Below are 67,466 nucleotides of genomic sequence, written 5' to 3'. Positions count from 1 at the left end.
TCAGAATTAACTAACAATTGATTATTTTAATTGTAGCCACTATTAGCCATGTAGCAAACAATTTATAGAATTTAACCGCAATTAAACACTTGATTAATTATGATTAATTCTAATAAACTGCACAAATGCACATTGAATATGCCAAATTAAGAATTGAGGGGTTAAATGATTAATTTATTTAAGTAATCAGATTCCTTGAATTAGACAGGGTGAAATGCTTGCTAATTGATTTTTCTGGTAATTTTAACAATTAAATGAATAATTGTTTTCAAATGATCTTCTTGATTGACTTTAGCAAATGTCTCATAATTATTGCAAATTATGTAAGTTAACTTCCAAATGATTTATAGTATTATAGAAATTATTTTGCCAAATGATATGGCAAAATATTATCTCAATAATTTATAAAATCATTTTGATTTGTAGAAAATACATATTTCACTCTGTTTAATATCCAAGGACTCTGGGTAATTAAAATAAATTATGGGAGGTCAAAAATTAGGTGTCAACACAGACAACATATCTATGAATATTTTTCTTACTTCTGCCTTGGAATCTAACATATCCAGTTGTTATATCCCGCCTTTTCGCATAATTGGAAAATTTGAAGTAATTGTGATTTATGAGAAAGGAGGTCATATTTGAACTTTTCTTAGCAAGTGTGTGGCAATTATGGAGACTTGAATGCGAAAACACCGGAGAAGGCCTAAGGGCAAAATTGGAATTTTGGAAATTTGTTTCGGAAATTTTAAGATATGACTTATGAAGAATTGGGCCAAAAAAAAAAAAATAAGAAATGGCCCAAATTGGATAGGCCCAACCGGCCAAATGAAAACAAAACCCAAGTCCATGGAATTAAATTAAATTTTTTTCCATGTGATTAATATAAGAGAGGATAAGCTTCAAGAAACTTCAAGAGAAACAAAGTGAAATCAAGAAAAAAAGAAAGAGGAGCAATTCGGGTTTAGGGAGAAAGAAGAGAAAAAAAAAAAAAAAAAAAATTCTAGCCCTTCAACCTTGATTCAAAAATTGAAATTTTCATATATTCTTAGTGAGCTTGGGATGCTCTACAAGTTGACATAACTTTCAAGACAAGGAAGCATTTCTTTTGGCAAGAGGAATTGAATTGGAAAAGGTAAGAATTCTTTATATTTTGTTGAAGAAATTATGTATGTATTGTAATATATGAAGAGTGCATGAGAATTATGGAAGTTAGATGTGTGTGTGTACGGCCGTGACTATGTGTGGGAGTGTGTGTAGCCGTGAGCATGTTTGGTTGTGTAGGTAAGATATGTTGGATTTTATGTTGTGTTCTAGTTGTGTTTATGGAAGAATTCACATTGGAAATGAAAATAGAATGAACTTGATCGAATTGGAAAATTGGGAAGTTGGCCGTGAGCTATGGTGAAGTGGAAATGGTGGTGAATTATGTTGTTTAATGTGTTAGGTGTGTAGTTATGATCTTTGTATTGTAAGTGTAGGAAAAATGAAGTAAGATTGTATGAAAATGGAATGTGGAAGTTTATGTTGATTTAGTATGAATTTATGTAATAATGGGAATGAAATGTTTAAGGTGTAAAATATGATTAAGGTTGATGAATTTGGATGATGGAAATGAGTTATGAACTTGTATGTTAAAGATTGGAAGAATTGGATAAATTGTGATTTTGGTGGAAAGTTTACATGTTTTGTATACTTTATGTATATCTTGTATATGTGTGGTAGAAATGATTATGATATGTTTCCGAATGGAATTATAATGATTTTGATTAGTATGTTGGGATTGAATTGGAAATATGAGGTTGAAAATGGAGGTTATGACATTGTGTTGGAAAAATGACCAAATAGGTCATATTGCGTTTATTTTGTTTGTTGGTATTGTTGTTGGTTGTTGGTTATTACGAGCCGAGACTAAGTCTCGGGATGTCATAATTATAGGAAGTCTTCAAATTTTGGTAGCCAAGTATGACCCTAAGATTGAAATGTTAGTTTGCATGAATAGTAATTGGTAAGAATGACCATTTTGCTTTTTTGAACGAAACGGAATTGAGATTGGACGCGCGTAAGGCGAAATCGGTACGTAAAGCCTTCCTATCTTTCTTTGGCATGTTCCGAGTCTGACAGGCTTGACAGCGAGCCTCGATGACATTTACGCTTCTCGTAATTCGAGATTGAAATTGGCGCAAAAATCCGTGAAGATTGAACCCTTTTCCTCCAATTTGGCCTATAAGTATATAACTTCCATAAATGGAGTCGAAACATTCTAAAATGATTTTGGACGACTCCCTAAGGTTTATTATCTATAATTTACGCCCTTTATTATGGTTGGGTCCGAGGTGGGCCCACGATACCCCGATACTCCCGGTATGGTTCAAATCGATCTGTTTTTATCTGTTTTTCATAGCTAACTCTTGATTATGTTCCGTCTAGCTAACTAATAGGCATTATGTTCATCTCTCTGAGTCGACTATTATTCCGACCTCGGTTACGATTCCGGATATTCTCGTTCCGATATGATCCGCCTTATCACCGATTTGATTTACCTTCCGAGTATCTCGGATTTATTCCGTCCGTATGTCGGTACGTATGTATATGGTTTCTCATTTGTCCGTTCGTGGATGTCCCAATGCTTCCTTACCGCGCCGGGCAGTGCTCGTGATTCGCGCACCTCAACGCATTGTTCACCGCGTCCTGGATGTGTGCGGCCGGTTACTACATGTATCGATATGGTCCGATACGACCCGATATGATACCGATTATGTGATATTACGGAGATGGCGGCGAGATGGCATTTGATCTCTGAGCCTTCGTCTCCTCGTCCACCGCGTCCCGTACTACGAGGGCGGGGTTGCTACCGCGTCCCTTATGAAAGGGCTTCTGGACTGTTCGTGTGTGATTAAGATCTCGATTTCGATATATACGTACGTATGTATTACGACTACACGTACGTAGTTCCGTACGTTGGCGTTTCGTACGTACGTGATATGGATTATGACTGCTCGTCTCGTCACATTTCGAAAATCCGATTCGACCGGGTGCCCGACACATTTACGTACGTACACGGGTTCGATTCCCGTACGCCGGCCATACGATCGAGGTGCGGTTACGTGGGAGAATCTCGCCCATACGCCGTAAGTCGACCGCTATGACTTTGCGTCCGTACGCTCGCTCGTAAGTCCGACTGCGTACGAACCGATTCCGTCCGTTCTCTTAGATTGTCCGTCCGTTACTTTTTACGTATCCGATTCGGTTATTAGTATTTATGTATATTATGTTTCCGCTTTACATACTCGGCACATCTTCGTGCGACCCCCGCTTTGGGGGGCCGTGTTACATACCCACGTGCGCACGCGCGCGCCCGCACGCGGCCAAGGATATTAGGATATCAAGTCCGTTTGGAGAGCTCCCTTGATCCGTGAGTCGATATTTTTGGTATATATCTTTCCGTTGTACATACGTTCGTATATATGACTATTTGGGTACGGCGGGGCCCGTCCCGTCTTCCGATTCTCGTTCGTATGTTAGAGGTCCGACATATCTCGCGAGGTGTGTGAGTTGTCACCGGTCCGGCACGTATGTGGGAGTTTTGCGATTTTGTCCGTATGATAGCCTCAACGCGCTTCGTACGTACTTAGTATGTATATATGTATATGTATGTTCGTGTGAGGGATGTTATATATTATATGGATTTATGCGTGTTTGAATGGATTGACTATTTAGTATGTCGGATCGATAAGTAGGTACGTATGGGTGTCGGTGTAGGACACCGATCCACGGCCTACGGGGGTTGGGTCGTGACACCGTAGAAGGAAACAAAACAAATAGTAGCAGAATTACACTTCCCTTCTATGACAACTGGGTTAGTCGACTCAATGAGTTTAAGAGGTATAACATTTGTTTCCAGCTTCTCTATTGCAAAGGACTCAATAGGTGAAGCTGTACTTGTACCTTCGTGTGGGACAGGGCCAAATACCAACATCGTGGAGAAACGTTGAACATTGTACTTGCTCATCAAAGACTTCTCTGCATCCCAATCTACATGGCCTTGGTTCACCTTACCGCGAAGGTATTTAGTAGTTTTCCTCCACTCAGGAGCAAGCTCCACTATCCACATATTTTTGCTCTTAAGCACCTTCCCAACAAAATTTCGTAAGTTCAACTTTATTAATACATTAGGCTCAGGACTCTCAAAAGATCCTTCTGCTACTTTTCCATGTACTCGCTCCTTCAACAGCGCCATGGTCAGTTGCTAGATGAATTCGATAATTGGTTTTGCATCACGTTCCCTTTGATAAGCAACGGGAGGTTTTCCAGGTGTGACCTTTTTCTCAACTACGTGATAAGTCAAGTTCATCATCTTAACACCAAAGAGACTATCCATTTGGTCCATGAAATCAATAGCTAATATCTTATGGTCATCCCCACTACTCAACATGTCAAAAAATGGATACCAGTATGATTATTCATTATCCCATAGTAACTAATCTATCTTTTGCACCCTTGTAAACCAGTTAGGATCTGATCTGTAATTCCAAGATGTATCAAATCCAAAGCATTAAGGGTCAAAATGCGTAATTTTTTTACAATGGACATGAACTCCTTTCTTTTTCATTGCTCGAGTGATATCATTATCAGTAGTCTTTTCATAATTCTTACTGAAGCTAGCAATTCTCCTTCAAAACCAACCCTCATCATCTACCCCAACAACCAAGTTTCTTTGAATATAGATCATTATTTGCTTACCAACTTCAATAGTGACAGTACATTGATATTTTGCAGGAGAATCAGAGAATTCTCCATTCACAGATGTATCTTCATCCTCATCCCTTTTTAGATCCTGTTTGGATGGGCTTAAAAAAACAGCTTATAAGCTGGAAACGGCTTATAAGCCAAAAAAAAAAAAAGTTGGTGTAGGCCGAATTATTTTTTTGGGCTTATAAGCTGTTTTCAGCTTATAAGCCGCTTTAGATAAGCTAAGCCAAACGGGCCCAATTATTTTTTTGGGCTTATTTTAAGCACAAAAATGGCTTTAAGCTGGCTTGACCAAACACTCAAAAAAGCCGAAAACAGCCTTTAAGCAACTTATAAGCCAATCCAAACGGCTCTTAGCTAGCTTTTCACCCTTGTCGTTGCATCCCACCTAGCAAACAATCTCACAAAATGAAACATTTTCATCAAAGCTGCCACTTGTATATCCCAGGTAGGTGTCAATGTGATTACAATGGAAGTAAGAGTGGATAAGAATTCGAATGTTGTCTATGAAACGAGCATAAAAAATTTCATCAATCAGAAATGGTTCAATGACAACATAAATGTTGTGTAGATATAGGAGAAAGGACATTCTCTCCTGTGTCTCCTTCTTCTTGATCTTGACCCTAGCTACAGCTTCTTTTAGACTCAACACACTATTGTTGAAGCTCTTGTCGGCAATTACCAAAAGTTGTTCAGTTTTGTTCAATCCCTCTCGCAAGGCTTGCTCAATCGCACTATGGAATTTACCTTGTAGCTCAGATAACTTTGGTTCATCTAACACAAAATTCTCACAATTGAGTTCACTTTGAGCTTCCGTAAAAACACCATCAATCACTGTCATTATAGTAGCAGCAAATCCAACTTTATCTCGATAACATTTATAAACCACCTGGTTATTATTGCAATTAGAAAATACAAGGGATGTATTTTATAAATTCGGAATTTCATCATCCATTATTGGCATGGAGACTGGCAAATCCGCTTCAACCTTATGAGGACATTTATCGAACATATGGCCTATAAAGGTTTTCTGAAAGTTCATCATCTTCAAGTTCCAGAGGCTCATCTTCTTCACTATCATCCCATTGCAAATTAGTCACATCGATTCCATACATTAGAAGAGTTTGGTGGAGCATTTCATATTCGTTAGCGGACTTTTCGTTAGTTTCTACACATCGCTTTCTAATGGTGTTCCATCATAAAAAAAATAATAGGGCAGATAGGTCCTAGTGAACCTATCAAGAAGGGAACATCAGGTTTGCTAGTGTAATTAACAGTGTTAGCAGAAATTACCGTGTTCTCTAATTGTTCACTAAAGTTGAGCAAATTGTTCTTATGGACTAGCTGGACTCCATAGTTTTCTGAAGCTTTAGCATCTTCAACTTCGATTTCAATTGGTACTTCTCTATTGAACAGTGACTGCTTTTCATTTGGCATTTCAGCATTATCCTTCTCAGGAATTTTGTCGAACACGTGATCCACAATATGAAGAGCAGCATTTGCACCTTGAATTTCCATTTCTCTTTGGTCCTCTATTTCTCCATAGTTGACCATTGCTAAGAGTGGCTGGCTTGGTTTTTCTAACTCGTTGATGTTGGCATAACCAACGTCATCTGAAGTATGTCAATCCTTCAAAACGTTTCCTTCATATAAGAGCTCTTCATTTCGTTGAAGACTTTTATCAAACACTTCGTCTTCATCATTTTCTGAAATTGTTTTACTGTTATCTTCAACTTCTAGCGGAGAATCTTCATTCCAAGCAAACACTATGTCTGCATTTTTGAGTTCTCGGCCATTTTGGCGCTGTCTTCCATAGTTACATCTTGAACCGAATTCTCTAGTATCTGAGTATTTGAGTCAAATTCAACCATTTCAAATGAGAGTTGGTCGAGTTTCTTTAGTTCGACTCCTTCAGAAATAGCAAAATGATCTTCAGCTATATTAGATTTGTTGCTCGTTTGCTGGTTGTTTTTAGATTGTGTCGGCAATGCTACCATCTTATCCAAAAGATATAACGTTGTTCTCGCAACAGTCTAAGGGTCTCAAAGAGAAAGTTTGTGGTAGATGGAGCTTGGATTGAACCATCACTGAACTCAACAAAACTAATAACACCATTTCGAATAGTGATAGGCATATGGATATGGCTCATTATAACTAAACCTGAAATCAGTCATTGCACCAGATTGTAGGCCAAGAATCGTTGGCTCTGATACCATTTGTAACGATATGAAGAGCTCCGGTGAGCTCCACAATGGACAAATTAAAGATAAAAGGAACACCAGAGGGAGAGGGAGAGAAAGAAAGAGAGATAGAGAGAAAATTTAGATATTTTCATTCAACACAATCTACAATTACCTTTGCTACTGAATAATTATTATGCAAATAATTAAAATTCCTAACAATCCCAAAACATGACATATTTATTCTTTGATTTCAATTTTAATACTATACTCTTTCTTTCACGACAACAGCCCGTCTTTATATTTACTCCCTCCGTTTATTTTTACTTGTCTTTGTTTGATTTGGCACACCCCTTCAGGAACAATAAATAAAATGACAATTTTACTATATCACTTTAATTATTAGAGATAAGTGTAAAAAACACACCCCAACTATCACTTTTTTTTTAATTTCATACCTAAACTATCAGAAGGTTGAGAAAACTACCTAAACTATCACTATCTAATTTGCAAAACACATCTCAAATTATTCTTGAATGTATGTGATCTACACTCTCCATTTTATATACAAATGTTGCCAAGTGTTGTCCACGTGGATAAATAATGTCACAATGGCACCTACATGGAAATTTAAAAAAACTTTATGTTTTAAAAAAAGGAAAATACATAATCCCCCCCCCCCCCAAACGTATACTCGGATTAATTATGACGCACCCAACCTTGCGGCGACCTATTACTCCCCCGCCTTATTTTTTCGTATTTTTGTACTTTTTTCTACGACATGGCACAATCAAAATTTAATGCCCGGGCTTACGCATTGGCGCCACGTCACTGCCACGTCTTCTTCTTCTTCTTCTTCTTCATCATCATCATCATCATCATCATTTCAAGAAACCAATCAACCCATTTTCCTCCATTAACACACACATATTCAATTTCATCATCAATCATAATAAGCTTATTTTCAAGAAATCAACCAACCCATATTCTTCCTCCATTAACACACATACATTTAACCCATTTTCTTCCTCCATAAAATTATTCGAACTTGAACGGAACCAACTCTTTTTATTACAATATGTTATTCACTGCAACAGTATGAAATGTAAAGAACTCAAATTTCCAGCTCTTTTTCCTTTAACAAGACCAATTCTACCCATCAAACAATATACTTGAAATTAAAGAGAGAAAAAAAAGGTAGTAATGAAAAAACAAACCTTTATATGGATGAACAGAGTCACAAGAAATGGAACCCAAATTTTGGCAACAAAAAATCCAGCTAAATTAGAAGAGATATTATCTGTTATACAACAAATAAAAAATTTCAAATATTCGTAAATGGAAATGAAACAGAGATAATGAAGGACGAAAATAGTTGCAGATCTATATATAAACTACCGAAAAAAAAAATGGAAATTGCTTTAACTTGATGACAACTGAAAATGGAGAGACAAGTTACGAATTTGAGAAAGTTTATTATTAATAGCGTGGATTGGTTGCCCTTCAATGTGTGTGTGTTAATGGAGGAAGAAAATAGGTTGAATGTGTGTGTGTTAATGGAGGAAGAAAATGGGTTGGTTGATTTCTTGAAATGATATTTATGATTGATGATGAAATTGAATGTGTGTGTGTTAATGGAGGAAGAAAATGGGCTGGTTGATTTTGTTAATTGAGGAAGAATATGGGTTGGTTGATTTTGTTAATGGAGGAAGAATATGGGTCGGTTGATTTCTTGAAAATAAGCTTTTATGATTGATGATGAAATTGAATATGTGTGTGTTAATGGAGGAAAATGGATTAATTGATTTCTTGAAATGATGATGATGATGATGATGATGAAGAAGAAGAAGAAGAAGAAGAAGACGATAATGACCGACGCGTATTAACGTGGCGGATAGTGTCCTGACAATCTCCACTGCAATGAAGATCAAATTTTGATTGTGCTTAATATCGGTACTGAAAAAGTACAAAAATACGTAAAAAATAAGGCCGGGGGGGGTAATAGGTCGCAAAGGTTGGGTGTGTTATAATTAATTCGAGTATACGTTAAGAGTTTTTATTTTTTATTTTTTAATGTATTTTCCCTTTTAAAAAAGCAAATTGAAAAATAATAATTTTTGTAAAAAATATAAAAAATTATAGAAAATAAAAAAAATAGTTTAAAAAATGGAAAAGAGATTTTTTTTTTTAAAAAACTGATTATTTAGTTTTCACATTTTTTTTAAAAAAAAATCAACTTTTCCATTTTTCAAATCATTTTTTTCTTCTGATTTTCTAAATTTTTTGATATTTTTTGAAAATTTGTTTTTTGAAATCCAGTTTTTTTTTAAAAAAATAATGCAGTTTTTTTTTTTTAAAAAAAATATACAACTTTTTTTTTATAAAAAAAATATTATTTTTTAGTTTCCGTGTAGGGGCCACCATAGCATTACTTATGTCATGGACAATTTTTGAGAAAATTTTACCACTTCACTGCTTTGAGAAATAGTCACACATTTAGTTCGGTGTGTTTTTAAACTAGATAGTGATAGTTTAGGTAGTTTCTCAACCTTATGATAGTTTATTGTATGTTACGAAGGTAAATGCTTTTTCGTGTTAAAAAAAATAACTTTTTCGCAAAAACATTTTTTTGAAAAGTACTTTTGAGAAAAAATATAAATAAAGACTTTTTAAAAGCTTGACCAAACACTAATAACTTAGCAAAAGTGCTTTTTTAATTAATTAGGCCAACACAAACTATTTTTCGTTAAAAGTGCTTTTTTGAAAAGTAATTTAAAAAAAAAAAAATACTTTTTAAAATAAGGCGATTATGTGTTCTCAAAATAAAATATGCTATTAATCGGGGTACCGGAAAAAATAAAATCCACGTGTTCCTTTATGCTGCAACCAAACGCACCCGTCCCTACCCCACACCCAAAAGAAAACAAAAACGGAAAATTGAAACGGTATTGCTCTCTGACAGTCTACTGTTCCTCACACTGCAAATTCCATTTCCCAAAGGTACCTCTCAATTCAAATACACATACACGTACACGTACACGTACACAAACACTCGAAGTTTCCAAACTTATTTTGAAGAATCTACAGTACCGGAAATGAAAAATATTTCCAAATTTACGTCCAAACATAAATTAAATAGATAAATTATTTATTTTCCTTATATTCAATGAAGAGACAAAGTATCAGTTGATGCTAATTCTTCTCCGCTTCCACTGGATTACTTTTAGATAATCAATTTTATATATATATATATATAGCAAATTTTTACTCTTGTCCTACATCAATCCCATTTATATTATACACTGTCCTTTTTATTTTGTGTCAAATAGAATGTCACTCTCGAAAATTAAAAGCAACTCTCTAGAATTTCTCTTTTATCCTTAATAAAATAGTCTATAACAATACTAATTTTAAAGTTCATCTTTTACTGTTAATGAAATAATTTATAACCATATAAATATTTAAAATTTATTTTAGACTATAAATATAAATTTTTTCTTTATTTTTCAAATTTTGTGCTAGTCAAATAATACGACGACAGATTATATTTATATCTTAAAAAAATGAGATAATAGTAAAAAATACACTTCAAGTATCACCTTTTTTTGAGTTTCCTACCTAAACTATCACTAATTTGTTTGTAAAACACACCTCAACTAGTAATTCTTCACTTTTCCTACCTGAACTATCACAAACTAGTTTATAAAACACACCTCAACTGTCAATTTTGAGGGGTGTTTTACAAACTTATTGGCAATAATTCTGGTAGAAAAAATAATAAACTGATAGTTAAAGTATATTTTACAAACTAATTAGTGAGAATTTTCAATCTAAACTCTCACACTTAATACTTCAGATAAAAAGCTAAAAAAAATAATAATAATTAAAGTGTGTTTTTAATTCTTAACTCGAAAAAAAATTATTCTCCATCCAAAACAAAAAAAGTTGGCTTTTTCGACCATAAAAGGCCCCATGTCCTTTATGCTCCAACACCACACCCAAAAAGAGCAAAAACAAAAAATTGAAACGGTAAAGCTATGCACAAGTGAATACTACCTATCAATTCAAACTCAAATATACAAACACATACTCTCGAAGTTTCTAGAAGCTTCTCGAATCTACGTTACCGGAAATGAAGAAATCCAGCAAAGTTCCAGCAAAGTACGATTTAGAGTATCGAGCTTACGAAGACGACGCATGGTACGGTGTGCTAGTAACGTTGTACGGCGAAACAATGACAGTGAAATTCGAAGGATATCCAGAAACATACGATATAAAATTCACTGCTAAAGACTTAAAATCGAAGGAACAAATCGATGATTTCGCAAGTAGGTTTAGAAGTGTATCGCCGCAATTACAGGATAATGAATGTGGTAGTGTTATTAAGGAAGGGATGATTGTTTGTGCTGGTTGTAATGCTTTTGGAAAGGATGATATGCTTTTCTATGATGCTCTTGTTGAAGCGGTGAGTTATACCTATTAATTTTTTAGCATACTCGAGTTTTTTCACCAATTTTAGTGTTTAAATATCTTTCTAGGAGTATTAATTTTGAATTTTTTGAGCTTTATTTCATTTTTAGTAGGTTTTATTTGGTAAAAATCGAAAGCAACGAAATATTCACATTTTTACATGTTAGTTGATATGCTCTTGTATGATGCCGTTGTTGAAGCGGTGAGTAAACACCTAATTTTTTACCGTAGTCTGAGTTTTTTTCACCTTTTTTAGGATTAATTTTGATTTTTTGACCTTTTATTGATTTTTAGTAGGTTTTATTTGATAAAAAGTGAAAACAACGAAATATTCACATTTTTTAGTGTTTGAACATTTTCTAGGATAAGTTTTGATTTTTTTGACCTTTTTTTTTTAAAAAAATTTTTAGTAGGTTTTGTTTGATAAAAATTGAAAAAAACGAAATATTCACATTGTTACACATTAGTTTCGTTTTTATTTATAAAAGAAAGAAAAGTTCTAGAAGATATATGTACACATAGATAATAACGGTGAAGTTTGAAGGATATCCAGAAACATTCGATGTGAAATGCTAATAAAGACTACTTCAAAACGAAGGAAGAAATCGATGATTTCGCAAGTAGGTTTAGGAATATATCGCCGCAATTGCAGGATAGTGAATGCGGTAGTGTTAAGGAAGGAAGGAATGATTGTTTGTGCTGCTTGTAATGCTTTTGGAAAAGATGATATGCTCTTCTACGATGCCGTTGTTGAAGCTAATGGATACTTGAGGTATGAAACTCGCAAAAAGGTGATAGTTTAGGGAAGTAAAGGGAATAATGGATAGTTGACGTATGAAATTCGCAAAAAAAAAAAGAGTGATGGTTAGGTGTGTTTTTTTAACCATTAACTCTTTGAAATATGAGAGAGAGAATTTCAGATGTATCTAATCAAGGTAATAATATGTATTGCATTCTGATGCTGTCAAATTCTCAGTTACAGATTTTGAGCATGAGCAATAGGTTTTCAAAAATTTATGTTATCTGAATATTCTTTAAGCATAGCAGGAGCTAAGCACGTATAAATGAGGTGAGGTAGGTTGACATAGTCCAACTATGATGGACCTTTGAATTTCTAGGCTACAGAGGATTCTATGATTATCCCTGTTTGAAATATGAGAGAAAAAAATTTCAGATGTATCTATCAAGATAATAATATCTATCGTATTCTGATGCTGTCAAATTCTCAGTTGCAGATGTTATCATAGTTTTTGAGAAATATATCTGAATATTCTTTAAGCATAGCAGGACTTAAGCATGGATTAAGGAGGAAGGTGAGGTGAGGTTGACGTAGTCTAACTATGATGGACCTTTGAATTTCTAGGATACAGAGGATTCGTGGTTGATAACAACTAATTCGGGATTGAAATTAATCTCTTCACATTCATCACAAAACCCGCATATGCGATCTTTAAGCTAGCAGGTCCTAAGCACGGATAAAAGAGGAAGGTGAGGTAGGTTGGCATAGTCTTAAAAAAAAAGAGGGCAGCCCGGTGCACTAAGCTCCCGCTATGCGTGGGGTCCGGGGAAGGGCCGAACCACAAGGGTCTATTGTACGCAGCTTTACCTTGCATTTCTGCAAGAGGCTGTTTTCACGGCTCGAACCCGTGACCTCCTGGTCACATGGCAACAACTTTACCAGTTACGCCAAGGCTCCCCTTCTAGGTTGGCATAGTCTAACTATGATGAATCTTTGAATTCTAAGATACAGAGGATTCATGTGGTTTATCCCAACTAATTTGGGATTGTGTCATCTTCATTGATATTACTTGGTATTAATTTTTCCAGTCTTATCGAATTACCAGCTCATTATAGCAAAATTTAGTGAGTGCAATGTTCTCGTGGCTCATATACTTTTCTTTTGATATTTTCATGTGTAAAGTGTAAATTGAGTGTTTATGTCCTTGTTATCAACAGTTGCAAGTAATCTTTTGTGCTTGTTCAACTATCAAAAGAACAAGAAAGTAGAATGTTGAAGAATTAGAGTCGGTTTTTTAGCATTTAACCCCCCCTTTGTGTTATGGATTATTGACAAATGACAACAAAAATTACTAAGGGCCTGTTTGGAAAGCCACCTAGCAATTGGAATTGGTGTAATTACTAAGGTAGTAATTACACAGCCTAGTAATTACACTACTGTATATTTACAACGATCTGTTTGTTTATCATAACATACGTAATTACAGTGTAATTACAAGCATGATGTTTGGTTGCACAAGTGTAATTACACAGTTAGTTTAATTTAAAAATAAAATTTAATTATAAAAAATTTAAAATTAATATTTAGAAAATATTTGCCTTTATAAATGATCTTAAAATAGTTATTTAATAACACATTGTTTCTTGAAAATATATTAATTAATAATCATATATTTATAACTAATATTGTAGAAAATAATTGATATATATTTTTCAAATTAATAATATTTAATTTTAATTAATTATAAAACTTAAAAGAAGACTTTTTTTGTGAGAACGTCATGCATTGGATGTTTGACAAAAAAATAATATTTATAAATATAATGCCATAATATTATTCAAATGTTTGACGCAAAAATTCATCAACTGTAAGTGAAATATAAACAACATGCAATGTGAAATAACAAATAAATAGTACTAAAGGAAATAACTTAAAATTGAAAATATAACTTAAATTCAAAATCCAAAAGAAAAAGTTTAACATAAACTCTTATGTCAAATTCTAACATTACATAAGTAAGTTCCAACGTAACTTAAGTAAATAATTCAAAAAAAAGGAAAAATATAAGTCTATAACCTCATTCACAACGAAATTCTACTTTAATAACGTCACTCGCTATATGTCAAGTTTGTTAATGACTCATTCTTTCCAATATTAAGAGGTGTAATTTCAAAAATTAGAATAATAACACGGTTATGCTAAATGAATAAATTAAAAAAATAAAAAAAATACGAGCAATTACATGGGACCAAAAGAAGTAAAGGTTGGGAATGAGAAGAAAGGAAATGAAAAATAAATAATATAAAAAGAAAAATACATTTTAAAAAATAAAAATAATTAAAAAGTAAAAAATCAAAAAGAAATTAAAATAATAGAAATTTAAAATAAAAAGAAATTAAAATAATAGATATAAAAAATAAATTAAAAATAAAAAGAAATTAAAATAAAACAAAAATGAAACAAACTAAAAAGCAACCCTGCAATTACAGGGTGTAATTACACCCAATTCACAACTCCCCCTTGAGAATTGGAGAGTGTAATTACACCCTCTCAATTACACTCAATTCCCACCTAACTGTGTAATTACTTGGTCAAACAAACAAGTCAAACTGTGTAATTACATCCAGTTACACCCAATTCCAGTTATCTGGGAGGTTTTCCAAACAGGCCCTAAAGGATATGTATAAAAGAGCCTTTACTAGTGTGAGAACAGTAATAGGAGATACAAAGGAATTTCCCATACTTCCTTACTTTAGTTATAGGAGATTAGGAGTTAACTAAAGGGTGGCTTAGTTGGTTGACGATGGCTCTTTCATAATGGAGGTCTCAGGTTCGAAACCCTCTACCTACGACAGTAGGGGATTTGCCTTTTGGGTCGAGTTCGTCGCACGGGGCTTGCCTAATGTGGGTTATCTCTCCTGTATGGTTTGCGAGCTATTGCACAGGAGCTGGATTTACCCTGTGCGCACCTGAAGGGTAGTGGCTGCGGGTTACAATGTTATCAAACAAAAATACAATATAGAATGAGGTGCTATTCACAATATTGAGTTAATTGACGTAATTGGCGAGGGTGTCAACCATATTCTTGAATTATGGAGAAGCACTATAGAGAATAAGGTCTTAAGATAAGTAGAAATAAAACTGAAATATATGCACTATAGGATTGTATAGTGCACTGTCTTAACATGTCATATGTTAGTGTGGTGAGGAGTAGAGATGGATTCAAGATTTGGCCTTCATGGGTTATGGATTCTAGGATAGTGATTTCAAGTGCTAGTAATGAGTTTTCTGAACTAACTTTTGTACATATTTAGTGAATTTCTTAATACATATATAAGGTCAGGGGCGGAGCTAGAAGACTAAATACGGGTTCGGCGGAACCCATTAGTTTTTAATCAAACAGTGTATTTTGTGTTAAGAAATTCATTAAATATGTACAAATATTATATTTAGAACCCAGTTATTATCACTTGAAATCGTCATTTTAAAATCTAGAATCATGAAGTTGAAATCCTGGCTCCGCCTCCGAATAGGGTATGGGCCATAACTACTGGATTTTGGTGTTCTTAAAGCCAACATCCAACCCAGGTGAGTAGATATATGGCATGTCCTTGAAAAGAGCTATAGCAAACAGTGAAATGAATTTTGAGATATTTCAAGGGTATTGCAGATATTGGTCTGACATTCGAAAGCAAGATGAAATACTCAGTCTGTTGCGGACTTGTATAGGAGATCTTTAACAGTCTACTTGCTTACTCGTTGTGTTGGTGAGTGGTGATGTCATTGGAATGCAACTGTGCAAACTATCATTTAGTATGAATAAGTGGCTCTCTTACAGATGCAACAAAAAAATTCTTTGGCCACAGGTTGGTGAGTGAATTTAGCCTGATAAGCCGCTGTGACCAGGTGAGTGAATTCAGGCTAGCAGCTGTGGCTAGGGCTGGGCATAATATGGTTCAAACCGAAAAAACCGACCGAACCGAACCGAAGTTAATTTCGGTTTCGGTTTTTCGGTTTATTCGGTCCGGTTCGGTTTAAATTTATAAGATTTCAACAATTCGGTTCGGTTTTCGGTTTATGCAAAATTTAATTCGGTTAAACCGAAATTCCGAATTTTAACAACCCTTTTTTTCTTGAAACATATATTATACATATATATTGGGCTTCTGCCCATAACTAATAAACTAAAAGGCCCAAATCCCAATCCCAATATAAAAATATCCAAGTCCAACCCAATTATTGATACCGTATCCAACTATCCATCTAAATATGGATAATATTATAGATGTCTCTTTATAATATGTGACTGTGGTCTGTGTGTTATTATAGTAGAGAAAATACGACAAATTTCTTGAAAATGTATAAAGCTTATACTGAGAGGAGAAACAAAGAGACCAAAACAGTTGATTGTCTAGCTGAAGTGTTGATTGCTTCTCACTATCAGGATGTCTTATTAATCCTCCATTTTGTTTCATCTATTATGAATGTTGAAACCATAAAGTCTGGATCCAATTGATTGTAGCTGGCTTTTGTATACCAGTGCTAAAGATTGGACAGAGAGAAGATAATAGAATGGTTGTCATTTGGTTTCTGTTAAATTGATGCTTAACTATGTCATCCATATCTAGACCGAAAAAACCGAACCGAACTCGCAAAAACCGAATCAAACTGAAGTTATTTCAGTTCGGTTTCTGTTCCTATTTTTTACAAACCGAAAACCGGAAAACCGAACCGAATTTGTGAAACCGAACCGAACCGAACCGAACCGACCGAGCGACCAGCCCTAGATGTGGCCAGGTGAGTGAATTCAGGCTAACGAAGAGGCAGGCATCAATATTTTGTATAGTTGGAATGACGTCAGGAGGAACTTGAAGTGACTATATCTGGTTCTGAAGGCCGTCTTTTGAATATCTTTCTCCTAGACCCTCACCTGATGATACCCAGACTGCAAGTGAAAATTCTTGTGTTGATTATTTTATTTTCTGCTGCATTACCTTCTTAAGCAAACTGTTTCAAGAATCAGATTCTTGAAACGCATAGGAGTAGCCCGATCTTAACAAGTGGTATCGGAGCTAGATCTTTCTAAAAGGCTAGTACCTTGAAAGATGGCGGCACCTCATATAGTACAAGACCCCATGCTGCCATGGAAATTATTATGACTAGTGGAAAGTCTGTACTGAAGATCATATAACAGGTTTCATTCAGAGCTATATGGGAAATTATTCAGAAAGGACCACATATTCCCAAAGCATCAACTATTGAAGTGATGACCCTCTATTGTTTAAAGAGCTTATGAATTGTGTATTTTGTGGTTGTGTTGGTATTCACATCTTTTTATAAGATGATGTTATTCTTGGATATTTAAAAGGAGTGTTTGTGTATAAAATAACTAAGTGGGTTAAATGGTTGCATGGTCACTACCTATATCATATTAAATCTAATAATTAGAGTTTGTTAAATATTTAATAAAGACAAAAGGTGCTCATTCATGGAAAACTTAAAAGACCAAAACTGTTTAGAATATATATTTAAAAGACCATCTTAAACTTATCGTCAAATATAAGAGACCATTTTTGTCACTTTTTTCATATATATTCCCTCGGGGATTGAGGTGGAACTTATTATGGGGAGGGTGCGATATTGTTCCATGCTCATGCAAATGTTTCTAGCAAATTGCTACTTGGAAATTGGAGGACCATTTTATTACGGCAAAATGGCAAAGCAACATATATATGTTCGGCAAGCCTTGGCAAATATATATCCTCAATCATATCTAGCATGTGTTAGCTGGTTGGGATATGGCAATTTTGATCGACGAAATCAAAGAACTCCAGCAAATCTTGGATCAATTTCCAACAAGGGCTAGGATAATGGAGGAACTTTGTAGGTTGAGGGGCTGCTTAATGGAGTACCAGATGAGGCTCCACATCCCTAATTAGGATTTGTAGTATTTTGGATGTTATTAACAAATTTTCAGTTATAATTATTGTAGGCGCATTTTGGATGTATTTTGTTTTTCTTCCATTATCCAAGTTGACAAATGTTAAGTTTATCTTGTATGAAGACTACCATTTTGGGTTGTTTTTTTCTCTTATTTCATCACTGCTTTTCTAGTTGCATTTTATGTTTTTAAAAAAAAGCCGAATTGCAAAGTAACCACTAAGAATAATGATGGTTATGTGAAAGTGACTTGTTGAGTCATCCATATACCAAATCGGAGCTAGTGGAGAGCCTGTATTGAAGATCATATAACAGGTTTCATTCAGAGCTATGAGAAATTATTCAGAAAGGACCACATATTCCCAAAGCATCCACTAATAATTTCCATGGAAGCGTGGGGGTCTTGTGGTTGATTGACCTTCTTGTATTGTAGGAGGTGCTGCCATCTTTCAAAGTACTACCCTTTGTAGAAAGGTCTAGCTTTGATATCACTTGTTAGGATCGGGCTACTCCTATGCGTTTCAAGAATCTGATTTGGTATATATTTCAAAAGGTCACTTTCACATAGCCATCATTATTTTTGGCCGTCACTTTTCACTTAGGCTTTTTTTTGTTTGAAACATAAACTGCAACTAGAAAAGCAGTGATGAAACAAGATAAAAAAAAAAAAAACCAAAATGGTAGTCTTCATACAAGATAAACTTAACATATATAAACTTGGATGATGGAAAAAAAAAAATACGCCTACAATGATTATAACTGAAAATTTGTTAATAACATCCAAAACAAACAAAAAACACTACAAATCCTAATTAGGGGCTGGTAATTCTTGTGGAGCCTCATCTGGTACTCCATTAGGCAGCCCCCTCAACCTACGAAGTTCCTCCATTATCCTAACCTTTGTTGCAAATAATTCCCACATTAGTTGATCCACGGTTTGGCGGAATTTTTTGATTCTTTGATCAAAATTTTCATATCCCAAACTTCTGAGGGCCATCGGACTGGGGAAACCCTGAATTACCCGTGGTGCACTTGCGGGAAACTCCTTGCCGAGGGCCTGTGCACCCCCGGGATTAGTCGGGGCTCAAAGAGACTTGGACACCCGGTGCTTAATCAAAAAAAAAAAAAAAAAAAAAAAAATTGTCATATCCCAAACTGGATCCGCCACCCGTTCACTAGTTTTTAAAAAAAAAAAAAAAAAGGGGGGGGGGGGGGGGAACTTCAGTATAGTTATTGTATCCAGGGGTATTGTAGCTGTGCAAAAGGTTTCAGCCATTGTCTATCTATCAGATATGATTACCAACGCAGTATTGGTTAGTAAGTTTAGGCATTGCCTAGACTCGTTGCAGTTGGCAGTACTAGGGTAATTTGGGAAGACAATGTGATGAGATAAATCCTTGTTGATAATTGAGGAATTCAAGCACAGGGAAGAATTATTGATGTGGGTTGAGTTTTATGGTAACTGGTATAAATAAGGATTCTGCCTTGGTTGAGCTGCAGAATTCTTTGCTCACTATTTCTGTATTTCCCTATTTGTAATTATCTAAATATTTTTTTTCCCCCTTAAAGGACAAGATTTTCGTTCTTGCATAAAAGCAGTGTTTCTTTATAGTTTAGGGTGTGAAAGAAAAAGGAAGAGGCAAAAAGTGTGGGACGAACTTAGGGATTGGGTTTGTGAACATATTGGGGACTAAGGTTTCTAAGAATCTGGAAAAAGATTGTTGCGGTTCTTTTCAGCATAGTGAAATTTTCTTACCGTCTTTCTTGAGAACGTTGACATCTTTGCTGAACCTCATTAAAATTTGTGTCCGTCATACTCCATTTTGTTGCTCTAAATGTTGGTTTGTTATAACATATAAAGGAAAAGTAGCAGGACTCAAAGAGGAAAAGGAGAGGGCTACGTAATTCATTTTGGTTTATTGGCTTGATTCACTTGCTTCAAATTTTCTTCTTCCTCTCTTTGGTAGATACACAAGGAGAACCATTCGTTTCACAATGGATTGGAGGAGTGTTTATGTACCTTTGTATTATCCTGGCTTCATGGTCCAAAAAAAGATTATTTGACTAGTTCTGGAATTGAAGGCATATGTATCATAAAAAGCACAAGCCAAGTTGATCCTAGAATAGCTTCCTTCTTGAAATTGGCAAACCAGAAACTCAGAAAATCCTCTTGCAAGGCAACTTCTACTTCTGAGCAAGACAATTCAGCATCCAAAGGATTGGCTCGTAGTAAAAGACTCAGACATTTGTCTTCTCCACAAAAGCCAGATTCGTCCTTTAAGGCAAGTTATCACCTAATAATTCATTAATTTGAATGATGATGCATGTGCCTAAATCATTCTTCTCTTCCTTTCCCTGTAGGGGATTAGCAGTGCCAAGAATGTGGTTGACATGAGATGTACAACAGAAGGTGTGCTACGGAACTCCATCACCTGTTACAATGTGGTAATTGCACTTTTCTTAAGTTCTTCATTCTGAACTGCAGCAACAGATTATAACTATAGCAGGCACTGGGATCATGATAAAGATCTTGGAGGGCAATGTCCAAATTACCATTTCATGCTAGTCGAGAACTTGGAGAGAAACTTGCTGCCTTCATCATTGAGAGATTTCATACATGAGCACACTTCTGTTTGGTCACAAGCATATATTTTTCCCAGCCCATCATATATGCCCTATGCACGAGGCATTATCGTGGTAGATTGTGAAGAGAAGCTTCAAAAAATAAATCAGTTTTTGGACAATCCAACCCATCTTGTTGTGTCCCCTAAGGGAAGGTACGTTTTCAGAATTAGTTTCTTTCCTAAAGTAGTTGTTGATCCTTTTGTGATCTCTCTCCTTTCATTGTAGTGTCTTCACTGGAAACAATTATATCTTACTATTATTAATAAAATATTTAGGCTTCACTCATCATTCCATTCTATTCCCACGTGTATTAGACTTGTATTGATTAGAATCTATCTCCCGTTAGAGTCGTGTTGTTTGGGTGTATCAGAATAATTGGTTTCCTCCCTCTATACAGATTATGAGCTAAAACACGTTTTCATTCAGCTAAGTATCATGTTTGGCATGGATCAAACTTGCTAAAATAGCTTTTTGGCTATTCTGCTTAGAAGAGCTGCCTTGCCACAATTACCCAGCCAGTCGAACTATTTTAGATGTGAGGATAGCATCTGCATGTGTTCATAATGTAAAGTTTTATCAAAGCATGCTTGTCTTAATTTTTTTTCTTACTTTTCATGTATTTGTTGGGGAAAAAAAACTTTAGTATGGCATGCTTATATTTCCTGAGCTTGTGATTTGCTAAAACACCTTAGTTCAATTCTGCTGCACCGCTTGTTTAAGGCCTGCTCGGTGGTTGCATCAATAGCATAAGCCTTTTGTCATGGTCCTGTAAGTGATAACCTGCTCAATGCCATCTGATATTAGTTGCTTCTGCAATTTCTTTTTCTTTTTTGTTGATAATATTGTTGCTTCTGCAATTAGACCTTCTGTCTTTCTCTCTGACGGTCAAAATGATTCAAAATTGAATTAGAGGTTCTAGAACGGTATCTATCTTTAAAAGACGTAAAAGAAAATCACAAAATATGAAATGTTTGAGTCCTTGTAAAGAGCCTTTAGATGGTATTTATTAGTCTGAACTTCCACGCTATGCACTACACTTTTGGTGACTAGTGGGGATAGTTTTTGAAAGATCTCTCTAGATTAAATATGTAGTTTCACATGCTAATTCCCCAATTTCTGGTGCCTTCTAAGAGTAGATAGTTTATTTTCGGGGAATGCCTGAAGTTCTATGCATTCCACACTGTTTTGTTTTTCCTTGTTTCTTTGTTTATGTTGAAAATTTTGTTTTACTCTTCAAAACAGCTTCAAAGCAATGCTACTTCTTGCCTCAACTTCTGTTTACTGCTACTTACTTTCTTGCTCAAATGCTGTTTAATGCTGCTTCCTTTCACATTCGATACTGTTTACTGTTGGGAGTTCCTGTGATATAGATATTTCAAGATCCTCTATGTTCCGATCTGTCATATTATAGTGGATTAAAAGAAAGAACAGACTCATATGAAAGTTAACTAGGAAAAATGGCGAATGTAGACTTGATATGCAAATATTTTGAGGGAACAGACTTTTTGTGATTTTTTTTTTTTTTTTTTTTTTTTAAATGTAACGTGGTAGAAGTAACTAATTGGAATCTTTGGGAAACAGGTGTTCACAATTGATATGGACAAATAAGGTTGCACATGCTATTTTCCGAGTTTCCAACTCGCGATTGCTTGAAAAATGTCAACATACATTGAGGCACTATTTGTTTTTTTCTTTCTCATTCTCAGAAGTTGAAAATTGATTTTTTTTATTCCATCCCTCTCTACTTCAAAGTGAAAGAGCTGGAAAGGAGGTGCAACACTCTGGTTTTGTGTGCCAATACCTTGGGTCTTTACTCTTTAATGCTGTTTAGCATACTTCTACAATTCAGATACTCTGAAATCCTTAAACATTGCTGTATAATTTATGCTATAATTTATGCCAAATGTGTAGATCCTATTTCATTTTAATGCTTAAGAGTTGAATTTTCATGCATGTCCGTAGATATTCTAGATTGGTCGCCTATGGGGTCATTTATTATTTCCATTTTCCTTTTACAGGCCGGTGGTTATAAGTGAAAGAGATACGAGACACTCCATGATTAAGACGTCGCTTGGGAGCTTAGTGTATAGATCCCAGGTAAGGTTCATACCATTTATTGGTTGGATTTGAAAATGGTTGTAGGATGATTAACCATATTTGTTAGATCTGTAGCATGGCACATCGTACTGCCAGTGCTACTTCACAGATGAGTTTGGTAGACGACATATTGTTAAATATCATATATATGAGGTTTCTTGATGCACTAGAAGCATGCATATCTGAATAGTTACTCGTGACGAGTGAAAAACTCGATGCTCAGTAGGCTCTAGTCAAACTTGATTGACATTTAACTGTGCGGGATAACAGGAGAGATAAGAATGTGGGATCAGTTTTTGTTAAGGTTTAAGAATCAAATTAATCTGGAGAAAATTTGTATATACTCATGATCTTGAGGAATTGTGCTCTTTACACATACTTGTGGAAGTGCTTAAACATTGGAACAAAATGTCTTATGATGAGCCTGTGGAAGAAGAGCTAGGTCATAGTGGCTCCAAACCTTGTGGGTTCGGTCACCTGACCGCTAAACTTAAATTACAAGTGATGAACACATCAGGAAAAGAAGGAAGAAAAGATGTCTTTACAATATTTTTGAAAAAAAAGTGAAATAATAGGCCAATGAGGTGAAATCAGTTTCATTCGATATATTGCTAGTACATACTACTCTCTATGATTGTGGTGGAATCTTGAACGGGCAAACTAGTCTAGATACAAATAAGCAAATACTTCAAAGAATTATAGGATATATGTTTTAGTAGCATTTTATTGATGGGCAAGCTCTGAACATGTGATTTTTTGTGGTGTCTTTCATTTTATGTCAGATTTTTTGTGTCAGTTCATTGAGTCTGACTGCTCTCCTCCTTACGTCTTCACGTTTCTGTGTAGGATATATGTCAGGCAAAAAGTATCTGCCGAGACTTGATAGTAGTTCATTCAGGAAGTGAAGCATACAGAAGAGCAAACCAGGCAAAAGATTTGTTTTTGGAGTTTATGAGTCATCAACAGAGACTCTATAAGAAGTTAGCTTTGGAAGAGAGTTTTTTTTGGCAGATGCTGCAATTACAACCGAGTTTTGATTCGTATCTGTGTTAAAACAACTACGAAGCGATACAATTTCTGTGTATATATTGTGTTTTTGTAATGTTTCAAGATTTATTTTGCTTTAACTAACCCCTGCGACGATATGCCTTGTAGCAATCTCACTGTGTACAGAGTTTTTCAGTCTTCCCTGCTGGGGGAAAGTGCCGGTGGAAACAAATGCGACTCCTTAGCTGCATTCTCGTTTGCACATTCGTTGATTGTGAAGAACTGGCGTTGTTTCTTATAAATGTCTAGTTAAAATGTCAAAAATTGCAAACGCATATTCAAATGTTTCATTGGCATTTGGTGGTTAATTGGTGTTGGTTACCCATCCTACTTGGAATGTCAAGTTGCTCAAAAGGGGAGGAAACAATGGTTAAGAGGTCCTAATTGGAGTTGCATGTTATGAGTTTGAATTTTTATTAAAGGCGTTGACTTTGACTTGTTAGAAATTACTCTCTCCTAGGGACTGGTTGAGCACTTGATGGATCTAAAAAGGATGTGCCTTATAAAAAGAATTCTTCACAATACGAATGAGATAAAAAACTAAAGAAGATTGTCATTAGTCTAGATATTCTAAATATGAAATATTACAAGAGATCTAAAAAAGTTATTTTGTTTCAAGTTATTTTTTTCTATTCAAATTGTAAGAGGCCAAGAGAGATTTTATTTTCTCGGTGAATCATTATATGTACACCATTACTGTGGCAGGCTTACTATTCCAAACATCAAAGTAATTTATTTATTCTTCAAGCAATGTACATGACTTGCACAGAAAACTATTGATATTTTTATTTCAAATTACTTTTAGATGGTTATTAAATTTGTCTGGATGTTCCATAAAATTCATATTGTTCAAGCATTAACAAAAATAAAAATAACTTGGTGAACTAGTAACTTTTCACTCAGGGGCGGAGCCAGGATTTTCAACAAGAGTGTTCATATTTTAGGACAGGGGATGTGTGAGGGGGAAAAAAAAAAAACACAATGCCTCTGCCAACTAGTTTCTCTAATGCAAAAATAAAAAAATTGTGCCGCTGCTGGGATTCGAACTCGCGTCCTGAGCAAGAGTTTACACACCCTTAGCCACTGGGCTATCCTTTATTTCTATGTCAAGGTTGTTCATTACTAGTATATATCCATAAAGTTCTATATTTAACATAGGCATCCGACAATTTTTTCCGATGAAAGGTGTTCATATGACCACCCTTGAATAGGTGTGGCTCCGCCCATGTTTTCACTGTCAACATATTGACACTAGTAAAATAGTACCTGTACATTAGAACACTTGGCCTACAAGTTATATTTATTTCATTTCGTTAATGCTTTTCCAAAGTTCAATGGAAAAAGGTTCTTGCCTTCTAATTATATTCGCACTTATTTCTACAAGCCCGTTAAAATATGTTCCAATTAGAGCAAATTTCATTTGGTTAATGTTAATGCAGATAGGAAGTGGAGATTTTATTGCTGTATTTCATAAAAATATTCACCTCTTCAAGTTAATGTTTCTGATCCTATTCAAGTTAATGTTTAATTAATTATTATTATTTTTGGTTAATGTTTATTTGATGTTAAAGCATGTAAAGGATTTGATTTTGCTGTAAAACTCAACTTTTTTGGTATGCAATTTGTATCACTTCTAGTTATAATCAGTTTTCACTATTGTCTACTTGGACATGGTAAATTTAAGTAAGCACATTATGATATTTTCCTATTTCTGGAAAAATATTAAATTTATCTTGTTTATGCAAATGAAAATTTTGATTTTGCATCTTATACATAAAATTTGAATTATTTTGGTGTGTGGTTGGTGTTTTCACGAGTATACTAAAATAGTTACTGATTTAACTTAAAATTTTAGATTTCATTGATGTGGTTGACATGCAAAACATACTTTAAGCATAAAATTGATTTAATTTCCTTATTTTCACTATGATGAAAAGATTAATTTCAATTATAATATTTGTTTAAAAATTTAATCATCATGCCTTCTGATAAAATTCTTGATGTATATAAATATCCGCGATACCGCGCTTCTTGTAAGTATCATTTCTCGGAAACGTTTTTTCAATAATCTCTTAACCATTCTCCTAGAAATTTAGGCATGGAGAATAAGAAGAGTAAAGGGCGCCGAAAGATACCAATGAAAAAAATAGAAAAACAAAACGACCTATATGCTAGCTTCTCAAAGCGCCGTAAGGGTTTATACAAAAAAGCTAGCGAACTCGTTACAGAATGTGACATAGACATTGGAATGATAATTTTTTCCCCGACTGGTAAGCCTATGTCATTTTTTCACCCGACACTTGATGCGGTTGTTTCTCGTTTTCAGAATCCTGATATACAGTTAAGTGCAAGTGCTCATCTAGTCACTGCTCATACTCGAGAGAGAGTGAATCAACTCAGTAGCAGGCTTGAAGAACTTGATACCATAGAAGACATTGCAATTGCTCAAAATAAATCATATGATGAAGTGATAAAAACTAGGCTGAGAGGTTGGTGGGAGTCGGTCGAGCAGCTCAATGCAGATGAAGTGACCGAGTTTGAAACTTGGTTAAAGAACGCTATTTTTTATATGCACAATCGTTTGAATCAATTGGAAAGTGGAGCTTCATCCTCCGGGATGTGAAGTTTGAAAAAAAATCCATATTTCATAAATGAATTATCATAATTTATTACTTATAGGAATATCAGTGAAAACCCTAGAAAGTGCAAATTTATATTATTAAGATGTTGATTTTTTGTTTTTTTTTTGTTTTGTTTTATTTCATGGATGCTACATCCTTGTACTCTGCTATGATTTCCATAATAATATTCGATATAGTTGTTAAAATTGTTTTCTCATACATACATTAGCTCGTAGGCCTCTTATATATGCGGATCCAGGATTTGAACTTTACGGGTTCGAGTTCGGAATTTTATTGCAGCTCAATTGCTTTTTGGGTGTGAAACATATTAATATTACTATGTTTTACTTGTTTAGTGAATATTTAACATATACAAGATCTGAGCCAAAAATACCGAATTCGAACGAATCCCTAATCTTTAACAATATATTCAACATATCTTGTATAATCTTCATAAGTATCACGTGCGAAATTCATCCTAGTTAATGATTTTCTTACACTTACATATGGAGTTATAATAGAGATATATCTTACATTTGAATTTTATTGAAACAAATGCAGCACCTGTGTTGCATTCTTGTTTGCACATTCTTTGAATGTGAAGAACTGGCGTTATTCCTTATAGGAGTTGCAATGTTATGAGTTTGAATTTTGGTCAGATTCGTTGACTTTTGGTGGTTTGTTTTGGACCGAAAGTATAATTGGACTGAAAGTATGAGGGGTATATATAAACTATTTCCGATAGTACAGGGGTATATTTGACCCTTTTTTCATAAACAAAAATCCTCATAATATGAATGAGATAAAAAACACTCTGCCGAGACTTGAGTAGAAGAAGGAATACTTGAACAGAGGGCCGTCTTAGGCTAGTGAAGATTTGAATTAACCTGCTTAAAATTTCAATTCCAGTAGGAATGATTGCCATTAATCTAGGTACTCCAAATATAAAATATCTTTAACGAAATGATTAATATGGAGTCGATCAAAATGAAATCGATTAATATGGAAAAAAACCTGCACGGAACGAATTGTGAAAAAGTCATGTGGCATTCAAGTTTTATTTTTGAAATAAAAGATTGAACAACTACTGAAGATCTAATTGTAAAGGATAGTTCCAGTTAGATAGACGTGACATGATAAAAAAGAGAAACGATTAATGACATGTAAAAGATAATTTCACTATATTAGATAATTCTTTCCCCAGGGGAATCACTATACACACCATTATTGAGGGAGGTTTACTATTCCAAAGATCAAAACAATGTATTAATTCTTCAAACAATGTGCATGACTTGCACAGAAAACTATTGATATTCTTATTTCAAATTAATTTTAGATTGTTATTAAATTTGTCTGGATGATGCAAAAAAATTCATATTGTTCAAGCATTAGCAAAAAAAAAATTAATTTATTGAATTAGCTAGCAACCTTTCACGGTCGACATATCGAATCTAGTAATATAGTAGCTGTACATTAAAAAACTTGGCCTATAAGTTATATTTTCATATTTCATTTCGTTAATGCAATTTCTAAAGTTCCCTCAAAAAATGTTCTTTCCGTCTAATTATATTCACACTTATTTCTACAAGCCCGTTAAAATATGTTCCAATTAGAGCAAATTTCAGATTTTCCTAATGTTAATACACATAGGAAGTTGAGTTTTCATTGTTGTATTTCATTAAAACATTTACCTTTTCAAGTTAATGTTTCGGATCCTATTCAAGTTATTGTTTATTTGAAGTTAAAGCATGTAAAGGATTTGATTTTGCTATAAAATCCAAAAAGTTTGGTATGACATTTGTAGTACTTCTAAATATATTCAGTTGATCACTATTGGTTACCTGGAGTCCTGGACTTGGTAAATTTCATTAAGCGCAAGAAGATATTTTCCTATTTCTGGTTAAAATTTGAAAGATTATGGTATGTGGTTGTTGTTCCTTAAATTTATACTCATATTTGCTAGCCCAGCTTGGTAAATCTCATGAGTATATTAAAACATTTACCAAATTTAACTTAAAATTTTAGATTTCATTGGAGTGGTTGACATGAAAAACACATTTAAAGAAAAAATTAATTTTATTTCCCATTATAAGTTCACTGTGATGAAAAGATTACTATCAATTAAAATATTTGGCAAGAAATTTAATCACCACATGTTTTGATGAAATTCTTGATGTATATAAATAGTCGTGATATCGCTCCTCTTGTAAGTATCATTTCTCAAAACGTTTCATCAATAATATTTAATTGTTCTCCTTGTAAGTTTAAGCATAGTGAATAAGAAGGGTAAAGGGCGCCGAAAGATACCTATCAAAAAAATAGAAAAGCAAGACGACCGATATGCTACCTTCTCAAAGCGTCGTGAAGGTCGAACTCGTTACAGAATGTGATGTTGACATTGGAATAATATTTTTTCCCCAACTGGTAACCCGTATTCATTTTTCCACCCTACACCTGATGCGATAGTTTCTCGTTTTCAGAATCCTTATATGGAGTTACGCCCAAGTACTCATCTAGTCGCGACTCATGCTCGAAACAGAGTGAACCAACTCAATAGCATGCTTGAAGAACTTGATACCGTAGAAGACACTTTAATTGCTCAAAATAATCTATATGATGAAGTGCTAAAAACTAGGCAGAGAGGTTGGTGGGAGTCGATTGAGCAGCTCAATGTAGATGAAGTTACTGAGTTTGGAGCTTGGTTAAAAACCGTTATTTCTTATGCACACAATCGTTTGAATCAAATGGAAAATGGAGATTCATCCTCTGGGATGTGAATCTTTTGGGATGTAAAGTTTGAAACAACATCAAAATCATAAATGAATCATCCTAAGTTATTACTTATAGGAATATTGGTGAAAACACTAGAAAGTCCAGATTTATATTATTAAGATGTTGATTTTGTTCTTTTTATTTTTCTTTCGTTGATGCTACATACCTGTACTCTGTTATGATTTTCATAATACTAATCGATATAGTTGTTAAAATTATCTTCTCATATGATTATTAGCTTGTAGGTCTCTTATATATGAGAATATAGGATTTGAACTTTATGGACCCGAATTCAGAATTTTATTGCATTCCATTTGCTTTTCTGGGTGTGAAATACATTTCTACATTTTATTTCTTTAGTGAAATTTTAACACATACAAGGTCTGAGCCAAAATTATCGCAAACGAATTTCTAACATATAATCTACATCCGCCCTAATCTTTAATAATATATTCAACATATCTTGTATTCTGTATAAGTATCACATGCGAAATTTCTGATATTTTACTAACTTATCTCTTCTTTTTACTTAGACTGTTGTGAATAATAGTGAGAAAATTAGTGCATTTATAATGTTTTCTTAGTGTTTTAGAGGTTTTATATGGTTAAGAAAAACATTTAAAGAAATCAAGTGAAAAACAAGTCAATAAGAGGCTAAATTTAAAAAAGATGAGAAAATTGGCTAGAAGCGCAAAAAGTGGTTAAAACGGAGATTTGGAAATCTGAAATTTGAAGGCTATTTTCGTCACTTTTTATAGGAAAAATTAGGAAGCTACAAAAGCAAGACATGTGGCAAATATCTTTGATCTATGGCCATATTTCTAAGCCTAGGAGCAAGAAACTACATCCAGGTTTGAAGATTTAGAGGCACTCAATGAGAATTTCTTTACCCATTTCTTCAACTCTTGCTTTGTATTGTATCTAGTGCGTAGCATTTTATACCATCACTTTAATCTTGTTTATGGAGATATACATTGTTTAAAGTTTGGATTGGATCTCTTGTTATGCTTATACATTATTTCTTTAACTAATCTAGTTCTTTAATGTTTCTTAAGGGATTAGCTAACCTAATTAGTTCTTTAATGTTTCTTAAGGGATTAGCTAACCCAGGACTAGCCCATTTACTTCGATTTGAGCTCAGGAGAGAAAAATTGAGGTTGAAAAATATTAATTAATAAGGATTTGGACTTTAAACCTCATCTAATAACTTGAGTTAGGAATATGAAAGTTAAATTGACATTCAATTGATTGCGCTTCAAATCACACTAGCTCTAAGGCTTGGAAAAACTTAGAGTGAAATTCATTGATTTGGTAGGAAGACTTTCAATGAGATATTAGAAATTATTATCTACTAACATAAACTCGTTCTTAGTTGTAAAATCGTAAAATACATTGTATTGTAACTTGAGAGTAATTTCTCTTGTATCCCTGCTTGTGGCCATTGATCATTTACTTGCTTTCTAGGTTAGTTTACATTTCCGTATTAGTTGTAATTTTCTCAAGATTAAAATATTATCAAGTGTTTAGCTTAGTGTAGAAAGTGATTCCTTACTTGCTTGATCGCCTTTACATTGTTCCCAGTGGAATTCGACCTCGACTCATAATTGGATAAATTATATTGCATACGACCGTGTACACTTTCTCACTTGAGGAGTGTATTCAGACGTTATCACAGACAGTAACCTTTGTCATTGTCTGATTTTTAGTTGTCGGGTCACTCTAGAAACTATATATATAACCTTTTTTATTTTGATAAATCATACCACACAAAATCACGATGTAAACTCAAGGAGATGTTTAGAACTCTCACCTTAACTCAATTGAAGATGACGCAATCTGAATCTCCAATTCCGAAGTTTAGAAGTCCAAAAATGGCGAAAGAGTAAAGCTGGTTCGAGATATTTTGTATTTATACCTATAGGTCGATCTTCGCGACCACAGGTTATTGTCTGTGATAACGTCCAAATTTACTCCTCAAGTCAGAAAGTGGACGCGGTCGTATGTAATACAATTAACCCAACTATGAGTCCGAATCGACTCCCACATAAAACAATATATCATGCGACCAAGCAAATAAGGAATTATCACTTTCTAAGCTAAGCCAAACACTTGATAACTTTTTTGTTCTGGAAAAGATTATAACTAATGTGGAAATATAAACTAACCTAGAAAGCAAGTAAAATGATCAATGGCCACAAGCATGGATACAAGGGAAATTACTCTCAAGTAACGATCCAATGCATTTTACTATTTTACAAACTAAGAGCGACTTTATATTTATAGATAATGATTTCTAAAATCTCATTGAAAGTCTTTCAACCAAATAAATGAATTTCACTCTAAGCTCTTTCAAGCCTTAGAGTGTGATATTAAGCACAATCAATTGAATCTCAAGTTAAATTTTCCTATTTCTAGCTCAAGTTATTAGATGCAGGTTAACGCCCCAAATTCTTGTTAATTATTCTTTCCCATATCGATTTTCCTCTCTCGAGCTCAAATCAAAGTAAGTGTGGCAAGTCCTAGTGTCACAGCCCAAAACCCACCCTGACGCGACAGGCATTCGATGCTAATTAACCACATCGGAAGCACCTTATAAAGATAATAATTATTACTAATGTTCAATTATCATTAATTAATCAAGTTATGCAAATTCAAATTAAGACAATACTTAATACGAATAAGTAAATGATTTAAATAGTAATAATCTGTAATATCCGCCACACCTAGAAAAATGCCCACAAGCTAAGTATTGGCTTGCACAATACTACCTAAAGTATGACACTTGTCTATGGAGCTTCTAAGAAAATAATTTAATTCAGGAGACAACCCGAAACTAATAAGAAATAATAAATCACTCAATGGAAACCCACGAACAAGAGTATAGGTTCATCAACAACTCGAAAGCAGCAAGTACTTCTAATCCGTGCGATCCACATGTACCTGCTCTTCTCCGCTACCTAACATACCATAAAAACAACAATGATATGCCTAAGTACTAGGTACTCAGTGAGTGTCTAAGGGGCAATAGTTCATATTATAAAATGATCATATCATACTAATGATAATCAATAAAAACAATATCAATGATACAGTTCAAAATTCGTGATATAGTGAATTCCAAGCTCAGTAAAAATCATAAATGGAGAAATAAGTCAATTTTGTTCAAAAGCATCATATCATGCCAATTATGACAATAAATCAGTAAGCATTGTAAATCATGAAAGTCCAGTTTAATTTAGTAATGAAGAAATAGTCTATTTCGATTCAAAAAGTTGTATCTCATATTTAAATCATTTTCCTTTGAATTCAAGTTCATCAATGTGCCAGCTCCCAGGCAGCCACAAACATGCCAATATAGGCCCAAATCAATCGTAACAAAGGGGAAACCACTTTAGGGTCCCTAAACCGCTCAGAAGAACCACATTGGGGCTATCAACTAACAATGACTATACTTCCTCCCGAATAGCTAGGCAAAAACCACACTGGAGCTACCAACTCTCGATGACCACTCTTCCTCCCGCATGGCTAGGCATGAATCACACCGGGGATACCAACCCTCGATGGCCACTCTTCCTCCCGAATGGCCAGGCAAACCACGTTAGGATCCATAACAACTATCCTTCCTCCCCAGTAGCTTGGCCAAACAAAAACAAAAGAAATCGTGGCCTATTAGCCGAACCACAAATCATGGTATGAAAGCCTAATAGTTCAGTATGAATTATGTTCATCATCCCGTTAGTAGGGGTATATCAAGTCTTAAATCGATTTAGAAAACATGTTCAAATCATTAATCAAATTTCAACTCACTGAAACATGTTCATAGGGGCAAACACACTAAAGACCAATGCTTTAGAAACCAAGTTCAAACATCCCATAATTGGGGCAAATCACATTTAAAGATTCTCAATTTAGAAATCAATTCGTTCTTCCCACGGGAGGGACAAAATATATTGAAGATCATCACTTTAAAAATCAAGTTAAATCATTCTATTATAAGGAAAAATTTAAGCTTTGCTTTTTTTCTTTTGATAGTCGATTCTTTTCTTTATGAGAAAACTAAGCTTCTATGCCCTCTCACGGTTCATATAACCTAATATGTAATACACATGAAGGTTCGATGCGTGCTTGACCCTACAGACGCATGAGTCTTTATCAAAATTCATCATTCATCGTCGAAGTATATTCAAAGAGACATTCTCCAAAAGAAGGTTTTTAAAAGTAGACATACCTTAAATCCCGTTAAAACATTCCAAACGTAAGCTCTGCGCTTCAAAGAATCCCTCTACATCTAATTTGAAGATTGCACAACTAATATTTATAAGTTTTTACCAATTTCGTAGCTACTATTCATATCTCTAAAGGCATTGTTATGGACCTCCAAATCAAATCTCCACCGTTCAGATTTAAGACTTATATGTTATGCATACGCAGTTAAAATTTGGGCTTACCAACTGTTAGATTACCGGGAAATACCAATTGAATATGGCTGGTCGAATTGAAAGTCTACAGAAAATACTACGATTTTCTCTAACTCTTCACCGCTCTTGATTTTATAGGGTTCTGGGGTGAATGGATTTATTCTAGCGTTTAGAAACGATATAATCTTGTAGAATTCAAAGGTTCTTGATTGAAAGACTTATCTTATAGGAAACCTCATGAAACTAGATCGCCAAACTAAACTCTTGATAGTTTCTTGATTGTAAGAATGATGTTCTTGCGGTTCTTGAAGGATTGGAGCACCTAGGTTCTTTAGGGATAGAGATAGAGAGACTATAAATAGTCTCTTAGAGTTTAGAATATTGTTATGGATGTTTTTACTTCATATTATAATAAAATAAGGAGTTTCGGGTAAGAAAAGGCTCAAAAGCGCTGTCCAAAATCTGAAAATTATGCTCCAGCCAGTGTTAGTCAAATAGACATAACTCTTAGCACAAAGCTCCGATTGAGCTGGTCCATATATGTTGGAAAGGTATATCAAAGTTCTACAACTTTTATGTTTTAAATTTTCTCCAATTCCCAATGGATTTTCACGTAAACAGGCTTGAAGTCAGACCTATCGTAAACTTAATCGATTCTATCAAATCTTATGCATCTCACTGTTCATCTTGGTTTTAAAACAACTATTTCACCCAAACTCATCCTGGTAACACTTCATATGGCTAAAATGTCACATTAATACTCATTTACCACATTCACACCTAACCCGAATTTACGGAGTATTACACCTAGGATTAGTTAATTCCTTAAGAAAAATTAACGAACAAGAATAATTAAAGAAACAATAACCCACTTCATTAGAAATAAAAATCATTTAATACATAAGCATAACAAGAGTTTGAATCCAAAACTTGGACAATAAATATTTTCATAAACAAGAATCAAGTAATGAAATGGAGTACTACACATTTAGATATTCAATACATAACAAAGAATAGAAGAAAAGTTTAAGAAATTTCTCAGTAAAGTGCTCCAATCTTCTCCTTTAATGGTGTGTTGATGAACCCCACTTTCCGAGGCTTGAAATGTGGCCCACGATATGAGAAATTTCTCTCAATTAACTTCCCCATAAAATGACGAATTTAGCCCATAGATTTAAGATTTTTCAGATTTGCATTTCTGGCCACTTTTTGCGCTTCAAACCACTTTTCTCATTTTCTCCAATTTGACCTATTTTTGACTTGTTTTTCACTTGGTTTTTTTTTAATGCTCTTCTCAACCATATAAATCCTGTAAAACACCGAGAAAAATAAGTGGACAAATTTTCTCACTATTATTCGTAAAAGTCTACGTAAAAGGAAGAGGTAAGTTGCTAAAAAACCAATTTATAAGTCTGCTATCGCGACCCACGTAAAATTGAAGGCCTTCAGGATAGCGATCACCTATATCGCTTTCACGGGGAGACCTAACTCATAAACCCACTCGCGATCGCAGACAAGTCCATCGCGATTGTGGAAAGGTCAAACACAACTAAAACTGAACCTTTCCAATAAAAGCAAATCGATCAACTTTGTCGGTACAGTTTACCAGCCACAAAATTGACATAGACGCATGAGAATGCGAATAACTTTTTCTTTCAATTTTTTTGGAGGAACCAACGGGATCTGTCGATTATGTTCGCGCAAAAATTCAGCTAAAGAGTATATAAATAAGAAAAATGAAAACTTAGACCAACAAGCACCAATGATGTAGTGGTAGAATAGTACCCACGAATTTACCGAGAGATTCGATCAGTTTGTAATACTGCATTCTACTTTCAGACAACCACGAATCTGTCGATTATTAGTTGAAAATTCACTATTTTTAATCGTTTTGTCGATCGATTTTTGCCCTCAGAAAAGACAATATTGTTTGTAGTAGTGAAAGCTTTGGGCAATTCGCGATCACGAAAGCGTGACCTCTTCTGTGATACTAACCAGACTCAAATCACAGCAATTGCAATCCTGGTGCTTGTGATCGCAAGGCACCAAGTGACAACAAAATCTGCAACATCAATTTGTTTCCAAGAGTGTCAAACTCACCCGAGCTATTCGAGTTCCAGCTCTAGTCATGTCAACAAGTCTCAAATGTTATTATTGACTTGTACAGGACTCAAATAAAATATAAAAACTCAAAATAAGTGGGTGAGTAGTCACATTTTTTAATTTGTCTAGATGTTAAATTTTACATTGTTCAAGCACTAGCCCAAAAAAAAAAAAAAATCATTTTATTGAATTGACAACCTTTTACCGTTAATATATTGACATTAGTAAAATTGTGCCTGGTCAAATTTGTGAGTACTGAGTACATTAAACACTTACGTATTCAAGTTATATTTTCATTTCGTTAATGCATTGTGAAAACTTCCTCGAAAAAATGTTGTTCCCTTCTAATTACATTCATAATTATTTCAACAACCACGTTACATATGTTCCAACTAAAGCAAATTTCAGATTTGGTTAATGTTAATACACATAGGAAGAGGATTTTTTTATTTTTAATTTATATCATTGAAACATTTACCTATTCAAGTTAGATTTCGGATCCTACTCAAGTTAATGTCTATTCGTATTTATGCATGTGAAGGATTTGGTTTTGCTGTAAAATTTTAAAATTATTTGAACTACAATTTGTATCACTTCTAATTATATTCAGTTGATTACTATTGTCTGGTTGGACTTGATAAATTTCAATAAGCACATTACGACATTTTCCTGTTTTTGATTAAATTTTTTAATTATTTTTGTTAATGCAAATGAAGAATTTGATTTCGCTTCTTATAGCAAAAATTTAAAAGATTTTGGTTTGTAGTTGGTGTTCGTTTAAATTATTTACATATTTGCTAATCCTAATTTGGAAATCTTATGAGTATATTAAAATATTTACCTTTTTTTGAATTTAAAATTTTAGATTTCATAGATGTGGTTGACATGAAAAACACATTTAAAGAAAAAGATTGGTTTCATTTCCAGTTATACTTTTCACTGTGATGAAAAGATTATCTTCAATTATAATATTTGGCTAGCAACTTGAAAATATTATGAGCATATTAAAATATTTACCTTTTTTGACTTAAAATTTTAGATTTCATTGATGTGGTTGACATGAAAAACACATTTAAAGAAAAAAAAAAATTGGTTTCATTTCCAATTATACTTTTCACTGTGATGAAAAGATTATCTTCAATTATAATATTTGGCTAGCAACTTTATCACCACGCGTTCTAATGAATTCCTTGATGTATATAAATAGTCGTGATGTTGCGCTTCTTGTAAGTATCATTTCTCGAAAAACGTTTCATCAATAATATTTTTATTATTCTCCTTGTAAGTTTAGTCATGGTGAATAAGAAGAGTAAAGGACGCCGAAAGATACCAATGAAAAAAATAGAAAATCAAGACGACCGATATGCTACCTTCTCAAAGCGCCGTGCAGGTTTATACAAAAAGGCTAGCGAACTCGTTACAGAATGTGATGTTGACATTGGAATAATGTATTTTTCCCCAACAGGTAACCCATATTCATTTTTCCACCCTACACCTGATGTGATCGTTTCTCGTTTTCAGAATCCTAATATGCAGTTAAGTCCAAGTACTCATCTAGACCTGACTCATGCTCGAAATAGAGTGAATCAACTCAGCACCAGGCTTGAAGAACTTGATATCATAGAAAAAGCTGCAATTGCTCAAAAAAAGTTTTATGACCGAGTGATTGAAACTAGGCAGAGATGTTGGTGGGAGTCGATTGAGGAACTCAGTGCAGATGAAGTGACCAAGCATGAAGCTTGGTTAAAAAATGTTGTTTTTCATATGCACAATTGTTTGAATCAATTGGAAAATGGAGCTTCATCCTCTGGGATGTGAAGTTTGAAACAAAATTCAAATCGTAGATGCATCATCCTAAGTTATTACTTATAGGAATATTTTTGAAAGCCCTGGAAAGTTCAAATTTACATTATTAAGATGTTAATTTTTGTTTCAAATTTACATTATTAAGATGTTAATTTTTGTTCCAAATTTACATTATTAAGATGTTAATTTTTGCTCTTTTTTATTTTATTTCATTGATGCTACATCCCTGTACTCTGCTATGATTTCCATAATAATATTTGATATAGTTGCTAAAATTGTTATATTTTGATATAGTGGCTAAAATTGTTATCTCATACGAGTATTAGCCAGTAAGTCTTTTATACATGTGGATCAAGATTTTGAACCTTATGGGTTCGAGTTTGAGATTCTATTACTTCCAATTGATTTTCAAGCCGAAATCTATTATTTGTACTTATGTAATAGACTTCTTACAAAATATAAAATCTTTGAGTCAATGATACTGAATTGGATGAACTCATAATATATACTCTACATCAACCCCTAATCTCTAATTAATAATATATAGGCAACTCATCTTGTAATGCTTATAACTATCACATGCGAAATCCAACCTAGTTAAGGGTGTTCTAACACTTATATATGGCATTACATAGACGTACATCTTAGGTTTGGATTTTATCAATGAAATATTTTAAGCTGTTTGGCTCAACCAAAAGAATCAAGTCCATGTATGAAGGTGTTGATGTAGATTTAAATCAATAAGTAAAAATATTTCCTATCATTTGTGGAATTTCACAGTTCACTATTAACAACTTATCTCGTATTTGTCCTTGATTTTAGTTGAGCTCTAACTTGAATATAACAAAGGGGAATTTTAAGTCATAATCAAAAAGTAGAAGGAAAATTTAAACCATGTGTAATCCATCAAATTCAACCTAGACCTCTGTTAAATTCATGGACAAATACGAAATGATTCACTAACATAAGGGTAAGAATGACCCAATAAGGTAAAATTAAGATATTCTGAGGCCTAAATTTAGACATTTTCCTTATTTTGTTTTTCATTTTTTTGCACGGATTGCCCTTCGTTTGGGGTGGTCTTTAAATTTTGCCCTTCAAATTTGTGGTCTTTAAATTTTGCCCTTCATATTTGTGGTCTTTAAATTTTACCCTTTGCTTGGAAAGATGAGCGAATACATGAAGTTCTGGGTTCGAACCCCCGCTCGTGCATAAAATAAAAAAATAATTTCGTAAGGAAGGGATCGGGGGAGTGTATGCAGATCCGATACAATCTTTAAGAAAAAGTTAAAGTTATGCCGATCCGATAACTAAATGTCTGCCCTTCAAGGCAAAGTCTGCCCTCCGGCGGACTTTTAGTTAAACATAACTAAAAGTCGCCGGAGGGCATACAAAATTTAAACTTTGCCTTATAAGGCAACCGGTAGTTTACTCATAACCGTGGTTTTGGACAAAAAAAAAAAAAGTTACGTAGTTTATAAAGATGCTTTAAGGATTAATTGGCTCTGAAATATGGACTTGAAGTGATCTGCTTTGTTTAGATTCTAAAGAGTGTACATATTTGAAGGTATCAGGAAGATATTACGTGGGAATTGAAAAAGAAATTAAGTACATCACTATTCAATATTTACATAGGTTTGTCTGATGTACGTAACTCGTTCTAACACGATTGAAGTGGTTAAAAAAAAAATGCATATATATGCTTCAAGACAAAGTTTGCCCATAAGGCATAAGTATGCCCCCATCGGCATAAGTTTGGTAATTCCTAAACAAGTTTATGCCGATGGGGGCATACTTTTAATGGACAAACTTTTATGCCGGATCCGGCATAAACTTGTGAAGGAATTATCAAAGTTATGCCGGAACCGGCATACTTATGCTAAGTCTGCCCATAAGGCATAAGTATGCCGGGTCCGGCATAACTTTGCTAATTCCTTCACAAGTTTATGCCGATGGGGGCATAGCGAAATTTAAACTCTGCCTTGCGAATTTTTTTTAAAATTTTGACTGTGTGGGGGTTCGAACCTGAAACTCATGGGATTTAGCGAAGGGTAAAATTTAAAGATTTCAAATATGAGGGGCAAAATTTAAAGACCACCCCAAAAGAAGGGCAATTCTGCGAATTGCCCATTGTTTTTTAGAAGTAAATATCTTAGTAGGAGAAAAACAAGTTCATAAGTAAGCCTACTAAGTAGAATTTAGGCATAATACATAAACAGACCCCAAATTGGCCTCATATGGCAAGTATGCCTCTACCTTTGGGCGTGCACAATTAGGCACCCCAACTTGTCTTCACTTTGTCAGTTAAACACTCCAACTTATAAAATGATCATCTACACACCTCCAAAATTTATGTGTCACGTCAGCATTTGTGTGACCGTGTTCAACTTTATACAAGTTGAGGTGTCTGCTTGTGCACATCCAAAATTAGAGGGCATACTTATCAACTGAGGCTAAGTTTAAGGGTTTGTTTATGTATAATTCCTACAATTTATGTGGCATCTTTTGAATTTTGAGAGTTAAATAATTTTTTTACATTTACCATGGTTTTTTCATATACTATCATTTTGAATTGTCAATTATTGCGACTTGTATTACTTTTAAATAGATAAATTGTTATTTTAAAATATTTAAAGATTACACATCTCAATTCATAGTTAAAAAAAAAAAAAAAAAAAATTGACTCTCGAAGTATGAACCAAACCACATAAATTGGGACAGATGAAGTAGTTACGTTTCATTCTATAGTCAATGGTCAGTTGTCAAAACCTATAAACCTGGTCTGGCGGTTGGAGATAATAACTATTTTCAAGAATATTGTTTTTTCTTCTATCCATTTTTCAGTCTCAAATTTTGGTTTATTAATGAAATTTCAAAGATATGAGATATTGCGTCATGGGGAAACATGTCAGGTGTGTGATGATACTATTTCTATTGGTGGTCTTTTTGAAGGGAATTTATGGGATTAGATTTGAGATAGACAGAGAAGAATGTTTGTCTCACAATGTTCATCTTGAAGGTGACACTATTCATGTATCATTTGTTGTCATCCAAGCTGACACTCCCTGGCATTCTGCTAATGAGGGTGCTGTTGATCTTATGGTACTTTTTTTCCACTTTTTGTTCTTCTTTGTATTCTACTTTTCTTCTGAAATTGGGATGTGTTTACCCAAAGGCTAATTCAGGATTTATAGTCAGTGAGTTGAACCCGTAGAATTCGCCCTAAATTCGCCTCTGTTTACTTTAGTTATTGGCTTACCCTTTTCCTTTTTCTGTGTATGGTGTGTTCGGTGAAAATGTTTTTCAATTTTTTCATGTTCGGTTGGTCAAATTCTTACGAAAACATCTTCTCTAGAAAGTTTCTTCAAAATGAGAAAAATGACTTCCCTGACGGAAGTAGGGAAAATAAGTTCCATAAGTGGCATTCCACATTGATTGTGCCTTCCGCATCCTCCAACACTCCTCTTCATCACCTTCACCTCCGTAGCTCCAATCCCCACCAGCCCACACCCCTACCCCCACCTCCCACCTCCCATAATATTTGTCTAGATTATATACAAATGCTTTTAAGATAATATTTTTTTCTTCTGTACCGAACGCTAGAAAATATGTAAGAAACTCTTATTTTCCTGGCAAACGTTTTCCTTCCTACCGAACACACCCTTAATCTTCTTTTTGGGGGCTTCCTTTTCTAGCATTTCTTTTGTTCAGATGGTTCTTAATTGATTCATAACAAAGCTTGAAGCTTTTCTAAAATATTACTTATAAACAGACAGAAATTTGTCCATTTTTCTTGCTCTTGCCTGATTGCCCATAAGGACGACTGAGTAGTTGAGACATGGAAAAATATGGGGATCCTAGAGTTCGAATTATTGTTACAACATTGATAGCTAAATTTACCGGATACATCTGCTTGTGAACTATAGCAGGTTGTCCAATGAATTAGTCGAGTCACACACAAGCTGATCAAACACCACTTCTAGTTTTGAGCATGTTGGATCAAATAGAGTTAAAAGTGGTGGATGGAGAAGAACGAATGGTATTGAAGAAGCTTGTTTGTAACAACAAAAATGGAGGGCTTTTAGGTCATGTAGAGGGTAAATTTTGTAAGTGGTTTATTAAAACCTCAAGTATTTTGTTGCGATGGTCTTAACATTATGTATCAAGTACTTTGGCTGCCAATAAATAGAATTTTACAGAATAGAGATTAGAGAACCAACATACTTTTATCTGATATTCTGAATTTTGAGTATTAAGTTACAATCTCAATATAGGAAACATAAACAAGAAAATCTGTTGTCAAGACCATTTTTTAGCATCTATTATTATGTGGCAAGTCCTTTAAACAACTGAAACGTATTTGTATTTTATCGTTTGTTGATTTCATTCGTACTAGCCAAAGAAGAGGATCATCCTCTTTCAAGGCGTAAATCTCCAAATCTATAGGAAGTGCTAAAAGATACAGGAGCCTTCTATGTACAACACTTAGTTCAAGTGTCTAAATGAAAAAATCGTGCAGTTTGAGGGGTTGTCTATGTGAAACTCTATACTGTAGTGTATAGAACTTAAACTTTGTTTGTTAATCAGTAAGAATAAATGATAATTCATGTTGGTTGGTGGTTGTTAGAGAGCATGTAGATTCTGGTTTCTTCTATCTAACTTTGAACTGTTTGTTCCTTTTTAGTCATTTTACCACTATTAATGAATGTTCCAATTCTCTTATAATTTTCAGATAACTGGGCCATCTGGTGAGCAGATTCATGGTTTCCGCGACAAGACTAGTGAAAAATACGAGTTTATCGCTAACAGGAAAGGCCTTTACCAGTTTTGCTTCACCAATAAGTCTCCTTATCATGAAACCTTAGATTTTGATGTGCAAGTTGTACATTACACATACTATGACCAACATGCAAAGGATGGTAATAACTATTCTTTTTTCTGTTTTGGTTTTCCTTTTTCTTTTCTTCGATTCTGTTATTGTACTAACAGGAATATTTTCGACTAAATGCCAACAGAGCACTTTGATCCATTGCTGGAACAGATATCAAAGTTAGAAGCAGCACTTTACAACATACAGTTTGAACAGCATTGGCTCGAAGCGCAGACTGATCGCCAGGCATTATGTATGATTTTCTTATGATTTATCACTGCTTCACTTCCATTTTTTCCCTCCTTAACCTCTGGCCTTGTCTATAGTTGTTGGATAATGTTAGAGTCCCACATTAGTTGAAGGGTATGGCCTGTTGTCTCTTTATGGAAAATCCCCACTTCATGAAGTAGTCGGATTTGAGTTATGCCCAAGGTCTATTTTCTTTTCACAGAAACAAAACCAAGTCATCTCTATTTAAGCAAGCAGCTAGCGCTTCAGTAACGGGTTTCGAGAGAACCCAATAGCTTTTTGGTCCAAACCTCGTATTTGTATTAAAAGTCCATTGAATATGTACAAATTATTAATTTAGGACCCATTAACTTTAAAAGACTAGAACACCGAACCCATAAACTTTAGATTCTAGCTCCATCTCTATCCCTATTTTTAGGTTATCCAATATTGTGCCCGCAGCCACAAACAGAGACTAAAGCAAGTGTTGGATTCAAAGTTGGTGTTAGAGATTACAAATTGACTTATGTACTCCTAATTACTTAAGCATCATCCTTCCCTTAGACTCCTTACCTTGTTCAAACTTGGACTCGGTAAGAATATCTTTTTTGGTAGTACAAAGGGAGAATTAGCCCAAAAATTGGGTGGGGTCAAGACATTGTCAGGGTCCGGCGGCTTACTCAAGTGCCCCCGAAATGCGCGAAATAGTCGCAATTATGTTATTCGCGCTTCAAATATCCAATGCTGGAGGTGTGGGAGGAATGGATATGGTGTTATGGTTGAGGGTGTCCGGGGCGTGCCGGGGGGAGGGGGGATAGCTATCTCCTTATATGGTCTTGGACAGTCATTATCTCATGATCTAACTTTTCGAGCGGAGTCCATTTTCTTCACAGCTAAGAAGCATCTGTCCTCTTTAGGGAATGTCGTGTATAGCCTTCATATGAAAGTAGTAAATAGCACAAGGAAAGGGATATGATCACCTATATCCAAAAGGAAAAAGAAAGAAAAGAAGATGCTATTATTAGTGTCAAACGTAACTCATCTTGGGATTAACTATCTCCTTGCTTGGAAATGCAGTGAATGAAGGTATGAGCCAAAGAGCAATCACCAAGGCACTTCTTGAATCAGTAACCCTTGTTGGTGTCAGCTTCCTTCAGGTCTTCCTCCTGCAACGACTTTTCGAAAAGAAGCTTCATACAGTTAGAGTTTAGACTGCATTAACGGAGCTAGCCTTCAGACGTGGGTGGAACTTCACTCTCTTTTACAAGAGCTGCCAAAGCACCTTCTCTTTTCAGCAGAAAAAGAATCAAGTGACACGTAGTTAACATCAGTTACCACGTTTAAAACCCAAATAATCTCTTTTCTGGCCGATAAGCAGCATGCAACTTGGATTCTTCATCAGCTTGTGTGATGAAACAGGGAGATTTTGTTGTTCCCTGTAGAGTTCTTGGTTTTCAGTTCCAACATTTGAAAAACCGATTTAATTGGTTTGATTTTCTTTTAGAGGAAAATTGACCCAAACTTAACCATGAACATCCCTAGTTGAACGTATTAAGCTTTTACAATTTCTTTCAATTTTGTTGTTCTCTGATAGGTTTTATTTTTGCAGCATAACATCACTGACTTCAATAGGTTGTATTTGATTTAATTAGCTAAAGAGATCTGGATTTAGTAAAGTTATGTTCAAAATTTCACTTTCCACTTCACGGTTGTGCCTAATTTGATTATTTACATTGGGAGATTAACACGAATAATCAATTTCAATGAAAATCATTATTGGTAATTAACATAATTGTGAAAAGTTCAGGCTCATAACATCGCTACAACCCATAACTTGATTAATGAGTTGCAGATTATGTTTCAAGTAGCAGCATTAGGTATTGTATTTTTCAGTCAGAGACGGATCCAACAGTGTCCTCACAGTGATTCCTCACAGGTTTGAAGGAACTCAATGTGTCAAGATCGAATCCTATATATATGTTTGAAAAACAACTACAAAATACAAATAGATATACGTTTCAAAACTCACTCTCGACTCAAAGCATACAGTTTTTCAATTTTGAATTCTACATTGATTTCATTGAGAATGCATACATCTTGGACGTCTGTATTGCTTCAGATATCCGCGTCCATTGAAAGAAAATGTCAATCAAGAAATATCAACACGTAACAAGTAAAAATGACGAACAACAATAACTACCCTCCCTAGCCTTGGCTAGAAAATGGGAAGATAGCGACTAATAGTAGCAATAATAAACTCGAGACATTAGAAAGTATTAAGCACAGATAACGCAATATGTTCTGGTAGCAAAAAGCTGTAATTTCAATTATTTTAGAAGTGAAGCAGTTTTATTCCACCAGGACCCATCACAGCTTTGACTACAGCTCCAGTCTTCTGGAACACTTCTATAACATATGGTTTCAAAAAAGTTATACTTTCCATTGCAGTGTCTAAGAGCAAAGAGCGAACAGAGTTCATCAATCGGCAGCACTGGACCGCATACAGCAGAGCCATTTCTTCTGAAAAAGCAACATGTCCACAAGGTTATTGTCTGGAATTAATGAATCTAATGCAAGCATACTCTTGATAAACACATGGCAAGGTTGTGTATAACTTTAAGCAGTGGCAAAGACAGAAATTTCGCTAAGGGTGCTCAAGGTTAAACAAATATTGTATAAAAAGTAATTTTTGAATTATACACGCAGTATGATTTTCAGATGAAGGGTGTTCAGCTGGCCACCATTCACTCTATGTGGCTATGTCCTTGAGTACAAGCAAAGATCCTAATGTATAACCGATCTTGTTCACTCTCGGCAATAGTCTCTCAGATGACTAGAAGCATATAACCATGGAAAGCGAGCTCCTATCTCATTAACGGATAGACGAACACAATTAATTCCCGGAGAACTTTCAGAATGACAAGTGAACTTAATGCACAATTTAAAGGAGAATATGCTTCTACATGGAGTTTATTGGTTTCACCCACAAGTGAAAAGGAGTTCCTTTGCCCCCTTATAAGAGACTCCTTGAGTGCTTTATATATTGTGAACTTGCTCTATGTCCATGTATGCTGGTTTATAATATTGCATTAGATAGAGATGGTATATGCATAGCAGTGTATGTTCAGATTACACCAAAAGGTATACAATAGCTGGCAAAATGCAAAAAAGTACAAATACCTAAGTGTAATGCTCCTAGAAACACATATAAGAAAACATCACATTGTATCAACCATATCCAACACATCTTTAGAGGAAACAGACCTTGCTCCCAACTGCACCAGAAAGTTAGCTCATGGGGTGAAAATTGTCGAAAAACATATATGGAGACAACAATGCACTCCTTGAACCAATGTGGGACATTCTAAAGCCCCATGCATGCCCTAGGCTAGAAATTTGGAGTGTGAACAATGTAATATGGGGCCCAACATTGGGTAAACTGAGAATAAGGACGAGTTTGATCTGATACCATATTGAGCAAATGGATCTTGGGCCTAACTCAACGACCAAAAGGTTAGCCATGCAATGAAGGGTTGTCCAAGATAAGATAACAACCTACTCCCTAGACCAAACTGAGATGCTCTAACATCATCAGATAAGGATTATAAGACATACCCTTGACAAATTTATCTTACTTTAAAATGACATTAAATGTGAGATACCAACATAATTTAAAGGGAAACTAATGTGATATTTCCCTTGAGAACACAATGCCTTTAAATATCACGTTAGTGTAGATACAACATTCATGAAATGATTTCCTCGAACCATCACAAGGTGGGCATGGATGACATAAACTGGTAGCCATAGTCCATAGAGTCAGCCAGAACTTACGGATTGAGGCTTCCCAAGAGTTGCTGTATGCTTGTAGTTACTCTTTGGTGGCGAGTCTGCCTTGCCACCAGACCTTTTCTCGTTTCTAGCTTTGTTAAAGATGACTGTGAACCCCTCAGCTGAAGCTGGGTCATTGACATCCCACTCACCAAACTTTGGAAGTGGACGACCTGCTTCCTATAGTGATTAACATATAACTATAAGATCTTGCAAGTCTATGTCAAAATAAAAAAAGAAAAGATGAAAATGCATCTGATAGGTACTTTAATTCTCGATTAAACCATCAAAGTCAAACAAATTGAATCAGCCAGACAGAGAAAAGAAGCATAATTCCTGATTATTGATTTAGCAGCGGGTGTGAGATGCTACATGGTAATAATACTTTTGACAAGCAGTTTTGCTACTTCACAATAAAATAGATGTACATTTGAATTACAATGATGATTTCACGAAGAATTAACACTGTGTGCACGTATAAGGTTGTAGTATTATGTATCAGGGTTTTCGTTTGTTAGCCAATATTACCAACAAAAACTCTGGTGCAATGAATTACTGAGAAGAAAATGACTACATCAAAGCCACAACTGTAAATTATGGAAGCTTAACGCCAAAGGAAATTGCCAATTTTACAACTGAAACGTTTTCCAAATATTATGAAATATATGGAGTGTTTTGAACAGGAAAATAGAAACTGAACAACATCTAATCATTTTTGAAAAGTCACAATTATTTTTACATATTTCGTTTTCTTTTCTCAGTGAACTAATACGAGTCCAGGAAAAGTGCATTTCCTGCTTAACTGTCCAGCTTCCAATCATGTGTTCATAGCAAATTATGGTCTCCTAGGTAACTTATTTACATATGTAGAAGTATAATACTGCTAATACTGACAAAGAAAAATAACAAGTCACAATAATACTATATGCCCAGTTGTCTCTCATCACAGAGTGATACAGACACTGATGATTTGATACTAAAAATAGTATGGTGCTGCGTAATTATTTTGGAAACCATAATTATGTAGGCCATCAAGACTTAACTGTAAGAAAAGTTAGATTTGCATGAGGTAAGAAGAGGGAAAGATTTTGGTTAGAAAAACTAGAGGGACTCTGACAGCACAACTACTCTTAAGATGAATATAATAGCTCACATCGAATCATACTGAACTCGTTTATCATAATCATCAATTAATCACTGCAATTATCATAGGCATCTTGATCACATAGCAATCCTAAGTATTCCGCCATTGCAACAATCATATTATAATTCTATTTCTCATATCTTCGTCTAACGTACGAACCAGAAGTCATTTCTTTTCCATCCTTCTACCTTAGTACATGCATATAGAATCTTTACCGGACTTCAATGCATTGATCTTGCTGAACTTCATTAGATGATTGATATACAAGCCGCATAGAGGAGCACTTCAAGTACATTAATAGCTCAAGCCACTATGCCTCGATCACAAATTTTATTTTATTCTTTGAACAGGTCAAAGGGTACCTCGATCACAAATTAATTAGGTCAGTTTTATGAATCTCTATATACGCTCTATGCTCTTTGTGGCCATTTCATTCCAATCCTCAATAATTGTATTCTAAAACAAAAATAAGGTTCTCTAAATGTCACAATTAGTATTTAAATACAGATAATAATACCTTCAACACCATTTGACGTAGGAGCTTATCACATGCTGATGCAGGCGCTTATTCCATATTGATGCGAGCTTATCTTTTATCATCCTTATCTTTATTACCTTATCTAGATATATGAGTTGTTGTTCTTATCTTTTAGTAGAATTTAGTCCCACATTGGTGAATGAACATTTTTCCTTAACATTTGCAAACCTATATGAAGGCCCTTCAGCCTTAATGTAAACCATCTTGTTTTGGAGTTATAAACTTTTCATATAAAGCTTAGTGCTTTAGTTTGTTTCTTTTAGAGTGTGTTTCCTCTTAGAAAGTAATTGAGTTATCCTTGGAATTAGCCAACCAAGGTGGCCTCTTTATCGGTATCATGTCATTTTGGGGTTCTCAAGCTCGCCAACATTGGCAAACCCCCGACGTTCCGGTGTCACCATTGTTGGTCTCGAATATCTAACCAAACAAAATGAATACTCAACAAGGAACCTTTTTTTAATACAAAAAGGTCTTAAAGGTACAAATAAGAATCAATAACAATGAGCTACTTTATTCCATGAAATAGGCAGATATATCCTAAAAAGTCATGATAAAGTTATATATATAGGAACCATAAAATTTGCACAAAATAACCTAGAGCAACACCTGATATAACAGGAAAAAAATCAACAATTCATTGTGAAAGTACAAAACGACATGCTACGACATGCTCACAATGAAACTCAAAAAACACAAATATTTCTTAACCTCATAAGGAATACAAACACACACAATATTTATGCACAAGGAGTATAGGTAAGTCAACGTTGAACAAAATATGGTTACCGATTTATTGTACTGCAAAATACCAATCATACTAAATTAAATTGGTAAGGTAATGGTACAGTATTTTTAGAAAACCAAAAAACAAAATTACCTAACGGAAATTTTCAATACCATATCATTTTCTCTATTGCACCATACCGAATTAATTAAACTATTGGAAATTTTCAATACCATATCATTTTCTGTACTGCACCCTACCGAATTAATTTGGCATGATAATGGTATAGTATTTTTGAAAATCAAAACCAAAGTTTTCAATACCGCATGCCCACCCGTATACACACACATACACATACTGAGAGAGAATTGAGAATCATACCGCCATGGATTTGGTGTTTGGAAATAAAGAAACTCTTTTCGAAAACTTTTTAAGTTTGTTGTGAATGCTATGATATGATTGATTTGATTGTATATGTTTTTTTTTTTTTAATCAATTTTCTTTTTCAGAAGGGAAAAAGGAAAAAAGGGAGAGCCGTTTCCCAAGAAAAGGGAGAAAAAAAAAAGAGAGAGAAATTAAATTCTCTCTCTTTTTTCTCTTTCGTGAACTCTACCAACTGAAATATGGGAATGGAATCAAACAGAAAAAGGAACAATGAGGAGAGATAGAGATGTAACTCCTGGCTTCCACGTGGCCCATTGATTCCCGCCCCGCCCATCATTATAGACGCTGGAGAACACATGTAAAAAAAAAAAAAAACTTGAATTGAAAGCGATTAATAAAAATACTTTATCATATATATTGTAGTGCTCAGTCTTTCATTGAGAGATTTATTGTGTAGTAAAATCCCTCATTTTTTTTTTTATTTAATTACCACTAAGTTGTCCTTGGTGGTTTATTTGATTAATATAATATAAATAAATAATATACAGTTCAAAAGAAAAGCAGCAACAAAAAGAAAATAAGAAAGCCTAACAAATGCTTTCCTAATTCTAAACACAGGCATCGACCACGTGTTTATACTCATTTTGTTCTGCCTCTTTAAATCTGAGAATCTCCCATGCACTATTAACAGTGAACTTTCCAGTGCTTGTAGCCATCCACCAGGGCCTGTCCCAATATTCATGAAGTTGCTTAATTTGAATCTCTGTTTTAATACGATCCACTATGTCTAAAGAGAAATTCTGCTGCACTAGATCATCCTTCCATCTTCCTTCCCCCGTCATCTTTGCCACTTCCTCTAATTCTTAGAAACTCGAACTAGAATATATTTTGATTGAACACTTAAATGTATGATAATTATTCTTATTAGATACTTTGGACTCAAAATTTGAAAAATAACTTTTGTAGCGCTTGTTACGTAAATAAGTTAAATACTTAAAATATGTTATCTTCTTGAATTATACACATTAATCTTAATAAGCCGTAAAACCTCATTGATGTTGATGTGTATAATTGAAAGAACCAGCTTATTTTATGTGATTAACTTATCTATGTAATAGACGCTCATTGAAGAAGCCAACTCGTTGATTTGATTTTGTATTTTTTTAGTCAATTTTTCTTTTTTCATAAGAGAAAAAAGAAAAAAAAGGGAGACCGTTCTCAAGAAAAGGGAGAGAAAAAAAGAGAGAGAAATTAAATTCTCTCCCTTTTTTTTTCCTTTTTCTCTTTCTTGGACTCTACAACTGAAATATGGAAATGGAATCAAACATAAAAGGGAAAACTGAAATATGGCCCCGTTGATTCTCGCCTCGCCAATCATCAATTTTCACTCTCATTTATGAACTTTTTTGAGATAATGGTCAAAAATACATTTGAATCATTATTTTTTCGCAAGTTTCACATCCTAACTATCGGGTGTTTTCTTGTCCTATCTAAACTATCACCACCACCAACAACAACATATCCAGTGAAATTTCACAAATTGGTGTCTTGGGAGGATAGAGCAGTTGCAGAGCTAGGAATTTTGTCAAGGGTGTTCGAATTCATATAATCTATATCTTAAGGGTATTAAATATGTAATATATGTCTGTAATACGTAATAATCGACATGTCTACGCGATATAATTTTTCGGGTTGAACACCCTTACCGGGCTGTGGCTCCGCCACTGGGATAGAGTGTCCAGTTCACACCCCTACTTGAACTATCACCATCTGTGTATTAAACCACACCTAATGAGTAGAAGTGATAGTTCAGTTATAAAAAGAAAACAACTGATAGTTGGGTTAATCAGGTTTGAGGTGTTTTAATACATATATGATGATAATTCAGGTAGAAAAAGGTAACACCTGATACTTGAGATGTGAAATTCAGGAAAAAATGATAGTTCAGGTGAGTTTTTGACCATTAAGTCAACTTTTTCTTCTCAGTAGAATATATCGACAACCCTTTAAACTTCATAGTAAATTTCTTATTTAGATACTCAAACTACGATATATTTTGATTAAACACTTGGAATATATGATAAAGTGTTCCAATTAGAACGCTTTCAACTCAACATTTTGATAGAAATCTCAAACACCTATTATATACATAAGTTAAACACTTAAATATGTGTAGAACCTTATTGATATTGATGTGTATAATTGAAGGAGACTACGTATTTTACACAAAATTCAAAAGTTTATACAGAAAAAAAAAACTTTGCTTTCACCATACTGCACCGTATAATTTTCGAAAGAACAGATTTGATTGAAATCCCTCCCTTAAAAAAAAATTCCGCCACCGACTTTTGGCCTTTATCTATATTATATGAAATGTCTTATATAAGATTGCAGCAGTAATGCAATATTAATCCGTTATCGTCCAGCGGTTAGGATATCTGGCTTTCACCCAGGAGACCCGGGTTCGATTCCCGATAACGGAATACCTTTTTGTTTTAAAATTAAATTCTTTTTCGATGTGAAAAAGAAAACTGCTTTTTTTTTTTTGTGCAACATATTTGATATATTCATATAATTGTTCACTTTATTCAACTATTTACTTCCGTTTGCGTGTAATTAATCTCTTGTATATTATAAACTAAGGAAATTTACAAAGAGAAAATTGTATTATGAACAAAATAAAAACTCAACCATGACTCTATCCGTAGAAATATTCATGAATAAACTCAAGTGCTTACACTTAATACGTAGTGAAAGAAAACGAAAAATAAATGAGAAGAAAACAGGAGAGAAAAAAGAAAAAAAAAGTACATAAAATGCAAATTTACCGGTTATTTTTCTCATACATTATACAATCAAATAATGTGCATGCCAAAAACACAAATTAATTAATTCAAACACATACCAAACCAACAATAATCAAAACAAATGTTATCAACCAACCACCATTGACACTCATAATCATACCTCCATTACTATTTGCCACCGTGGCATCCACGTCACCTGTACCGTCGTCCATGTCATCGCCGGAGCTAGGCTCCGGTGCAGTATCCTCAGAATTAATAGATTGTACATTAAATAATTCACTTGGTTGCAAAACTTTATCAATTTTGTAAACTGCTAATGGCTCCTCATCTAATAAAGTTCCAGTAATTTTTGCAGTCACAATATTAGTCTCCAATTTTACATTATCTCCATCAGTTTGTACAGAAAAATCATACTTATTATTTTTTCCCTTTGTTGTTGCCATGGTATTTATATTTCTATTTTTGGACCTTAACATACCTAAAGAATGGTAATCTGGAATACCATGGTATAAAAGTAAAGAAGTTTGTCCATTTTTTGTTAAATTCTTATACTTAGGTAAAAAACTGTTAACGACTTTATCAATCGGGCAAAAAACTGTTAGACCATTTTCCATAAGATCAGTAAAAGTTTTAGTAATTTTTGTATTTTGTAAAAGTTTCGCGAATTCTTTGCAGCCTTTTTTGGACATTAAATCGATTAAATCAATCTCTGCTGGAGGAGCAACCGGAGCTTCAGCAGCGGAAGATGTGAGGATGTTGCTGAGTTGTATGACAGAGATGTTGTAAGGGATTTCTTGAATGGATTTGACGAAACTGGCTGAGAAATGACCATCGTTGTCTTCTGTAGCGAACCCAACTTTTTTACCTTTCATGTTGGTAATGTTGACGTACCCCGAGGTTCCAGGAGCCTCACCTGCACAAACAGATTCGGAATTTTAAGTTAATGGATTCAAAATTTGGCCTTAATTAATTGAACACATGAGTTATAAAGTAGTATACTAATATTTGTAGCTTTAAGCTAAACGAAGTAGGTTCAATTAAACTTTAGGGAACAAAAGCAACCCACTTCTTTAGTAATTCGTTCAAACAACTCAAGTTTAATAGGCTGAGTTATTTATATGGTTGTTGACTTGACATGACGGATTGAACCCGAAATGATCCAGCAAACTGTTGGGTGAAAACGATCATCAAACTGTTGGGTGAAAACGATTCAAATAATGTAACCAAAGTCAAAATGCAACCCAAAATTGTAGAGATAGAGGATAATGTAGATTTTTTATAATATTAGCAAATAATTAATGAGAAAAAAAATCACATTTAATTTGAAAAGGCAAAATAAAAAAAGATTGAAGGTTGGGTCATATTCAGCGAGTTGAATTATAACCCCTTACTTGACCTTTTGGACGGACGTTTAGTAGAAGTGCACATTAATTAGCCATTTTTCAACTCTAATAATTAAAAAACATTCATTGTCACAGGTTGCGCCAATGAATTTGAGACTCCACAACAATGACTATTTTTCAATAACACGAGACTGTTATTGAAAAAATAATTATTACTTCTAGACTCACCTGTGGCTTGGAAAAGGGTGGCAGTGAGGGCTGTTCCCTTAGTAATCCTATGAAGTTGCTTGGAACCAAAGTAATCTGCAAAAACATGGAGAGACAAGACATTCTTGAGAGTGTAAATGGACATGTGTTTATCAAGAAGGTCATCCATAGCAGCATTATCCACCGCGCAAACAGTAATAGTCTGCCTTCGGTTGATCTCAGAAGCTAAGTGAGTAAGGGTTAAGTAGCGGTTAAAGGTTGAGAATTCGCGGTGTTTAGCGAGTATTTGAGTGATGTTGTGGGCGGAGGTGGTGGTGGTGATGACGAAACATAGTAGGAGTAATAGAGAAATAGAGGATTTCGCCACCGAGAGAGGCATTTTCCGGTGATAGATTGGTGGTGTTTTGTGTTTGAAGAGAAGAGTGGAAAATATAAGAGATATATGAGTCTTTTGCAAACTAGGGGTTTATATATAGATGCCTTTTGGAAGGTGTTAGGGGTTTATATATTATGGAATTAGTTGTGTGATCAATTACTATTAATTTATATTCACTTATGGTGCAATAATTTTTTTATACTATCGATATAATGTGAAAAAGTGGGGCATTTTTCTTGTTACTTTTTAAAGTTCAGAAGGATGAATGTTGTTAGGGGAGTGCAGAATAGATGGACCAACAGGAGACAGAAGAAGGAACTATGTCGAGCCTTGAGCTGAAGACGCTCTAAGAATAACTTCAAGTCGAAAACATACTAAATTAACGAGGGTTTTCAAGCTTATTAGAGAATTTAATTAACATGCTATAAGAAGTTACGTTGTTAGCATATTTTTCATGTTACTATTGGGGTAGCTACATGTAATTACTTCTTAAAATGTAATTTTTTTTGTATTATCAGTGTGAATAAACTAAACTCGGAGTTTAAATTGGTGCACAGATGACAAATTTTATTTTGTATGATTAGGTTAAATTAATTTGCAAATGATGTAACTAGCTATGCTAAGCAATATTAATTTGGTGACCTATTATAACAAGTTAAAATGCGTTAATATTGTTTTTGGAAAAAAAAAATTACAATCAATGTACACAGACTAAAAATTTAAATGTTATAGTAGCGAGTTTCAAAACTTCGTTATTGGTTTTTACATGAAATATAATACTTAAAATATACAAATTAGTCAAATTTTGGAATGATCTCCAAACATTTAAAAGCGTATAAATTAGTAATTGGTTTTGCCTTCTGACTAGTTCGTTTTAAAAAAAAAGTACAAATTAAACATTTATGTAATGAACTTTTTATTATTCAATAATTTCAAAATAAAAACTTTGATTTAAATACTTGAAAGTTTCATTTTTCAGAAACTAGGAAAAATATAGATAATTCAAATTGAAATCTGTATGAAGTAGCTAGCTAGTCATTAGTCAATTGTTGTGTCAAACTGAATATAGATTATTATCGACACATTGTGTTCCTTCCGAGGAAAATAAAACATGGATTCCATATCCACGTTCTAATTATTTATTCTAATGTGTTTTCTTGAAATTTGCTTCTGATTTCTAGTTGTCTCTATCGAGGATAAACTACTCTTCATTAAAATCTCAAACTTCCCAGCAAATTAATTAAGTCAAGACTGTACTTGCATAAAAAGGGATTTTAAGATTTAGAGTCAAAAGACAACTTAAAATGATCAAAATTAAAATGATCAAAAACTAGTTGAGTTGAATAATAAGGATAATATTTACTGTACCAGTTTTATAAAGGCGAGAGAATAGTTAATCACAACTTTATAAGGCCAGTAAAAATAAAACATTTCGCAAATCACAAGGGAAAGTTTAGACCTTTTCCCTAATATATTTTAATCTTTTTTGTATATATATAAATGATTTGAGTCGAATATAGACCCATATAGGAAGAAAATGGATAAACATGACCATTTTATAATTTGAACAAAAGAAAATAACCTTACAAATATTTTTTATATGTTATTTTCAGATTTCTTATGCGAAAAAATAAAAATCTTTTGTAAAAAGACAAAATCCTCAGTAATTTAATTTCCCTCTGGAAAAGTATATAGTGTTAGTAGGCAACATATCACCTATTGCTAACTTTTCTTTTCTCTTAATTTTATTTTTTTAATAATGTGGATGGTGAATTAGCCCAATCATCGGTAGATCTAATGTCTTTTTCATGATTTGCATGCAAGTAGTTATGTCGCTGGTCATTATTTAGAGGCGTTAGTAAGTAGTATTACAAATGATGACAAAGCAGAAAAATATTTATAAATTTCAAATTGATGGTTATGTGAAAATGACTTTTCATAGAAATTTTTGCTTATAAGATATATGCATATAAATGAAATAGAGTTGTTATTTTAAAATCAGTCAACATAGATGATAATGTGAACTATTCTTATGACACATAAACATTATTAACTAACTAATTAATTCTCGCCCATCTTTGGCTCCCCTGCCGTTAGGAGAATAATGTTGAACCTTTATGGCCTCGTTCTAACATTCTTTTTTTATTTTCTTTTTCTATTGTGAATTTTCTTATCATTGATTTTATTCATTTGATCATATCTAATTCGTCTTAACCAAGCAAGTAGATTCCGAGTGAGTTGGGTACCAGCAGTGTGAGAGGGTGTCGAGGGGTGCGGGGTGTGGTGGGTTGTTGGGGGTGGGGCAGACCATCAACTAGCAAAGAGTTGCCCCACCTTTTCTAAGGACAATATTGTTGGTCTTATTTCTTTATTCAAGTTATTAGGTTGGTTTTGTTAGAGTAATTGGTAGAAGCATTTTATTTATCACCTTAATTTTGAAGTTAAACATTACTTGGCCATAAGGACATTTAATTAATGAAGTTGAATATTGCATGCTCCTTTCACACTACCTACTAATTAAACATTTTTATGTACACAATCATGAATATTAATCCCTAAAGTTGAAACTAAAAAATCTTCTTTTCTTTTCTCATAGATCAAACTAAAAAGATGTTGATGGAGACCTTGACTTTGTTATTGTTTAGTTTCTAATTTGTTGAAAGGATGCAATTCTTATAGGTAAAAGTATATCACTGATAGTATATAGAACCACATTGCAGTATGACATTTAGGTTCTATTGGACAGCTTTTAATATCAAAATGGCTCTAATTAATGCTATTTTATGGTCGATCTTAAAAATTATCTTTTTTTACAAAACTGAATATAATTTCCCGAACACCAAGACTTATAGTCTAAATGTATTGGTGAGAGTCTTTCACATAATAGGTGTGAGTTCGATTCCCACTACATTTTTCCCTTCTCTTCACTTTCCTTCCGGTTTAATATTTCTTATGTTTCATTTGGTGGTTTTTCCAGAGATCGCCATTAGTTTTTTTGTCAAATTAGGTGGAGTGGAAAAGATTAAAACTATTTTCATCTTGAATCTAGCACCCTCACAGTTAGGTACTATCCTCATATTTACATGCCTTACTTTTGTTTTTTATTTTTATTTTGTATGTTATAAGTACCTCTAATTTAAAAATATAAAATTCAAAATCTTCTTTAGGATGGAACAGTAAAGAATAATTAAAAAGTCGTATATGAGGGAGAAAGTAGATTTTTGTCCGAAAAGAGTACGTGGGCCAGGTCTGGCCCATTACACATCAAGCAGATCTATCAATTTATGGGCCTTATTGTCTTAGTAGTAAGGCCGAAAGCCCTAAACCATAAGTTTTGAGAAGAAATTGTACGAATGTCCTTTAATTGGACTGGTCTTTAGTTTTTGCCCTTCAAATGGGCTGATCTTTAATTGTTGCCATTTAGCAATTGAACTTATGTTTAGTAAGGCATAAGTAGTCATGTCATAATGAGCGCGCTATGAGATATTATGATGCGAAAATATGGCTACTCTAAAGCTCAATACCCAATACCCGACAAAAAACCACTACAAATTTGAGTCTTAAGTGCCAATAGGTCGTAATGATTAAGAAGCCCATGAAGACGAGAAACTTTGGGCTACTCTAAAAGCTCAATACCCAATACCCGAACAAGTGGAAAACAAGTCTTTTGTTGAAAATTAAAAATTATTTAAAAGTATAGAACCACATTGCACTCTGACATTGAGTCTAATACTATTTTATGTTAGGTAGTAAAATTTGAAGAGAAAAATTATTTCTTTTAAAAAAGTGAATATAATTTTCCGAACCACCGAACTCATAATCTAATGGTATTGGTGAGAGTCTTTCACGTAAAAGATGTGAGTTCGATTGCCACTACACTTTCCCCTTTTCTTCACTTTCCTCCGTTTTAATATTCCTGATGTTTCATTTTATGTTTTTTTCAGAGATTGTCGTTAGTTTTTTGCCAAATTAGGTGGAATGGGAAAGATTAAAACTATTTTCATCTTGAATCTAGCACCCTCGCAAGATACTATTCCTATATTGACATGTCTTACCTTCATTTTTTAATTTAATTTTGTATGTTATAAGTACCTTTAATTTAAAATCAAATTCAGAAATCTTCTTTAGGACGAAACAATTTTTTTGAAAAAAAAAAATCGTATATGAGGGAGAAAATAGATTTTAGTCCGCAAAGGGTACGTGGAACAGGCCTGGCCCATTATATACCAAATAGATATAGGGTCATTTGAACGATGCATATAGGTCTATCCTTTCAAAATCGTGGTTTTTTGTCGGGTATCGACCCGAGCCGGGCCCGCCATGGAAAAATAGTCATTTTTTTTTTATTTTTATTTTTTTTAACTTTTAAAAACCAAACTTTTAGCAACTTTTGAAAATCAATTTATACAAACTTGCCAACATCAAAAGCAAATACGACTCATAAACGTGCTCGAATTTTTAAGAATAGAATTACCCCGAAGCTCATAACATATCATAACTTAGCCATATCTAAGACATGCCAAAAGGAAGGTAAGCTTTACATACCTCATTCGCTTCCTAAGCTAATCCAAACTTAAGTCTCGGGCTCTCCAAAACAATAACGTCATTAGACACCAAACATTAGTCATAGGCACTTAGGAATTCAATTCTTCCACTTTATTTACGAAATTTGGGCAAATTTCCCTATAAATTCAACAACTCCGAGAATTCAACTCGTCATCAACAACAATACCAACAACCATACTAACAACATCAACAATTAATTCAAAACAACCCAACCATTTTGAACCCTTCCAATTTCAATGGAAACAACAATACATTTTTTTTCCAAATTCATAAACTATAATATTTTAACCATAATATTTCCAACTTCAAAGTACTTCATAAACATTTCATATGGTGTTTGTCCCATATTTCCATCACCCATTTTATAACCCATAAATTTAACACAAATAGGTGAATTCATACCTTTCCCTCGAAAAATTTAATTTAGAACTTAAGCCACAAAGCCTCAATACGAGGAGAAAAAAATTAAATTATACCTCGGTTTTAGGTTAAAAGTCACACAAATAATGTTTTTGGTCTGATTTTTTTGGCTGAAAAATGAGGGGTTAAGCCCTTTATATTTTCGTAGTTACAACTACTTTCAAAAAATTACAATAAAACTTTTACAATTTATTCTAATCTTTTAACTTTTCATTATATTAAATACAATCTTTCATATCCCTAAAATATCTCTCTAATTAAATACATTATATAAAAAGTATAGGGTCATTTGAACTCTCTTTGGTCTTTAATTTTTGTCCTAAAAACTTACCTTATCAATCAAAAGGTGCTCTAATTTTCAATTTCATGTAAGCCTCTCCGCTTTCCATTTTTTTTTTTTAAATATTTGACTGAGTGGGGGTTCGAACCCAGAACCCATAAATTTTAGGTGAAGGCCAAAATTTAAAGATTTCAAATTTGAGGGGAAAAAATTAAAGGGAAAGTCACACAAATACAAGATTTAAAATAGGAATTTTCAGAAGTTACAACTACTTAAAAATACAAATTTTTCAATCTTTTAACTTTTATATACTCTCCTATATTCAAAATGTCTCTCACCTAAAAACTTACCTTATCAATCAAAAGGTGCTCTAATTTTCAATTTCATGTCCTCTCCGTTCCATATTCATTTCCTCAAGTAGTTTTTTTATATACATATTCAAAGCTTTTGCTTTTGATTTTTTTTTCTAAGCATGTGTTACCACTTTTTCACACTATTTTTGTTTCTAAGGGCAAATACTAAAAATGTATATGGTATATTCAAATTGGTAAGTGTAATTGAAAAGATGGTAATAAAATATTTATAGGTATAATAGTAAGAATCAGTATATTTAAGTTTTACCATGTATATGGTATATTCAAATTGGTAGGTTTAATTGAAAAGATGAGAATCAGTATATTTAAGATAGTATATATAGTATATAATATAATAATATCATGTATATGGTATATTCAAATTGGTAAGTGTAATTGAAAAGATGATAATAACATATTTGTGGGTATAACAATAGGAATTAATATATTTAAGTTTGTGTATTATATACAGTATATAACATAATAATACCTTCTGTATAATATATATGTAGTACACGGTATTACAATATACCTTATAGAAGATGGAGTGTATAAGCAAATTCTATCATCTGTTAATGGAGGTTTTATAGGGTTTGATGATAATATTTTCTTATTGATAGGTAGTTGTAGGGACAAATTACTTAAATTTAGGAAAAGATATAAACTATCAAATTTAATTACCTTATTTATAGGAAAATTATCATATCTAAAGATTTTCTCCTTTACTCATTTATAGGGTATATATGGTAGATTCTGTAAATTAGAAAATAGTTGTAGATTACATAATTTAATACTTATTTGCTAGTAATTGGGTAATTTCCCCAAAATTAAAGACCGGTGCCTTTGAAGGAAATTGAGCACAAAAAAAATGATAGGGGTATAAATTATGGGCCTAATTGTCTTATTAAAGCCCAATAATAAAAGTTTGAAGCTCGTAATAATGCATTTTTTTTGCCCGGATTGCCCTTCTTTTGGGGTGGTCTTTAAATTTTGCCCCTCATATTTGTAGTCTTTAAATTATACCCCTCATATTTCTGGTCTTTAATTTTTGCCTTCGCGTTGCAACCCGAGCGTTCACGCAAATCGAGGTTACGGGTTCGAACCCTCGCTCAAGCATAAATTAAAAAAAAAAAATTGCATGGCAAGGTTTGGGTCGCTTGTATGCCGGACCCGGCATATACTTGTTAAGGAATTACCAAAGTTATACCGGACCCGGCATACTCATGCCTTATGTAAATGGACTTGGCATAAGTATGCGGGTCCAAGATAACTTTGGTAAATCCTTAACAAGTTTATGCGGGTCCCAGATACTTATGGGCAAACTTTTAACGTTAAGTTAAACCTTAACTAAAAGTCTTTTCCTAGTTATGCCTTATGGGGCAAACTTTTAGTTGTTGGCAAACTTTTAATTAGAACAACTAAAAGTATGCCCCATAAGGCATAACTAAAGTATGCCCCGTAAGACAGAACTTTTCTTTAAGGCATAAATAAAAATTTGCCTTATAAGACAAAGTCTATATCTTAAGGAAAAGTTATGCCTTATGAGGCATACTTTTAGTTATGCCTTAACTAAAAATGCCTTGTAAGGCATAACTAGAAAAAGACTTTTAGTTAAGGCTTAACTAAAAGTTTGCCCATTAAAAGTTTACCCATAAGTATCTTTGGACCGCATAAACTTGTGAAGGAATTACCAAAGTTATGCTTTAGGACTAGGCATACTTATGCCAAGTCCTTCCATAAGGCATAAGTATGCGGTCCGCATAACTTGGTAATTCCTTCACAAGTTTATGTCGATGGGGAAGATAGCGAAATTTAAACTCTGTCTTGTGAATTTTTTTTAAAATTTTTGACTAAGTGGGGGGTTCGAACCTGGAACCCATGGGTTTTAGGCGAAGGGCAAAACTTAAAAATTTCAAATATGAGGGGCAAAATTTAAAGACCACCCCAAAAGAAGGGCAATTCTGCAAATTGCCCGTAATAATGATAAAAAAGACCATGAAGACAAGAATCTTTGGGCTACTCCAAAAGCTCAATACCCAATACCCGAACAAGTGGAGAACAAGGAAAACATATACAATTGCTGCTCAAAATTGAAAAAGATTACTTTCATTGAAAAAAAAATTTATTTAAATAAGGAAAAGGGTCAAAAATATCCCTCTACTTTGAAAAAAGGGCTAAAAATATCCTCCGAACTAATTTTGGGTCAAAAATACCCCTCGCGTCATTAAAGTTTTCAAATATATCCTTGTCTTAATGGAAATTCTCAAATCCCCCAAAATAACCCGGTTTTATTTTTTAAACCCGACCCAACTAAATAAAAAACCTACAATCCTATGATCCCCTTTAAACATGTAGACCAGGTTGAAAAAATGCGATCGTAGGATTGTAGGTTTTTATTTAGTTGGGTCCGGTTTAAATACTGGAGCGGATTTAAAAAATGAATCGGGTTATTTTGAGGGATTTGGGAATTTCCGTTAAGATAGGGGTATATTTGAAAACTTCAATGACGCGAGGGGTATTTTTGATCCAACATTAGTTTGGAGGATATATTTTAGAAAAGAGGGATATTTTTGACCTTTTTCCCTTTAAATAAGGCGATTACACGTTTTCAGATTTAATATTCTTTCTCTCCCTTTTACCAACAACAACAACAACAAAAAATTCAGTGTAGTCCCACAAGTGGATCTGGAGAGGGTAGGATGTACGCAGACCTTACCTCTACCTTTGTGGGATAGAAAGGTTGTTTCCTATATACCCTCGACTCAAAAGAAAATAGAAAACAAAATAGCAAGATATAAAATAAATGGAGCAACAGACAATAATACACATCAATTCTTTCCCTCCCCTTTTACCAATGTTGCAAAATTGGATGTAAAGAAAGAAGGTTCTATAAGATGACTTTTCTTTGCTTCTTTCACTGATAAAGAAACTACGCAGAAACAGTATTTTTTGTAATTAATTGGAAGTAACATTTTTGAGCTTTCAACCAATTTTAGAGCATATGAAACTTAAATCACGTCAAAACTGTAAGATTCGTTTGGTAGCTAGTTAGGAGGTAAGTTGTTCCATGTATTAAATCATGCATAAGCAATAAAATGTTTGGTAGCTGGTTAGAAGGTAAGTTATTTATCTTTAAAATTAATACGGTGTTTGGTTTGCAATTTAGGAACCCGCATAACTAATACTTGTATAAGTTATGAGAAAATCCATGTGTTATTTTATACAGGATAGAAGATGGAATAATTAATACATGAATAATTAAATCCTGCATAAATTAATCCCTACATAAAATAATATATACATTCATTACTAATACCTATATAACTCTAACCAGCTATACCAAACGACCCCTAACTTTTTTTAATTTAATTCGGGAATTCCCATCAACCAGCTTATGCAAATTTACATTATTAGATTACTTGAAAACCATTTAATAACTTGTTTTATTAGTTATGTAAACTATTACAACGGGCTAAATAATTAAATTGCCTTTAATAACACGCTCATAAAGAAGATGATATTTAACAAGCAATTGACATGGAAAAGTGAGATTCCAAGTGGATAGTCATGAGTCATGACCAAACACTCACTTAACTGCACTATATCACACAATTCATTTTAATATTGATCAACTAATTATTATAGGGTTCAGCGGAAGTAAACAATGGAAAAAGGTGTGAAGCACTAAACTGAAAAAATTATTAATAAAACTTTTTCCAGCTTCTAGGGAGAAATTAATTAATTATACACACTTTGTCATTTGTCAACATGGGCGAATCTAGCAAATATTTTAGGGATTCTTCTGAAATCAATTGTCCAGAAGAACCTATAAAATTATTGAGTTAATCCCATAGCCTATTTGCACAGTATCTTTAATTAAGGCGAATTCAACTTTTCAAAATCTTTGCGTCCGTAGCCAGTTAAGGGTTTTCAACATTAAAATTATTATTGTTGCAAATTTGAATAAGTGAGTCTTGAATTACAAATATGAAAATTGAGTACAAATTAAGGGGGTATTGTTGGAAAAGCTTGAAAATATTGTCATGGATAAAGATTGGTGGTTTAAACTTCAAAAGTTGTATGTTTACTCGGTCTTTGCAAACAAAACTCCAGGAAAAATATCGAAAGTTTGGCCTTGACAAGACAAACCTCAGACAAAAATGTCTGAAGTTTACAATGAATTTTTGCAACTTCAATTGCGTATGCCTGAGGTTGGTTTTAAAGTGGATGAACTTGGGAGGAAAAATCTTGATAGGAATGAATTCACATAAACCCATACTTTATGAGCTCGGCCCAGCCCGGACTCAACGCGAATTGACTCAATCGAATCTCCAAAGCAGATAGCAAACATCTAAAAAAAACAAAAAATATATTTTAAAAATTACTACTATGATTTTAGCACGTTATAAATTTTACCCATTTATCTTGTTGAAAGAGCTTGATGGTAAGACAAATGGCAGAACATTGTGCAGCAAATGTCCTATTCTTAACATTATCCACAAGAGAGACATTTGCCGCAAATGTCTCGCAGCAGTCACTTCATATTATAATAGCTCTGCAATTTTTTTTGCACTCTTTCCCTTAACAGCCCTTTAACAGAAAAACCTAACTGCTGCTGCTACTCCTAGCTTTCAACATCATCCCAAAATACTTCTCCACCTCATTACCCTAAATCTAAGTGCTTTTGATATTCAACATTCTAGAGCCTGTTCGGATGGGTTTAAAAAAAGCAGCTTATAAGATGCTTTAGATAAGTTAAGCTAAATTGGTCAAATTATTTTTTTGGGCTTATTTTAAGCACAAAATAATTTTAAGCTGGCCAGCCAAACACTCAAAAAAACTGAAAACAGCTTATAAGCCAATCCAAACGGGCTCCTACTCTTTAGTAAAAACCGATTAATCTTTGAGCTATGGTAGATTCAGAATTTAAATATTATTTCTTTTATCTCAACTACTTAATTAAGTTATCGTTTTTCAAGAGTCAATTTGACAATCTTCGAAGATATAATTTATTATTAAAGTTAAATATCCGAAAATTACTACTACCCCTCTTCTCATATCAATATGATCTAGGGCAGGAGGATAATGTCGGCTACAAGTTTGGCAGAACCTGTAACGTTGATTTAAACTTCATATTTACATATTACTCGTATTAATTTAGAATACAGTAACTTAAAGAGTTAAGTTAGAATTCGGAATTCATAAGCTTCAAATCATGGCTCTTCCACGGAATATGATTAAAAAAATACAACTTAAAATATCATTCAACGTTTATGTAGTTTAAATATCGAGAAGCGGAACTCAACAAGTATTTTGACACCGAGGGAGTATAGATCTTGAATTGGATGGTAAATTCAACTATTTTGCTAGTTTTTAATATGTTAAAGAGTAGTGGCGGATTGTCCCTTGAAGCACATCCAACAAGAAACAGAGTAGTGATGGATTTAAAAAATTTCTATGAATCTTCTTTAATTAAGACTTTAGAGAGAATCCTAAAATGTACTCCAACTCTATTTATACTTGTGTTTATTACACATAAAATTCACTCACAAACACATAATTTATTTGCTACTGGATTAGAGAGTGGGATTGGGGTCTTATGGTGGCAATTTCCAAAAGCAATCGCAGCAACAAGAAGTAAAAAATTAAAGAAATGGGAGTATTAGTTAAAAGAAAAACATAAATTATCTCCTTCATTGTCCCATTAAATACATATATTTCAAGTGCCTTCCATTGAAAGTTTAACATGTATCAAGTACTTCTTTATCCTCTCTATTTCTATCTCCATTACAAATCATCAACTTTTCCACAAAGTACTACACATGTAACGCACTAATACTTCAACTTACAAAAGAAAAAGAAGTAAGAAAAAGCTAAAGCATTATCTAGAACTCCACAGGTCAATGTGCTTCAAAAATTACAAATAAAAAAAGTACCTAAAGTAATAGAAGTAGCTATCAACACAATGATACATCATATGATTAATTTGATTAAGTTTTCCAACTTTTCACCATCTCCACCTTCCACCACCTACCTTGGCCTGCACCGCCGCGGCACCACCACCATCACCGTCACATAACCATATCATTAATTCGATTAATTTCCAAATTTTCATCTTTTTGTTCCATCTTTCTTAGCTTGCCACGTAACCAGAAGCGGAGTCAGGATTTGAAGCTTATATATTTTACCTTAGCTTGCCACGTAACTAGTGGCGGAGTCAGGATTTGAGGTTTACATATTCTACCTCCGCCCTTGGCCGGACCCACCACCTCCTCCTCCTCCACCACCACCACCCCCCATACCCATATGATGATATGACCCATGACTACCATACATCTGATGACCACCACCTTGAGGATGATACATCATTGAACCCCCCATACCACCACCATACATACCCCCACCACCACCACCCCCACCATTATACCCACCACCACCAGAACTAACCCCACTCCCACTCCCATCCCCACCACCCCCACCCCCATCTTTCTCCCCAGTCCTCCCCCCACCCATACTAGTCTTCTCCCCTTCCATTTCCCTATACTTTCCTAAATAAACCTTCAAAGGCTCAACATACTCTTCAAACCCTAAAGTCGTCATAGCCCAAAGCAAATCATCACCGTTAATCGTCTTCCTCTTCTCTCTCTGACACTTATCCGATGCCTCACCCGTAATGAAACTGATGAATTCCGATACGCATTCTTGAACTGTTTCCTTTGCATCCTTTGAAATCTTGGCGTTTGCTGGTAAAGCTTTCTTCATTATTCTGCTTACATTCGCTATAGGTAGGAACCTATCTTGTTCCCTTGTTGATCCTTCGTTCGGGTTGTTATGCCCTCCTGATTCGTTGTCAGAATCCGCCATCAAAAACCAAAAAGGGTAAGACCACTAAAGCAACTGTTTTCTAGGCAGCTGAAACTTCAAGAGAGAATCTTAAATTTCTATAAAAACAGAATTAACTAGTATAATTCTATTGATGGATAACAACAAGAAATGAACAAAATAATATAAAAACTTGTGAGAACTTCAAGAAAAATTCAACTTATATATACAAACAGATGGTAGAATTATACTTGGTATGATATATAAGCACAAGAAAACACAAAAAAATGCAGAGATTTTTTTTTTTTTTTTTTTTTTTTTTGGAAGGGGTTTCTTGATTTAAAGGGTAAAATTGGATTTTTCTGCTGGAAATTCAAGAAAATTCCAAATTACATATACAAAAAGATGGTAGAATTATAATTAGTGTGATATGTAAACACAAGAAAACACAAAAATGTAGAGAAAATTTTTCACCGGAAAAATATTGATTTTCTTGATTTTCCGGCAAGTTGGAGAGAAGAGAGATATGAGAGGAAAAAAATTTAGAGGGAAATTAAGGAGAAATTGCAGGGTCCGTTGGATCGTGGGGTATAATAATTCAATCGGAGACGACACGTGTCAAGTTTAAAACCGTTCGTTTGATGATAAGGGTTAGATAGCGTGGTGTGGATCTAAACCGCACAAATGAGAGTGGGAGTGGGGGCAGCGGGGTGGTGGGGTCGGAGGAGGAAGGGATCTTGACGGTTCAGAGAGGAGTCGTCACGTGGTGGGTGTGTGAAAGAAGAATTGCATAGATTGTGTGGGGAAAGTATGTTAATTTCACTAAAAAAAATTTGCATTTAGAAATGATTGGATTAGTAGCATTTTTTGTCCCTTAAAAATAGTGGCAAGCTTTTATTTTAATCTTTTATAATATTCGGTACTTGATTAAGTATGTTTAACTTGAGTCGAGAGTCTTTCAGAAATAACTTCTCTACTTTTATAAAGTAGATGTAAGGTTCAC

At 34.0% G+C, this 67,466-nt stretch overlaps 8 protein-coding genes and 1 non-coding gene across 10 annotated transcripts; 5 read left to right on the top strand and 4 right to left on the bottom strand.

Annotated features, from left to right (window-relative positions):
• Window positions 1-3,778: 3,778 nt before the first annotated feature.
• LOC132031963 (protein disulfide isomerase-like 2-3) lies at window positions 3,779-4,240 on the bottom strand. Its single transcript, XM_059421808.1, has one exon. The coding sequence runs from the start codon at window positions 4,238-4,240 to the stop codon at window positions 3,779-3,781; it is 462 nt and encodes a 153-aa protein (XP_059277791.1).
• Window positions 4,241-10,923: 6,683 nt separating this feature from the next.
• Window positions 10,924-24,040, top strand: LOC132031088 (uncharacterized). Of its 2 annotated transcripts, none has more exons than XM_059420949.1 (6): window positions 10,924-11,397; window positions 20,049-20,363; window positions 20,443-20,491; window positions 20,573-20,858; window positions 22,725-22,803; window positions 23,650-24,040. In XM_059420949.1, the coding sequence occupies exons 1-6, from the start codon at window positions 11,065-11,067 to the stop codon at window positions 23,854-23,856; spliced, it is 1,269 nt and encodes a 422-aa protein (XP_059276932.1). In that variant the 5' UTR covers window positions 10,924-11,064; the 3' UTR covers window positions 23,857-24,040. The 2 variants fall into 2 exon arrangements, with proteins under 2 accessions (XP_059276932.1, XP_059276931.1); XM_059420948.1 differs by having other exon boundaries at window positions 20,567-20,858.
• A 1,908-nt stretch (window positions 24,041-25,948) lies between these two features.
• LOC132031961 (agamous-like MADS-box protein AGL29) lies at window positions 25,949-26,473 on the top strand. Its single transcript, XM_059421807.1, has one exon. The coding sequence runs from the start codon at window positions 25,949-25,951 to the stop codon at window positions 26,471-26,473; it is 525 nt and encodes a 174-aa protein (XP_059277790.1).
• Window positions 26,474-37,057: 10,584 nt separating this feature from the next.
• LOC132031960 (agamous-like MADS-box protein AGL62) lies at window positions 37,058-37,582 on the top strand. Its single transcript, XM_059421806.1, has one exon. The coding sequence runs from the start codon at window positions 37,058-37,060 to the stop codon at window positions 37,580-37,582; it is 525 nt and encodes a 174-aa protein (XP_059277789.1).
• A 2,749-nt stretch (window positions 37,583-40,331) lies between these two features.
• On the top strand, window positions 40,332-44,332 carry LOC132029288 (transmembrane emp24 domain-containing protein p24beta2-like). The gene is made up of 4 exons (XM_059418602.1): window positions 40,332-40,672; window positions 42,303-42,489; window positions 42,586-42,693; window positions 43,746-44,332. Exons 1-4 carry the CDS (start codon window positions 40,451-40,453, stop codon window positions 43,877-43,879), a joined length of 651 nt encoding a protein of 216 aa, XP_059274585.1. The 5' UTR covers window positions 40,332-40,450; the 3' UTR covers window positions 43,880-44,332.
• Window positions 44,333-44,697: 365 nt separating this feature from the next.
• Window positions 44,698-49,475, bottom strand: LOC132029286 (protein NOI4-like). Its single transcript, XM_059418601.1, has 3 exons — window positions 49,287-49,475; window positions 46,503-46,679; window positions 44,698-45,188 (listed from the first exon to the last, which is right to left on the bottom strand). Exons 1-3 carry the CDS (start codon window positions 49,290-49,292, stop codon window positions 45,147-45,149), a joined length of 225 nt encoding a protein of 74 aa, XP_059274584.1. The 5' UTR covers window positions 49,293-49,475; the 3' UTR covers window positions 44,698-45,146.
• A 2,225-nt stretch (window positions 49,476-51,700) lies between these two features.
• TRNAE-UUC (transfer RNA glutamic acid (anticodon UUC)) lies at window positions 51,701-51,772 on the top strand. The gene has a single exon. It is a non-coding gene; the product is annotated as a tRNA-Glu (tRNA).
• Window positions 51,773-51,946: 174 nt separating this feature from the next.
• LOC132029285 (fasciclin-like arabinogalactan protein 2) lies at window positions 51,947-54,079 on the bottom strand. Its single transcript, XM_059418600.1, has 2 exons — window positions 53,668-54,079; window positions 51,947-53,009 (listed from the first exon to the last, which is right to left on the bottom strand). The coding sequence occupies exons 1-2, from the start codon at window positions 54,023-54,025 to the stop codon at window positions 52,183-52,185; spliced, it is 1,185 nt and encodes a 394-aa protein (XP_059274583.1). The 5' UTR covers window positions 54,026-54,079; the 3' UTR covers window positions 51,947-52,182.
• Window positions 54,080-65,397: 11,318 nt separating this feature from the next.
• LOC132031087 (nuclear transcription factor Y subunit B-3) lies at window positions 65,398-66,595 on the bottom strand. The gene has a single exon (XM_059420947.1). It carries the CDS (start codon window positions 66,503-66,505, stop codon window positions 65,882-65,884), a length of 624 nt encoding a protein of 207 aa, XP_059276930.1. The 5' UTR covers window positions 66,506-66,595; the 3' UTR covers window positions 65,398-65,881.
• Between the last annotated feature and the right edge of the window lie 871 nt (window positions 66,596-67,466).

This window comes from Lycium ferocissimum, chromosome 9, assembly GCF_029784015.1.
Source record: "Lycium ferocissimum isolate CSIRO_LF1 chromosome 9, AGI_CSIRO_Lferr_CH_V1, whole genome shotgun sequence".
NCBI lineage: Eukaryota > Viridiplantae > Streptophyta > Magnoliopsida > Solanales > Solanaceae > Lycium > Lycium ferocissimum.
This window is presented reverse-complemented; position numbering and strand designations above follow the sequence as displayed.

What these genes read in the sequence shown, in the direction of transcription:
- LOC132031963 (XM_059421808.1), bottom strand. Translation starts at nt 4,240, where the DNA reads ATGGCGCTGTTGAAGGAGCGAGTACATGGAAAAGTAGCAGAAGGATCT.
- LOC132031088 (XM_059420948.1), top strand. Translation starts at nt 11,065, where the DNA reads ATGAAGAAATCCAGCAAAGTTCCAGCAAAGTACGATTTAGAGTATCGA. An exon ending in AGCCAGATTCGTCCTTTAAG is followed by an intron (nt 20,364 to 20,442) that starts GCAAGTTATCAC and finishes CTTTCCCTGTAG; the next exon opens with GGGATTAGCAGTGCCAAGAA. An exon ending in CATGAGATGTACAACAGAAG is followed by an intron (nt 20,492 to 20,566) that starts GTGTGCTACGGA and finishes TCTGAACTGCAG; the next exon opens with CAACAGATTATAACTATAGC.
- LOC132031961 (XM_059421807.1), top strand. Translation starts at nt 25,949, where the DNA reads ATGGAGAATAAGAAGAGTAAAGGGCGCCGAAAGATACCAATGAAAAAA.
- LOC132031960 (XM_059421806.1), top strand. Translation starts at nt 37,058, where the DNA reads ATGGTGAATAAGAAGAGTAAAGGACGCCGAAAGATACCAATGAAAAAA.
- LOC132029288 (XM_059418602.1), top strand. Translation starts at nt 40,451, where the DNA reads ATGAGATATTGCGTCATGGGGAAACATGTCAGGTGTGTGATGATACTA. An exon ending in AGGGTGCTGTTGATCTTATG is followed by an intron (nt 40,673 to 42,302) that starts GTACTTTTTTTC and finishes TATAATTTTCAG; the next exon opens with ATAACTGGGCCATCTGGTGA. An exon ending in GACTGATCGCCAGGCATTAT is followed by an intron (nt 42,694 to 43,745) that starts GTATGATTTTCT and finishes TTGGAAATGCAG; the next exon opens with TGAATGAAGGTATGAGCCAA.
- LOC132029286 (XM_059418601.1), bottom strand. An exon ending in CTCTTGGGAAGCCTCAATCC is followed by an intron (nt 45,189 to 46,502) that starts GTAAGTTCTGGC and finishes TTGCTTTTTCAG; the next exon opens with AAGAAATGGCTCTGCTGTAT.
- LOC132029285 (XM_059418600.1), bottom strand. Translation starts at nt 54,025, where the DNA reads ATGCCTCTCTCGGTGGCGAAATCCTCTATTTCTCTATTACTCCTACTA. An exon ending in CACCCTTTTCCAAGCCACAG is followed by an intron (nt 53,010 to 53,667) that starts GTGAGTCTAGAA and finishes CTGTTTGTGCAG; the next exon opens with GTGAGGCTCCTGGAACCTCG.
- LOC132031087 (XM_059420947.1), bottom strand. Translation starts at nt 66,505, where the DNA reads ATGGCGGATTCTGACAACGAATCAGGAGGGCATAACAACCCGAACGAA.